The sequence below is a fragment of the Lytechinus pictus genome, chromosome 16 (genome assembly GCF_037042905.1).
Source record: "Lytechinus pictus isolate F3 Inbred chromosome 16, Lp3.0, whole genome shotgun sequence".
Taxonomy (NCBI): Eukaryota; Metazoa; Echinodermata; class Echinoidea; order Temnopleuroida; family Toxopneustidae; genus Lytechinus; species Lytechinus pictus.
The window spans coordinates 1,690,756-1,751,703 of NC_087260.1; the positions used below are offsets into that span (position 1 = coordinate 1,690,756).

At 35.5% G+C, this 60,948-nt stretch overlaps 2 protein-coding genes and 1 long non-coding RNA gene across 3 annotated transcripts in view; all 3 read left to right on the top strand.

The window, feature by feature from the left end:
* The window catches only part of LOC129279266 (uncharacterized), a 6,037-nt gene extending 5,259 nt beyond the window's left edge, over positions 1–778 (top strand). The window contains exon 2 of the mRNA XM_054915360.2: positions 1–778. This exon is cut by the window's left edge and continues 3,230 nt beyond it. The gene's annotated coding sequence lies outside the window, so the exon portion shown is untranslated.
* Positions 779–26,522: 25,744 nt separating this feature from the next.
* LOC129279629 (thioredoxin reductase-like selenoprotein T) lies at positions 26,523–34,759 on the top strand. Its single transcript, XM_054915731.2, has 3 exons — positions 26,523–26,739; positions 33,838–34,075; positions 34,613–34,759. Exons 1-3 carry the CDS (start codon positions 26,585–26,587, stop codon positions 34,742–34,744), a joined length of 525 nt encoding a protein of 174 aa, XP_054771706.2. The 5' UTR covers positions 26,523–26,584; the 3' UTR covers positions 34,745–34,759.
* A 15,934-nt stretch (positions 34,760–50,693) lies between these two features.
* LOC135156925 (uncharacterized) lies at positions 50,694–59,056 on the top strand. Its single transcript, XR_010295976.1, has 2 exons — positions 50,694–50,812; positions 55,605–59,056. It is a non-coding gene; the product is annotated as an uncharacterized LOC135156925 (long non-coding RNA).
* The last annotated feature ends 1,892 nt before the right edge of the window (positions 59,057–60,948 follow it).

Genomic DNA, 60,948 nt, shown 5'->3' on the forward strand with positions numbered 1-60,948 from the left:
TACGTAGTTCATTTGACATTTTCGTACGAACGATCGTTGTTTTCGGACTGTCAGTTTCGCACTGGCCTTCAAAATAACAAACCTCATATTTCGAACAAACAAACCTCTAGAGTAACGAATCTTATTTCATCTTAACACAGTATCTGCGTTAGCACACTCTTCCTCTCGAACTAAAAAATATTGGGATATATGTTCATTTTGTGTGTTTTTTTAATAACAAACGATTTGAGTATTCGAACCTTTGAGGTAACGAGTATCACCTAATTGACAAAGTGTATCTCTTACAATTTATGGAACTCAGAATAAAGAAAAAAGGGAATATCTTTTGTTGGTGTGCATAGCTTTACTGATATTGACTAATGTTTTTTGAATAACAAACGTTTTGAGTATTCGAACTTTTGGGGTAACGAGTATCACCTAATTTACAAAGTGTATCTTTTGCAATTTATGGAACTCAGAATAAAGAAAAAATGTACATCGTTTGTTGATGTGCATATCTTTATTGATATTGACTAATATGTATCTGGTGCTAATAATCAGCCTCAACAATTTTGTAACAAAATCACCTTGCTATCTGCCACGTTTGGTCGCTGGGTCATTGATGGGTCACCTACCCCTATATGCTAAAAAAGATAAATTTATTTAGTTTTGGTGCATTAATGTTATATATATGATCAAAGTATTTCGTATTTTATCAATATTTGGAATGATGTGTCTACGTTTGTGTAAATCCTTAGTAAATTTGTAAATAAACACAATGGAATTTGTCTATTGAAAACCGATCATGTTTGATTTATTCGTACTGATCCGAGAAAGAGAGATTGTGGAGGTGAGCCGGGCTTTAATTAGGAAAATGATTTTGATAGGCTTTCCTTACGCAAAATGTTAATTGCATTTATTTTGCTCCTTAAATTAATATCAGCATGATAAGCTAGCTTGATCAACTTGATCATTGGTGGTACATTAATGGTTCATCATTATTATGAACTCAGTTTTAATCTTAACTCTGGTCTTAAGTTGCGGATTAACTATAGATAGCCAAATGTGAGAGATATCTCTAGTTCAGTTGACACTCAAATCATTCATAACCGAATGGAAATAAGTACCATTAAAACATGAAAGAGTCAAGTATAGATAGGAAACATAAATAATAATAATAATAATAATAATGATAATAATAATCATAATCATAATCATAATAATAATAATAAGAATAATAATGATAATAATAATGATAATAGTAATAATAATAATGATGATTATGATAATAATTATAGTAATAATAACAATAATAATAATGATAATAAGAGCTAGTTTTTATATGTAGCGCTTTTCCCATAACGGCTCAAAGCGCTTTACAGCATATTATAACCCCGGTCATTGGATTCATTCAATCCCGCACAAAAAGTGCACAATTTCCATTCCCTGGGGAGAATTCCTTGCTTTCATCGCAGCCTCATAATGGCGCTGGCAAATTCAAACATACAATAACTTTCGCATCCTATATCGTACCTATTTAGCACCCGGGTCGAGAGTGGAAAAAAGGTGTGGATTAACGCATGCCAAAGGACGCTAGACCGCGGCGGGATTTGAACACACGACCCTCTGTTTACAAGGCGAGAGTCAGAACCACTAAACCTCGGTTCTTCCATTGACCATTATCAACAAATAAATGAAATTTTGAAATATTTGGCTTCCCATAACTTTAACATAGGTGATTTGGTGGGGAGGGGGGTTGCCTGATTGCTATTAGCATGAATGCTTGTAAGCAAGCAACCAGAGGACCGACGGCTTAGGGTCCTCTCCGATGGACCTAGGAAAAATGCCTTACCAAAAAGTTCATTTGCACCGAGTTGGAATCGAACCCGGGTCACCGGAATCCGAAACCCATGCTCTTCAGATTGAGCTATCGCACATTCCTAGAGTCAGTCAGACCAAATGGCAAAAGTCAAACTGAACTTCAGACTACAGTCCTATATGTCTACCAAACGTGGTCAAGGTAACAAATCGATGTCTTGGGTAATTAAAAAAAAAAAGGGGGGGTGGCGGGGCTGGGTGGAGGGTATAGGTATACAAACATTATTATGTACAACCATGGACCTACTACGTTGTTGTAGGTCCACGGTACAACCTTTATACTTTCAGATATACAGTGGTATTAAGAAAAATATAGAAAACATAACAAAGACCATGCATAGACATAAACAGGCGCGTCCAGGATTTCGTACCCCGGGGGGCCCGGCGCCCCCTATATCGAACTTTAATTCGGCGCCCCTCGGTTGAACATTATTTCGGCCGCGCCCCCTAGGTCTAACATGAATTCGGCGCCCCCAGGTCGAACATCAATTCGGCGCCCCCTTCCCTCTTCTTTTTTTCCTTCTCTCTTTCTTTCCCTCCTTTTTTCTCCCCTATTTTTTCCTTTCTTTTCTTCCTCTTGTTGGCGTCCCCTTTCCGCCTACCCGGTGGGCCCATAATACGCGCACGATAGATTTTTAAAAAGTTGCTATGATATACCTTTGAAAGGTCAAAAGCAATTCGCCGTACACTCCGGGGGGGGGGGGCACTGCCATTGAAGAGTGGACAACACTGCGCGAAAATCGGTCTTAGTGGCAAAAACACCCTAAACGTGGATTCAAGGGTAGGCCCCCGGTAGACCGCTAGGACACTCTAAACGGGTTTTATGCAGATTTCCTACTGCAAACTCTTATTGTCAGAAAAATTAAGACTCTAAACCAGGAATTCCTATTTTCATAAGTTCAGAAAAATAACAAACTCCCAAATCAAGTAGCCGTCATTGCTGTTTTGCTTGATAGTATCCAGAATTCCCTGCGAGACTATAACTGAAGACACCCCCTCCCTTCTGAGAAGGTGCACGCAAGTTTGATTTAATCCTCGTGAGACGCCCAGTGGGGGGGGGGGCAGTCAAATATATTGCTGTACACATGCGAGACCAAAAACGCGTTTAAGGACGTTCCACAGTTAAAATGAAATCCGTGTCATTTTCACCAAACTTTGCACATAGATACTTTAGAACCTGAATATTCGAAATATACAAAAATTAACGTAGGTCCATGTGCTTGATTTTTTGCTATGGAGCTTCAAAGTTCACCCGAATGAATGTTCTTACGGATTGCGCATTCAAAAGAATTTGGCATTTTTAGACCTCGCAAGATCACTACAATGAGTTTAAACCTCTATTACTTAGTCAAAATACATGAAAAAGTCATCTAATTTCGCAAGAGAGTTAATAAGTGTATCGTTAGAATGGAGAATCTATTTATAGTGCTATTTGTTTGCAATTTTAAGTCTAACAGCACTGTCAGTTCTTAAAAATGGCGTAAAACATAACAAAAACCCAATCTCAAAAAAGTGAAATTTCAATAACAAACTACATAAGTACAATAAATGCTGCACTTTATTCAAAATCCATGTAATTTTCACCAAAATTTGCAGAGTTGTAGAGGAAGGTATACCTAAGAGGTACAAACATTAAAAAATAGGGGTTCATGTGCTTGTTTTCAAACTATCAGCATTTTCATTAGAGCAAATGTGCTTTTTAAAACACCAAAAATGCGCCAAATGCTTTGTATCTATGAGAAGAAAAAATCAAAACCACTCTACCATTTATTCAAACTCGGGGTCATATTCGTGATTTTTGGCAGCACTGCAGAGTAAAGTATTTTAAAATTGTAGAGATGTTTTTTTAAATGGTCCATGGAATAATTAAAGTTTTTTAGCTTCATAAACTAACGCATCGGATCTGCAGTTAGATGATGAGAAAAATCAGTTCATACCCACAGCTAATTAATCACCTGTTCATCCATTGTGACGTCAGCGCGCAGAGTGTAAAAAATTTGCAAGAAAATTATGAATCGTTTCTAAATAAGTGTTGCTCGAAATATAATATTTTGAGCTTTTTTTATAGGCTGTGGTTTAATATCCTACGATGTTATGATGTCGTTATTATGATGTTTCTTTTTTTTTTTTAATCATATGCAAACTTTGATTATATTTTTGGAGCTTCAGGGTACTATTTTATCCGTAATTATACAATTATTTGTAATGCTAAAATTTGTATTCTTTTTAATTGATTTTTTTTCTTCTAAATGTACTCTAAATGATTTGTAAATTACTTGATGAAATACTATTTATGATTTTGTACATTTGTGTGATTGTTTCTCCAATACCCACTCTATGGGTGACATGAGAATAAATGTCATTGTCATTGACACTCTGCGCCATGACGTCACAATGAATGAACATGTGATTAATTAGCTGTAGGTATGAGCTGATTTTTCTCATTATCTGCACTCTAACTGCAGATCCCATGCGTTATTTCATGAAGCTAAAATAGTGGAATTATTCCATGGACCATTTTTAAAAATACCTCTACAATTTCAAAATACTTTACTCTGCAGTGCTGTCAAAAATCACGAATATGACCCCGAGTTTGAATAAATGGTAGTGGTTTTGAATTTTTCTTCACATAGATACAAAGCATTTGGCGCGTTTTTGGTGTTTTAAAAAACATATTTGCTCAAATAAAAGTGCTGATAGTTTGAAAACAAGCACATGAACCCCCTATTTTTTAATATTTGCACCTTTTAGGTATACCTCCCTCTACAATTTTGCAAAGTTTGGTAAAAATGACATGGATTTTGGATAAAGTGCAGCATTTATTGTACTTTAATTTCTAGTCGTTATTGTAATTTCACATTGTTGAGATTTTTAAGAACTGACAGTGCTGTTAGACATAAAATAGCAAACAAATAGCACTATAAATAGATTCTCCATCCTAACGATACAATTATTAACTCTCTTGCGAAATTTGATGATATTTTCATGGATTTTGACTGAATAGAGGTTTAAACTCATTGTATAGTGATCTCGTGGCTACAAATGCCATATTCTTTTGAATGCGCAATTCTTAAGAACATCAATTTGGGCGAACTTTTAAGCTCTATAGCAAAAAATCAAGCACATGGACTCATGATAATTTTTGCATATTTCGAATATTCAGGTTCTAAAGTATCTATGTGCAAACTTTGGTGAAAATGGCATGGATTTCATTTTAACTGTGGAACGTCCTTATAGTCGATTTGACAGTCCCATAGGCTCAATACACCAACCTAGAAATGTTCTTTCCGATGAAGTTTTTTTCTTGATTCGTGTTCCTATGGGGTCCTAGAACAAATTCAGCTTGGTTACCCAAAGTTGCCGTTAGGGCAATTTTGCTAATTTGCATAAATCCAAAATGGCCGCGAGATGCCATCTTGAAAAATTGACTTTTGATCCCCTTGCCCCAGAATGACGAGTAATACCTCTGTTTATGGGTTTTGGGATGTGTAGAGTTATTTGGTATGTTGATTCCATTCCTGTTAATAATCTTGCAATATTGGATCATCTTCAGATCAAATCCAACATGTTCAAGATGGCCGCTAAACGCCATATTAAAAAAATACTTCCCGAGACTATTGAACCGTAAAGAAGTACTCTCCCTAAAAGCGCACACGCTTTCCTGAAGAAGTTACTATTATGATTGTGTAGGAGCTCATTTAAGAGGATTTCAATAAGAATGATTCATTTCTTGATCACTCCATTTTTAGTTCAAGGTTATGTCATGTCTAAGATGTTCAGAAGGTTGATAGATTTCGTCGTTAACCGCTCACTTTTAGATTGAAACAATTCGAGGTTCGGGCTATGATCTATTTCGGGAGTCAATATCATTTTTTACGTCCAACTATACTTTTCTGGTGAAAGGACTTGTTATTTGAATTAAAAAGTGTTATTTGAATTAAAAAGTGATTTTCAGAAAATTAGTTAACTTATTACCTTCCTTTATAATTATCGGACTTTTCGTCCTGACAAGAGCCATTGAAAGACTTGGTCAGCAGCTAGGAGTGCACTATTTAGCCTCCTGCAGAAAAAAGGCTCCCCCAAGACTGTTCCATGGTCGTATCATTCCATGACAACAGTTTGCTACAACGCTGGAACATCTGGTAGCTTCCCTCAGTTCCTGTGAGCAGTGGCGTGAAGCAAGGCTGCGCCTGGCCATGACGCTCTTTGGGATCTTCTTCTCCATGCTTCACCAGTATGCATTAGGCGAATGCACAGAAGACTTCTATATCCGTAACAGAGACCGACTACGTGCCAAAACAGTTAATGGTCAGGATGGTTCTCATTTGTAAGATGTTGTACGGAAACGATGTCGCCCTTGCCTCTCAAGAAGCGGGAGTACAAGCTAGTCATACAGCCGCCTGTCCTGTGCATATAAGGAGTTTGGATCACCCATCAGCCTATGAGACAGAAATCCTGATCGACTCAAGACACTGGCTATCCTCCAGATACCTCTATCACCAGCATGCACTCGTCTGGTTGTGGAGGACTCTTCACCTACCTTGGATCGACTATCTGTCTCTATATTTCTTTCCCTTCTTTTCCCTGGACAATGAGATAAGCACCAGAATATGAAAATCTGCCAGTCATGGCAAAGCTCCTGTACGGAAGTAAGTCCTTGAAAACGTACGCCGACCAAGAAAAGCGGCTAAACACCTTTCATGATCAGCTGCTTCGGACGTATCATGCACATTGAATGGAAGGACAAAGTGAAAAATACAGAGGCCCTTCCGCGTACGTGCTGGCATCCCCAGTTTATTCTCGCTCTCTAGTCAAAGGCGCCTCAACTGGTTGGGGCATGTTCGCCGCATGAAACCTTGGCGAATCCCAGAAGCGATTCGCCAAGGTAAGGTGAGCCTTGTGATTGGTGTCATCCCAGACACCTGCAAACGTGACATAAAACTTGCCACCATAGACACTAACACTTATGAAGATGTAGATGATAGTCGCCATTCTATGAAGAGCTACTAAGTACAGGGGTCAAGACGTCAGAAAATAATCGGAATGCTAAATTGGCAGACCAAAGACCTAGGAGGAAGGCTAGGACAGCATCTCTATCTAAACGTGTCTCAGCGTCATTCTCCTTCATCTGCACAAATTTGCTCTAGAGACAGCCACTTACAGCCACTCTCGAAAATGTAGGACCTAGCGCTACACCATCGTCTTTTACGACAAACATGTGCCTACCCTAATCATTGGACACATTGATTTCGGAAAAATATGGAAAAAACACTTTCAATTCAAGTAAGACTCTAAAAGCCTGTTCAGTACAAAAGTATGGAAGGACATTAAAACAACTAAAATACACGCGAAATGGATCATAGCCCAAACCTAAAGAGGGTTCATTCTAAAGTGAGCAGTAAATGCCGAAATCTGACATCTCAGATGTGACTTCACCTTGACCAAAAACTTTAGAATTAACAAAACAAATGAGTATTCTTACTGAAATCCCTTTACATTAGCTCTTACACGTATAAGCCTCGGAATGTATTTTTTTAAGATGGCGTTTGGCGGCCATCTTGGATTTGATCTGAAGATTTTCCTTTATGCAAAATCACAGCATAAATTGAATCAACATACCAAATGACTCACGAATATAGTTATTATTCTTGATTCTGGGGCAAAGGGTTCAAAAGTTAATATTTCAAGATGGCGTCGTCTGGCGGCCGTCTTGGATATGACCTGAAGATGACATTATATTGTAAAATAGATAGCAGAAATAGATTCTACACACCCCAAAACTCGAAACAAAGGTATTACTCATAATTCTGGGGCAAAGGGTTCAAATTTATTTTTTCAAGATGGCATCTGATGGCGGCCATCTTGGATTTGACATGAAGATGAATTTATATTGCAAAAATACTAACAGAAAAGGATTCTACACAACCCTTAGCCCCTGAAATGAGTTATTCCTCGTCATTTTGAGGCAAGTGGTTCAAAACTTAGGTTTTTAAGATGGCATGTGGCGGCCATTTTGGATTTATGCAAATTAGCAAAATTGCCCAAACGGCAACTTTGGGCAACCAAGCTGAATTTATTCTACGACCCCATAGGAACATGAATCAAGAAAAAAACTTCATCGGAAAAAACATTTCTAGGTTCGGAAAATGTCAAATCGACTATTAAAGGGATGCTTTTTTTCAATTTTGGACGCGGGCCGCGCGTGCAATCGTTAAGGGTACCTTATCAAAAACACCGATTAATATTTTTTATAAAGCATGTATGGAACATACATGTCACACAATGGACAATCGCGGGGTCAAACGTATTTAGGGTATGTTTTTTTTCCAAAGCGTTTTTAAGGGTCATATTCTGGCGACAACTTGTTTAGGGGCCACAATGTATAAATAAAGTCCGCGATAGAGCTTGTTTAGGGGCTTATTTTGCACACAGAAAAAAAATCGTTTAGGGGTGTTTGGAAATAATTTGGTCACGCATGTGTACAGCAATACATTTGACTGCCCCCCCGGTCGCTACTGACAAAAAATAATACAAACTAAAGGATATATATAGAAATGCCCCTTTCCCAAAAGGCAAGTGAAAATCATTTGTTTGGATTTTAATTATATTCAAGTCAGAATAGACTTTCGACAGCTGTTAAAAATATATTTGTAATGGCTTCTTGATTTATTCCTTTCTTTTCCCATTTTCCCAATTTTTTCCCCATTTTTTTAAATTCATTTTTTCATGTTCTTTAATTTGTTTCTTTTCTTTTTCTAATTGTTCCCTTTTTTCCTGCTCTTTGTTTTTTCTTACTTCTTCTTTTTCTTTTGTTTTATTTTACTTCTTTCTTTAATTACTTGTGTTTTCTTATTGCATTATATATATTTTTTTTAATTATTTGTTTTTCCCCCTTTTATGAATTGTTCTAATTTTGCAGCCTGAGCATATTTTTCTGTGATTTTCTCCTGCTATACCATGCTGCAACAGAGAAAACAAAAATAATCTGGATTTGGGGTCTGCATATTCTAGGTTTTCGGATTTAAATAGGAAGAAAAGAAAAAAAGATAATAATTCATGAGATTTGTATAGCGCAATTTCCATCTTGATTAGATGCTCAAGGCGCTTCAGATCAGAACAACAAAAACTATTTACATATAATACATGTCCATAGGCGGCGGAAGCGGGGGGGGGGCAGGGGACACGTCCCCCCTAAATTTCAGGAGGAGGGGACGGTCCCCCTAAAAAAAGAAAAGAGAAAGAAAAATGGAAGGAACGAAGACAAAAAAAAAGGAGGAGGAAAGACAGAAAGAAAGAAAGAAAGAAAGAAAAGGAAAGAAAAGAATAAAGGAAGAGGAAAAAGATAACAAGTAAACTGAACAGCTGAAACAAAGAAATATTGAAACCTATAAAGAATTGTAAAAAATGATAGTTTTTACTTTGGAAAATACACAAATTTTAAAGACGCTCACAATGCGATTTTGTTCAGAAAAAACTTGACAACCAACAAAAAAGTTGTTTCGCACCACGAAGACGAAAATATGTAAAAAAAAATAATTAAAAAAACAAGGAGAAGAGAGCAAGATAAGAAGAAAAAGAAATGTGAATAAAATAAGGGAAGGGTATAATTGAAAAATGAAAAATTATCGGGTCATTACATTAAAAAGAAAATTTCGCTCACCCTTCGCGCTCGCATTCCTTGATAAGTGAGATACAGTAATCTGCTCAAGGAGCTTAGAATACGCCAATTCAATTTTAAAGTCAATATGCACAAATTATTTTGCTCGCGATTGGAGTTTCCATTGCATTCTGTTCATGCTTACAAAAAGTACTGAATATAAAAAAAATCAGCTAGCGCTACGCGCTGGAATTATTTGATAGGCAAATGTAGTGAGATGCGTATTCTCTTCATGTATTACAGAAAACAGTAATTCAAGTGTTACAATTTTAAGTCAGTATATCACTTATTTTCATCTCGCTCCTCACATTAATATTGTTTAGTAACATGACCATCCTGTTCATCGTTTCAAACAGTAGGGGAAGGCGGGGTAAGTTGTGACACTTTTTGCATTTTTCATGTTAGAATTGATATGAATGATAATATTGTAAAAATAAGTACCTTGCCTTTAAATTTGATTCTTGTGAAATATTTTTCACCTATATATAACGTTCTACCCCCACACTGAAAGTCATTGTGAACTTTGAAAAAACCGATGTCAAATGGCTCAACTTGCCCCATCTGTGGGGTAAGTTGTGCCACCTTCTGGGGTAAGTTGAGCCACAAAAACTATGTACAAAATGTATGGGGAAGAACCAGCATGCCAATTTTTTATTTAAAGTCTTTTCATTTGCTAATTCTATATAAATACTAACATCCTCTAAAAGTAAAAGAACTGTCATTTGGTTTTGCTCCTTTCTGCCTGCATATCAATGGCTTGTTTAAAGATTTTTTTTTTTATATTAGTATACATTACAATAAGAATTACCATGGCTCAACTTGCCCCAGTCCGAACTTCGTGCGATATTTTCACATCCACACATTTCTTATGCATACATCATGTAAAAGACTATATATGACAAGAATGAGAATCCCTACCTGGACTAACAATACTGTTCTTATTTCTTTATTATATATAAAGACGTGCGTGGGTAAAAAGTACTGATCTATTTCACTCCCTTTTCTACTTTTTTTGCTGAAATTTGAAAACAATGTGGTGGGGTAGAGGGTTAAGTAATAGGTCGTCAATACATGACACCATCAAAATATCTGACTCATTCATTATTGGCCTGGGGCTGGTGGCTCAACTTGCCCCTATTCTCAACTTACCCCGCCTTCCCCTACTTAGACTCCGAGGTTTTGGGTCAGAATATCATTTTTTCAGCTCGCGCTTCGCGCTCGAATAAATGATTGTTTAGGTAGATACCCATCCCCTTCATGGTAACAAAAACTGCTTTAGAATAAGAAATTTTGGGTCGGATCTATATCAAAAATTTTCAACTCGCGCTACGCGCTCGCATAACATGTTTTGTTTAGATACCCATTCGTTTCATGATTATCAAAAGTGCTTAGAATGTCTAAATTTTAGGTCAGAAAATCAAAAATTTTCGCATCAATTGTTACCCATACTGCTTGATGACCCAAAGTGCTTTGAATATCAATATTTCAGGTCAGGTTATGACAAATTTCAGCTCGCGCTTCGCGCTCGCATGAAAGATTTTTTTTTATATACTATCCTGTTCATCATTTATATTCATTTTTTGATATTCATATTCAATTTTTCGAAAAGTATACACATGCAATGGCACCTAAATAAGGAAGGGCCCACGGGGTGCAAAATCTTGTAAATGCGCCTGCTTTGTTAAAGGTCAAGTCCACCCCAGAAAAATGTTGACTTGAATAAATAGAGAAAAATAAAACTAGCATAACGCTGAAAATTTCATCAAAATCGGATGTAAAATAAGAAAGTTATGACATTTTAAAGTTTCGCTTATTTTTCACAAAACAGTGATATTCACATCTCAGTGACATGCAAATGAGACGGTCCATGATGTCCCTCTCACCATTTCTTTTGTTTTCTATTGTTTGAAATTTACAATATTTCATTTTTTAAAGATTTGACAATAAGGACCAACTTGACTGAACCATATAGCAATAAACATTGCTAATTCCACATGTTCATGGAGGAATTAATCATTGTTTCACTTGACAAAGAGGAGTAAATTAGAATATTTCATATGTCATATAATGAAATACAAAAGAAATAGTGAGTGGATGACGTCATCAGTCTGCCAATTTGCATACCGACCAGGATGTGCATATAACTGTTTTGTGAAATTAAGCGAAACTTTAAAATGTCATAACTTTCTTATTTTACATCCGATTCTGATGAAATTTTCAGCGTTATGCTTGTTGGATTTTTCTTTTTTTATTCAAATGAACTTTTTGTTGGGATGGACTTGTCCTTTAAGATATCTCATCACGTTTGTAAGAAAAACTAAGATGTACTTAAAACTACAGACTTTAGTGTAGACTACCCTGTAGACAAAAATATAAACTAAAGCTTTTAACAGCCGACTGGGAAAATACGGGTGAAAATATTTTTTTTCCGTCCCCCCTAAATTTGTACGCCTCCGCCGCCAATGTACATGTCTGAACATTAAGTTAATTTCTATCAAAAAGCACTCTTACCCAGAGGGAAAAACCAGTAAGACCAGTAAAAATTTTTACTGGTTTCCAGTATAGATTTTTACTGGTTTCCAGTATATTTTTACAGGTTTCCAGTATATTTTTACTGGGCCAGTTGATTTTTAACTGGACCAGTAAAAATCAACTGGAGACCAGTTCCAACAATTGTATTCCAATTGAAGCAAAGAGTAGTAATACCAGTTAAATTTTTTTTCATCAAACTGGTGTTACTGGTCCAATAAATGGTTTCCAGTAGATTTTTACTGAGCTAGTTGATTTTTAATTGGACAAGTAAAAATCAACTGGAGACCAGTTCCAACAATTGTATTCCAGTTAAAGCAAAGTAATGCCAGTTAATTTGTTTTTCATCAAACTGGTGTAACTGGTCCAATAAAAATAATGACTTTATTTCAAGTCAAATTCATTTGACGAATTATGGGAAATGAATCTTGCAATTCAGAGAAAGTTATTTTTGTTATCATTATCATCATCATTCTTCTTCTTCTTATTATTATTATTAATATTGTTTTTATTTGTTTTTATTATTATTATTTTTTTTATAATTATGATGATTATCTAATGATCATTGTTGTTATCATTCTTACTAATGTTATCATTATTGTTATTGTATTATTATTATTGTTATTATTATTATCATCATCATTATTATTATAATCATCATTATTAATATTGTTATAATAATTACTTCATTTTATCATCAAGATCAAATATATATTTTCTCTGATATAGTTAACTGGTCAAAAGTAATTCCATTTATTGTTTGAAATTGAATTTCCAACCGGTCAAGACCAGTAATGCCAGTGATTCTGATGATGCTGATCACGTGGTTTACCTCATTTGCATATTTCCTATTTTTTAAAGAAAAATCAGGATTTAGACAATCATTGGAATGGCACTCATTGTTGTTAAAAACTTCTAAATAATTGGATGAACTATTTCACAATGAAAATGTGTAGTTTCACATAACACATTTAAAATAACAGCAGAAATATTAATTTACTAACCATCTTTTCCACCACATTTAATTGACCATGGTATTATCCAGTAAGACCAGTTGAAGGACCAGTTCGACCAATTGGAGGAACAGTCAGTTCGTATAATTATGCATCAAAGACCTATTGTAACTGGGGAAAATTCCATAGACAAAATGAAAGATCAAAAGAAGGGTTTTAAAGATTATGCGTTCAGGGGCGACCAGTGAAGAGTTTTCAATATAGGGGTGATGTGGCTGCGCGGGGACATCCCGATAGACCGCGGGTCCGATAGACCGCGGGTCCGTTAGACCGCGGGTCCGATAGACCGCGGGTCCGATAGACCGCGGGTCCGATAGTCCGCAGTGTGTGTAAAATTATGATCAGATATATCAAATGTCATCGAGAGGTCCAAAGGTCAAATGATACGAGGCCATGGGGTTCTATCAGGTGCGGATCCATGGAGGGCCGAGGGGGAACTGCCTCACCCCCCCCCCCCCCATCCCCAGCTCAAAAAAAGAGGGGGGAAGAGGGGAAAAGGGAGAGAATAAAAAAAGAAAGAGGAAGATGGGAAAAGAAGAGAATAGAAAATAGAGTAAGAAGGAGAAAGGAAAGACAAAGAAAAAAAGGGAGAAGAAAAGGGGAAAGAAGAGGGGAAAAAGAGGAGGGAAAAGGAAGAGAAGAAAAGAAAGGAGAAAGGAAAAGGAGGAAAAAAAGAAAAAAAAGAGGAAGGAAGAGAAGAATATTTAAATAGAGAGGAAGATGGGAAGAAAGATAAGAAAAAAGAGAGAGAGGAAGAGGGGAAAAGAAGAGAAGAAAGAGAGAGAGGGAGGAAGGGGAGGGAGAGAAGAAAAAAAGATTAAAAGAGAAAAAAGGGAGAAGGAAAGAAAAAGAAAAAGGGAGAAGTAAAGGGGAAAAGAGAAAAAAAGTGGAAGAGGGAAAAGAAAGAAAAGAAAAGAACGGAGTAAGGAAAAGGGGGAAAAGAAGAAGAATAAAGAGAGAGAGAGTAAGTGGGAAGAGAGGAAAAACGAGAAAAGAGAGAGGAAAAGAGGGAAAGAAAAGACAGCAAAAAGAGAAGAAAAGGGGGAAAGAAAAGACGGGGGGAAAGAGAAGAAAGGGGGGAAAAGAAGAGGGGGAAAGAAAGAGAGAAAGAAAGAGAAAGGAAGGAAGGAGAATGAGGATAAAAGAAAGAAAAAAGAAAGAAAAGGAGATGGGAAACGGAAGAGGGAGATGTTGACCTGGACGTCGATTTGATGGCGCCAAAATGACGTTCGAACTATGGGGCGCCGAATTGATGTTCGATCTAGCGGGGCACAAAATTGATGTTCGAATTAGGGGAGCGCTAATTTGAATTTTGACCATAATACGACAAATACATGTTTCAGAGAGGGGAGGGAGGGCAAAGTTATATTTCACATGGGGGCGCCAAGTTTATGTTCAACCGAGGGTGCCAAATTGACCTTGAACTTAGAGGGCTTCATGCAAATTCATTTTCGACCGGGGACGCAACATTGCCTGTTTATAGTGAAATATATGTCCTGCCTAAAAACTTCAATTAATGCGGCTGAATTAAAATATCCCGTTTTTACGATAACAGAAACAAAAAATGTTTTCGAGTTTTAAGTCTGTTTAGCGAGATAGATACCCTGTTCAGGGTCACAAAAAAGGGTTATTATCAAATTCAGCTCGCGCTACGCGCTCGCAATATTTGATTAATGAGGTATGCATCCTCTGCTTCAATCCCACATGTAAGTGTTAGTGTTAAGTCAACATACATAGGTCGATCCAGGGGGCACAGATTTTGCCCCCCCCCCCCCCATGGTGGCGCAAAAAGGGGTAAGAAACAGAGAAAAGGAAGAGAAAAGGACAAGCAATTAGAATAGGAATTATACCTTAGTCCTTCTTAAGTCAGTATATAAAAAAATTGAGCTCGCGCTTCGCGCTGGCATCAATAAATTGTTTAGTTATAATTATACGCATCCCGACCTTACAGTTTTTTATGCGAACGAGAAGCACAAGCTGAAAATATTTTATATTCTAACCTGACAACTGAAAATGTATTTTTCATTTCATCATTATAAAAGTTTTCAGCTAGCGCTTCGCGGTCGCATTCATTTCTTATTAGATATGCATCGTGTTCATCATAACAACTACTAACATAGGCGGATCGAGGCGGCCCGAGGGCAACCTCCCCCCTGTTGACAGAGCAAATAAATTGTGAAAAACGGGGAAAGAAAAAAAAAGGGGAAAGAAAGGAGAAAAAAGAAGACGAAACATAAAAGGAGGAAGACGAGTGAATAAAATAAGGTCAGAAGAAGACTTGGAAAACAATTTAAAAAAATATTTAATGTCACTATATTAAAGTTTCGCTCCGCATCGCGCTCACATTGCCTGTTCGATGAGATACATATTTTGCTCAATAGGCTGATATGTAGTTTAAAATATCAAGTTTTGATATCAATATACAAAACATAATTCAGCTCGGACATCGATCTTTCATTATTTTGTTTTATTTACCAATTTATGTTTTAAGTGCTCTGGAAAATGTCCGTTTTATGGTTTGAATCAACATTTGCAACATTTTGTGCGCTCGCACTATTTGCCAAGTAGGCCTACGTATTGTCTTTTTATATTTCATATAAGATTATCTAAATATACCTTTTCAGGTGTCTCGATTGTAAAAAAAAATAATAAAGGCCTATGAGCTAGCGCTGTGCGCTCGCATTTTGATTGGTGAGTTATGTATACCTATATATTAATTTTATAACAAACTACTTAAATCCCTCCATTAAAAAATTCCGGATCGCGATTTGCGCTCGCATTATTTGCTAAAAATATATCAACCAATGAATCATATTCATGATTACAAAAATACTTAAAATATCCAGTTTTCAGGCCTCATGCACTGTCAACAAATTTTACACACTCATTAGGCTTAACAGATTAATAAATATGAAATAAAATTTGTATGAATTCATTATAACTAAATTGTCCCTTTTTCAGAAATAAATATCAACAAGTTTTAGGAAAAGAAAGAGAAGATAGTCATCATTCTTATATGATGACAAAATGTCTCGATCCTAGGTCAAATAAATAATAAAATATCAGCTCGCGCTTCGCGCTCGCATTATTTATATAGTGCTATCAAATTTCCATATATACACAGTGCTGTAAACAGTGCTTAAATTGACCCTTTTCATATCGGAATTTCAAATATTATTTTCAGCTCGGGCTCTGCGCTCACATTATTGATTTTTATGATGAAAAATGAAATGTATTCAGATTGCCAGGATTCTGTCTAACTCTAAAACACGCGCACGCATGTTTTTAGGATACAAAGCTTGATCTTATTCAAAACGCTTTGCGCTCGCATTATTATTGTAGGAAAATACCAAAAATTACCCATTCTTTTTCATGATTGACAAACATGAATCGAATGTCCCATTGGGGGATTTGAAATCTCACCTTTTTAGGTTGGAATATCAAAAATGTTCAGCTCGCGCTTCGCGCTCGCATTAATTAATCGTTGAAATATGTATCGTCTTAATGGCTAACTGCAAAACATCCTTAACGTGTCCCTTTTCGACCAGGCCAGAACGAATATTTAACATTTCTGCTCGGCTTCGCGCTCGTGGTAATTATCTAGTTACATACGCTGTTCAGGTTCACAAACATTGCCCAAAATGTTCAATTTTCAGGACAAAATACATGAAATTTCATTTTTAGATTACATAGGGCTTAAGAGATTATTACACATTTATGTTGCTTATAAAGTAAAGCTAGGAAATGACTATTAGGACATGGGTGTTTTGCCCCCCCCCCCCAAAAAAAAAAAAGAGAGATTCAAGACTAAGAAAAAATAGAAAGAAAAGAAAAGGGATTAGGATGAAATATAATATTATTTTCCAAATATTATGTCAAAATCTATCACAACCTTGTATTTTTGTAATAAAAATGTCAGCATATTTGCTTGCTCGCTTCGCTCACTGGCAACTTCTTATTAATTTTATGCGATACACCATATCGAGCCCCCTCGAAATTGTTGGCTCATTACGGCACTGGGACAACCCCTTCAAAGAAACAAAAAAAAATCAACTTTGAGCGGCCGATCGGGGAAAATATGGGTGAAAAAATGGCCCCTCACCCTAATGGCGGAAGCTGGGTCCGCCCCTGACTTAGGCTTTCAGGATATAATACATGATAAATCTATTTAAAAAAATCAGATCGCGCTTCGCGTTCTCATTATTTATTTAGGCCTTGTGAGATACCTCAATTTGTTTTTAAGAATGAAATATCAGATTTTCTTTGACGTCTACCCCCCCCCCCCATTTCATTAATTTTTTTTTAACTTGGTGCCCTCGCCACCCCCCCCCCCCCCCGTGCACCCATGCTGAATAAATACGTTACTGAAGAGGAGAATTAGTCGATTGCTTCGAGATTGCATTATTCCCAAGAGGTTATCATTAATATTATTGAAGGGTATTCTAACACAACAGTACAGAAACTACAGCTCCCGTTCACAGAATATTCTAGTAGTAGTCCGGCAGCCCAGGAGATTTATTCAACCGAAAGCCGGACAAGCAAATGACCCCATAGCTGGATGGCATGGACCCTGAAGTTTACAAAAATGCATTGCTGCCGGGTTTTATCCGTGGTCTTCCCGCCGAAATGACGCAATCTATGACGTCACTACAAAATGGCCCTATTTCACCATTTTTTAGACCTTCTACACATAGCATAAAGTCAAGGGAAAATATCTCAGTCCAACCATGCTTGTTTTGTATGAAACTTTCAGAATATATTGTTTAAGTAGTGTAAAAGAGACATGCAAAATTTCATGAACAGAAATTATTGTTTACATATGCAAATTACGTCATGAAATTTGCATCTCATTAGTTTGAGAGATTTCTTGCATCAAAAATTGTCGAAAATAGATTTAGAATTTTATTTTCTTTTTTAGAGTACTTTCTTTGATATATTTCCTGTCAAGCATAATACCATTATCTTCATCAATATCTCTACTTTTAGAAAATATATTCAGTAATTGGAAAAGACATTATAGACTGTGATTTCAGCCCCCTTTTCAATATCGTGCGCACATAGAAATCGTACGTTTTGGGCCTATTTTCACCATATAGCTGAGGTGTGCGAACGATATGCCCACTTTATCGATGTTTCCTGCATTTTGCATGATATTATGTCATATCAAACAGCATATATTCATCTTCATTATGTCTCTGCTATTAAATAAATGATCTCAGCAAAGATTGATTGCCCACTGGGCAGTCTATAGGCTACGTTTTCAGCCTAGTTTTCAACCACAAACATATACCATGTATGACTGCATTATTGCAGTCGAGTCGAAAATGGGGGTTCTTGTGCACCATCATAATATAGAGGGTAAATTTCCGGGGGGGGGGGGGGGGGGTAACAGTCCCTGACGATAAAATATGGGGATAATATTTTCCTTGAAGTACCCAGGTAACAATACAGCGTTGGACCAACGTTGGATCAACGTTGGGAAATTTTTTCCCAACGTTGCCTCAACGTTGGCAGGCCAACGTTGCATCATCGATAGAAGTGCACGCGCATACATCGTCAGACCAACAACATTTCCAACATCAGTTCAACGTTGTCCAGCAACAATGTTTCAACGTTGTCTGGCAACGTTGATCCAATGTTGGCTAAATAGTCAAATACAACATTGCTACAACGTTGGTAAGCAACGTTGCATCATCGATAGAAGTGCACGTCCATACATCGTCAGACCAACAACATTTCCAACGTCAGTTCAACGTTGTCCACCATCAATGCTCCAACGTTGGTATAATGTCGGCTGAGTCATCAATAACAGCATTGCTGCAACGTTGATGGGCAACGTTGAAGCAGCGATGGACGTGCACTTGCATACATCGTCAGTCCAACTATGTTTACAACGTTGGTTCAACGCTGTCCAGCAACAATGCTCCAACGTTGTCTGGCAACATTGCTCCAACATTGTTACAACGTTGTCACAACGTTGCTCCAACATTGCTCCAACGTTATTCCAACGTATGGCAGTAATTAACAAAACATTAATTGTTTCAAGGTGAAGTCCACCATTACAACTCTTCACTCTAATCTTTATCATCATGTCTTATCCTATCCTAAAATCCTACATCCTAATCCTATATCCTATTCCTATCATCCTACACCTATCCACTGTATCCTGTCATTGACTCCTATATATAGAGCAACTTTGCTATACTTGGCAGAATACAGTTAATATCATTTTCCACACTTAACCTTGAATATTTCACTTAGAATAATATGTTTTGATTATAAATGATATGGTAATGGAGCCACATACTTTTCTGAAACTTTTCATGGTGGAAATATTGAATAAACATAAATACTCTAATTATTATAGCAATATTACCTAAAATTTTGGTGATTTACTGATGTAATGAATATTCATGAGTGCATAATCATTGTCCAGATGAGGCAGGTTTGGCAGCGTTGGTCCAATGTTGGTCCAACGTTGGGTGACGTTGATCCAACGTTGGTATAATGTTGGTCCAATGTTGATGGAAAGTTGATTCAACTTTAGTCCAATGTTAGCATAAACGTTGATTCAATGTTTGTCTAATATCGGTTAAATGTTGTTGTACAACGCCTACTTAGCTTGTTGTACGCGAGCAAATGGGAGGCTGAATGTCAAACATTCGTACCGTTGCACAAAAGACGTACCATCCAAAATGTACCGTCCAAAGTGTACCGTTGCACGACTTTAGGAGGTGACGTCACAATACGATTTAATTCATTGCGCTCGGTAAAAATGAACAATACGCGTATAAGCCAGCTGGCTAAATGCGCAAGGCTGCCCAAGGTCATGTGCGCTTGTGGGATTTTGCTTTCTGCTTTCGGTATTTTTGCTCCCTTTTCATAGATTACTATAGGGATAAACTCTTTGTTTTTTCATATTTTCGCTAAATTTCGAGGCGTTGTACAACACAAATAGCGAATATTCTTATTCGTGCAATGGTGCGAGATTTCGCATTCGGTGAAAGAAAGAAACGCTCTATTCAACTCGGCTCACGCCTCGTTGAATAGAGCATCTTTCTTTCACCTCATGCGAAATCTCGCACCATCGCACTCATGCCTATTCGCTATTTGTATATTGTAACGTTGATTCTTTGTTGGTCTAATTTTAAACAAATCCAACGATGCACCATCTCCATCAAACAGTTTTCAACACTGTGCCATCATCATCTGTAACCTGTTCATGATTCTATCAAAAAACATTACAACTATTATTACAGCTATTTATTTCTTTTCATTCTTTCTGTTACAAGTCTCTTCACATAATTAAGAGGAATCAAGAGAATTACGTGTGATATTTATTTATCACAAAAACTCACATGTGTAATTGCAGTCTCTCAGTATTTACAAAATCTAAAAGGAAGGTCGCGTAACTTGGCCTCACTCAGAGTAACGTAACTACTGCCTACTGTAACTAAAGAGTGCCTCTTTTTTATTAAGATAGAAGTCAACTGATATCTCAATATGCATGGCCATGGCCCAGTCTCGCTCGTGCCATAACTATTAAATGATATTTCAGCGTCAAGTGTAGCATGCCTCACATAGCAACTACAGGTTTGACTGCAGTTGGAAAACACTCGGTCCAGGCTAGGCCAGGCAGGACCGACCAGGTCAATTCAAGGCAGCGTATAATAAATAAGGCAGGAATGCCAGGTAGCAAGTCATTGGGTGATTTCAAGTACGGTGTACGGTGTTGAGAGCGTGAAAGGGCTGCTGAACTGAGCTCCAACACCAAGCGTAATATTATTTTTCATTGAAATGTATTAAAACTCTAATGATTTGCTCTCATCTTAAATGTAAAAGATAATTTTACGGAGATGGTTCGTCGTGTTCGCCCCCTGTTCGTGAGCTACAGTTCATCAACACCAACACTGAACTTTAAATCACGATTCTCCCAATCCCTGGGGGCCGGTGTTGCTGAATGGGGAAATTGCTTGTAGATCATCAACACCATGCAGCCACAGTGCAGTGTTGGGTTCAGCAGATGACAATCAACACCAGCCTTCAACACAAACTGCCGGAAATACACCATATTTTCCAAGGTCAATCTCAACACCAGCCTGATCGATTCAAGTACGGTGTTGTCACAACTCCAACACCAGATTTCAACACTAGCTGTACTTGAAATTATTGAAATCACCCAATGACTGTTGCCTTGCCCTTGGTATCGCATACTCGTTCCCACTCACACGTATTGCGAGGTTAGTATTATATTAGTCACTCACACAAGCTAATTACGAGGTTAGTTAGTATGTTATACTGTGCAGTGACTGGTGTTAAGTACTACTTTACTACTACTTACACGAATATAGTAGCGTCGGACTGTACGCGCACAGAAGCTGACTCCGGGATCTTTCGGAGGGGATCAATGGTTGCAGTTACCGATTATCTGCAAGTGCAAAGAAAATTCCACTGTAGATTGTAGGTCCTAAATATGCAGCTTATAAGTACTGTTCCAGATCACTAGATATTCTGGAATTCAATTGTCTATATCCACTATCCAGTCCAAATTCTACCAGATTCTTCAAGTTCAAAATTGAAGGAAGCAGACTACACAGACATGACAGAAGCTGAAGGAGTCCGACGTCGAGACTAATTCTGCGCATCAGAATAGTATGGTATTTTTAAATAGGCACATTTGATGCTTGTATTTCCTTCTTCAATTTCTTCTAGTTATGTGACGGTAGGCCTATGAATTATCTCGTACTTACTGTGAAAGGCCGAGCCAGCTGCAAAGGACGAGGGCGTTTCTGGAAATTCTGGTCTTGAACTACATTTTTTTCCTTGTTTTTCTCCTTTATTTTCTATATTAATCGACACATTTGCATCCCCCGGTGCATGCAGCCTCTCAGTATTCTACCCCATCTTTATTTTTGTTTTCCCCTTAGACTTAGTTTTAGTTCCTCTTTCCCTTCCCATTATTTTCCTTCTCTCTCGATTTCTTTTCCCCTTATTGCTGGGGGATACCAAGGGTGACATGGATAGACAAGCAAACTTACTTGATCGACCCCCCCCCCGGCCCCCCCCCCTTGGCCCCATTAATAATTATGCGAGTAGTCGTCTGTATATCATTATCAATTCTCCAATGAACCAGTTTCTAACGTTCTCAACACTGTATATTATGCCGGGATATTATGTTGACTGTCAAACAAATATCCAACAAACTATAGTTTCCAACATTGTGTCAATGTTAACTGTCAACAACTCTCCAATAAACTATTCCAATTACGCTGTCCACGTTGTGCCATTGTCCGTTGTTCAACAACTCTCCGTCAAACTAGTTTCCACTCCTTTGTCAACGTTGTGCCATTGTCGACTGTCCAACAAATCTCCAAGAAAATAGTTTCCAACGTTGTTCCTTTGTCGGTTGTTCAGCAACTCTCCATCGAACTAGTTTCCGACGTAGTCAACGCTGTGCCTTTGTTGGCTGTTCAACACCTATCCAATCAAACACGCGTTTCCAACGTTGTAACGTTGTTGGCTGTCCAGCAAATCTCCAACACACTAGTTTCCAATGTTGTGCCATTGTCTGTTGTTCAACAACTTTCCAACGTTGCCAACGTTGTGTCATCGTCGACTATCCTACTGATCTCCAATCTACCAGTTTCCAACGTTGTGCCAGTGTCAGTTGTTCAACAACCTCCCATCTAACTAGTTTCCAGCTTTATCAACATTGTGTCATTGTATACTATCTAACTAATCGATCTCCAATCTACCAGTTTCCAACGTTGTGCCATCGTCGACTATCCAACAAATCTCCATCGAACTAGTTTCTAGCTTTGACAACGTTGTGCCATAGTTGGTTGTTCAACAACTTTCCATCGAACTAGTTTCCAACGTTGCCAACCTTGTGTCATCGTCGACTATCCAACTAATCTCCAACCTACTAGTTTCCATCGTTGTGCAATTGTCGACTGTCCAACAACTCTCCAACTAACAAGTTTCCAACGTTGTGTCATTGTTGATTGTTCAACAACTTTCCAGCGAACTAGTTTCCAACGTTGCCAACGTTGTGCCTTTGCTGGCTGTCAACAACTATCCAATCAAACGTGTCTCCAACGTTGAGACATTGTCGACTGTCCAACAACTCTCCAACTTACTAGTCTCCAACGTTGTGCCATTGTCGACCGTCCAACAAATCTCCAACAAACTAGTTTCCAACTTTGTCGACGTTGTGCCATTGTCGGTTGTTCAACAACTTTCCAGCGAACTAGTTTCCAACGTTGCCAACGTTGTGCCTTTGCTGGCTGTTCAACAACTATCCAATCAAATGTGTTTCCAACGTTGTGACATTGTCGACTGTCCAACAACTCTCCAACTAACAAGTTTCCAACGTTGCCAACGTCGTGTCATTGTTGATTGTCCATCATCTTTCCATCAAACTAGTTTCCAACGTCGATTCAACGTTAATCCATCAAGTTTTTCCAACGTCCAACGACTTTCAAGTTTCCAACGTGGAGCCAACGTTGGCTTGTTACCTGGGTAGATGTCAGGGGGCGATTGTCCTTTGGGTCATTGTTATAGAACCCCAATGGACTCGTATCATTGGCCTTTTGACCTCTTGATGGCATTGGATCTCACTATATCCTGACCATAATTTTACACACACCGCGGGCTATCGGACCCGCGGTCTATCGGACCCGCGGACTATCGGACCTGCGGTCTATCGGACCCGCGGACTATCGGACCCGCGGTCTATCGGACCCGCGGGCTATCGGACCCGCGGTCTATCGGACCCGCGGTCTATCGGGCTGTAACCGGCTGCGCTTGCTAGATATAGAGTTACAATACGCACACTTCATTTTGCAACCTTTGTAATTTCCCAAGATGAGAATCTGTTAAGGACGTTCCACAGTTAAAGTGAAATCCATGTCATGTTCACCAAACTTTGCACATAGATAATTAAGAACCTTAATATTCGAAATATGCAAAAATTAACATAGGTCCATGTGCTTGATTTTTTGCTATAGAGCTTCAAAGTTCACCTAAATGAATGTTCTTTAGAATTGCGCATTCAAAAGAATTTGGCATTTTTAGACCGCCCAAGTTTACTACAATGAGTTTAAACCTGTATTACTCAGTCAAAATACATGAAAAAGTCATCAAATTTCGCGAGAGAGTTAGTAATTGTATCGTTAGAATAGAGAATCTATTTAAAGTGCTATTTGTTTGCAATTTTAAGTTTAACAGCACTGTCAGTTCTTTAAAATGGCGTAAAAGATAACAAAATCCCAATCTAAAAAATGTAAAATTTCAGCCACAAACTACAAACGTACAACAAATGCTGCACTTTATTTAAAATCCATGTCATTTTCACCAAAATTTGCAGAGTTGTAGAGGAGGGTATACCTAAGAGGTACAAACATTAAAAAATAGGGGTTCATGTGCTTGTTTTTAAACTATCAGCATTTTTATTAGAGCAAATGTGCTTTTTAAAACACCAAAAATGCGCCGAATCCCTTGTATCTATGTGAAGAAAAAATCAAAACCACTCTACCATTTATTCAAACTCGGGGTAATATTCGTGATTCTTGGCAGCACTGCAGAGTAAAGTATTTTGAAATTGTAGAGAATTTTTTTTTTAATGGTCCACTGAATAATTCTATTTTTTAGCTTCATGAAATAAGGTATCGGATCTGCAGTTAAAGTGCAAAAGATGAGAAAAATCAGCTCATACCCGCATCTAATTAATCACCTGTTCATCCATTGTGACGTCAGCGCGCAGAGTGTAAACTATGCGCAGATCATAATGCGCACAAACATAACTGTGGAACGTGGACATGGACATGTGAGAATAAAAAATAACTCCAAGATTGCGACATGATTTTGACAAGGGGATGTCATTGCCTGGGATAGAAATGGAATCAATGTTGAATTTGTTAAGTTGAAACTTTGAGCCAAACACTAAAAACTTACATTTACTATGGTTCAAAAGTAGCGAGTTTGACTTCAACCAAGTGTCAATTTCCATTATGCATCTTTCAAGATTACACAAGGTTTGTGTGGCACTAGTTTGATTGGGTAAAAACGGTACAAAAATCTAAATATCATCTGCATATAAATGATAGTGAACAGAGTGATGTTTAAAAATATCTCGAAGCCCTGTCAAATAAATATGGAAAACAAAGCGGGCCCTCCCACAGAACCCTGGGGGACGCCGCAGACCAGTGACCTACATAAAGGGGTAACACCATTTAGGAGGGCTGAATGTGAATGGAATGAGTGATAAGATTTTAGCCATTGTAGGGCCTTATTGTTTTATCCGAGTTTGTTATACATAATTTATTTAGTTTACCATTATGAGTATGTGTCTATGTACATGTATAGATCAAACAAAAAAAGTTCACACAGCCAGGGAACAATAAAATTCATTCATTCTCTTTCAATCATTTCATATTTACAATGATAGAACAATATCTATATTTTACCACAAATCAATTTGCAAAGTAACATAACAGCAAACAAGGTTTACATACCATGCATACAGGATATACAAAGTGAAAGTAACTTTGAGGTCGTATCTGCAGAATTGATGTTTTAAAAGTTTGTTTTATTCATTTTTAATGTTTTCCTTCATATTTTTCGGGCCATCAAACTTTAATATCGGGCCACCAAAAATATTATATGAAAGTTATGGTGGCCCGGACGGACCGGAAAAAAAATTAAAATGTGGAGCCTTGGTTATATAGGATTCTCAGACTATAACAGAAGTATACAAACTTCAAAAAATATTGTACATTGTCATATTTTTTTAAACAAATGTTTTTCATCAATGAATTATTATATTTTGCAAGCAATATAACAAAATAAAATCATAATAAACATGTGTTTTGAACTTCCATTCAGAACTGAAAAAAAATAAGTTCATAGAAACTTAATATGTTCATACTTCATTGACATACGTTCTTTTTTCACAATACAGAAATGTTTTTAGATTTTTTTATTATATTAATAATTTGCATGCAATATAACAATCAAAATAAACGAATCATAGAAGGAATGATTTTGAGAGCTATGCAATACAGAATTAAAAAAGAATAAGTACATAGAAACTCAAAATTTTCATGAATTGTACATTGATATGGTTCCACATAAATACATGATTGTTTTTTGTATGCAATATAACAATAAAAAAAGGTCATACAAATTAAGATGTGGTTTGAAAATTATTTAAGATTTACATTCTGAATAGTATACATCTTTAACTCTTCGCTTATTCTTGAAATAAAAAGTATATAAAAATCTAAATGAAGATAATATATACATAAAAAAACACAACTTAACAAAGCAAAACTAAAAACAAAACAAAACAAAAACATTATAATAAATAAAAATGAAAGGTGATTTCTGATTCTGGTATTGCGCCCTCTGACGGTCATCAAAGTACGAAGCAATCGAGAAGCTCGCGATCGATAAAGCGCATGCATATACGGCCGGTATACAGTGCCAGTCTAGATATCGTGACAGCTAGCAGTAGCAGATCGCCGCCATGGCGAATTTAACGCATATTTCCTACTTTATTGTAGGATTATTTCTGGTATATATGTCATTTCGAGAAATATCACAATCAGAAGCATCGGTCGAACCCAAAGTTAAGTCCAAGTTATCTCAATTTGCAGCGCCAACCCTCACGGTAATGTATTGGTGAGTAAATTTTATTTCATTTGCCCCCGGCTTTACCTGCAAGTCTAGTCATCACATGACATGTTTTTCAATAGATGGGCATTCGCATAATATTGTTGTTAGGGAGGCCGGGGGCCCGTTTCTCATCACCTGGACAAGTTAGTCATATCTTTATCCACCAACCACGAAGTTAGTTCCAATCTTACTAAACCCGTTTCACGAAGGGCTTCCTAACTAGAATCCCTTGATATCGATACTACTTAGTACTAGTTAGTATCGCCTATCGGTAGAAAGAGCAGACGAGACTTAGCCTTGGCCCTTACTTAGTCACAAAATAGCATAATTTTTGAAAAACAAAAATATAATAAAACTACAATTATCGTGATTAATTTGGAAATAGGCCCTACATCTAATCAAGATAATAACAGAGGCAAAATATGTACCATGCATACTTAAACCTAGACAGCTGGCAGCCGTCTGTTTCGAGGAGTTTTTTAACATTTTTAATTTTTTTTAATTTCTCCTCGTACACAGACGGCTCGCTATCGTGCAGCCACCATTAGGGGACTTGCAATGCAAAATCCCCCCGTCGGGGCTCTTCAATTTTTGTCTTTAATGAATAAACTTTTTGAAAATTAACACGACCAAAATGCAAATTAATATTCCCTCTTGGCATTAATTGCCAAAAAACAGAGAAAAATCAAGTTAAAAGGAACAAAAACAGTGACTTACCTCGGCTGTCGCGCAAATTCACTTCCCGTTTTATCCGCTCTTAAGTACATAAACATATGGCCATTGAGTCCCCTGTACAGATCGCGCTAGAACTTCGGTCTCTGTATTTGGTGAGTGAAGCCAACGGAGTTCAGCTGAACAACCAACATAACAGAGACTGAAGCTTTTGGTCTAACTTAAACCATGAAGACTGGAGCATTCAATTGCTGAGAAAATTAAATTATGAATAGGCCTAGGGGCTTAGCCTTAGGGCATTCATTTCATGACTAAAATAAAAAATCACATGTGGACATTGAGATGGGTATCCCCGGGATGGTAAATTTTGATAGTTTACAAAAGTAAACCACAATTGTTTTCTTTGTAAAAAAGAAAGATAATTATACATTTATTTATGGTTCCAAACATCATCAAAATAAAGTTTAACATAAATTTTAAAAATGTTTACATACCGAAACACACGATTTGACAAATTCTTTGCATAAACAGGGCTCCACACTAACCCTTTTTTTCTACTGGTCCAACCTATTCATGTCGGACCAGTAGATACCCAGTTTTTCCATTTTTTACTGGTCCGAACCTAAAATCTACTGGTCCCCAAAATAAAGAAAACATTAAAAAAAGGCGTGAGTTTATTTTGCTGTCCTTTCTGGTTACCCCCCCCCCCAAAAAAAAAAATGAAGGAATGAAAGACAAAAAGAAAGCAAGACAAAAAGAAACAAAGGAAAAAATAATAACAGAAAGGAAGGAAGAACAAATAAAAGGTAAAGAAAGGATAGATGTGAAGGAAGGAAAAAAGAAAGAAAGAAAGAAAGAAAGAACAAAAGAAAAAAAGTAATGAAAAAAGGAAAGAAGCAATAAAATAAGAAAGAAAGGGTATAAGGAAAGATGGAAAGAAGGAAAAAAGATAGAAAGAAAGAAAGGAAGAAAAAGGGTAAAGAAAGGATAAATGTGAAGGAAGGAAAAAAAGAAAGAACTGAAGAGGGAAAGGAAGGAAGGAAAGAAAGAACAAAAGAAAAAGAAGAAATAAAGGAATGAAGGAAAAAAAGAAAGAAGGAAAGAAATGAAGCAAGCAATATAGAAAGAAAGAACAAAAGACAGAAAGAAGGAAAGAAGCAATAAAAAAAGAAAGAAAGGGTAAAAGGAGAGATGGAAAGAAGGAAAAAAGAAAGAAAGTATTGAAAGAAGGAAGAAATAAAGAAAGGTAAAATGATAGATAGAAGGAAAGAAGGAAGGAAGCAAGCAAGCAATAGAAAAAAGAAAGAAAATGTAAAATAGATGAAAGTAAGAAAAAAAAGAAAGACCGAAAGACAAAGAAAGGAAGGAATGAGGGAAAAAAGAACGAAAGAAGAAAGGAAAGGAAGCAAGCAGTAAAAAAAAAAAAAAAAAAGGTAAAAGGATAGATGGAATGAAGGGAAAAAAGAAAGAACAGAAAGGAAGGAATGAATGAAAGAAAGAGAGAAAGGGCTGAAAGAAGGAAGAAATAAAAAACAAGAAATGGTAAAGAAAGGATGGATGGAATGAAGAAAGAAACAAAGAATGAAGGAAAGAAAGAAAGGGTAAAAAGAAGGAAAGGAAGAAAGAAAGAAGAGATAAATATAGGATGGATGGACTCAAGAATAAAAGAAAGAAAGAAATCAAAAAAGAAAGAGAAAAAGAAATAGAGAAAAATTTTAAAAGGACAGAAAGAATGAAAGAACGAAAGACAAAGAATAATTAAAAAAGAAAGACAGTAACAAAAAAAATTAAAGAAGAGAGGGAAGAAACAAAGAAAGATTGAAAAGAAAGAAGAAAGAAAGATAGAAAGAAAACAGAGGAAGAAAGCTAAAACTATCATAAATAAATTATCAGTTTCTTTTTGGCTCAATTAAGATATAGCTACGAAAGAAACCAAGTGTATCAACACACACACAAATGCATATGTGGGGCTATCATGTATTCAGACGATATCACTCGAAACCCGATCTCTTTGAACTAAAACAGAAGTGAAAATTTCTCCTTTTACTGCTTACAAATGACAGTTACCCCAATTTTTTGGAAATATGGACATTATAAGAGCTTTTCATTAGTGTGAAATGTGAATTTTGACCGTTCTGTGAGAGATTTCTGCCAGAGGTTTGCCAAGCTTCGCCAAGCTTCGTTCGTGCAGCCAGTAGAAAATTCACCATGTGGGCTGTGTGGCTGGCTAGCCATATGTACACTGTATGTTACCCTAGTAAAAATTGCATGCGATTCATTCTGTGTGTATTCTGTGTGTGAATGACCAAATTCAACGGGAGGAAAATGGTTTGCAATTTGAGTCATGGAATATTTTTTATGTTTATGTTGGACTAGTGAATTTGACCATTTCTGGAAAAGTTACTGGCCCAACAATGGTTTTTATTACTGTTTATGTCGGACCCATAAATCTTGCTATTTTTGGAAAAATTACCGGCCCGACAATGATATTTTCTTACTGGTCTTGTCGGACCAGTAAATCTTGCTATTTCTGAAAATCTACCGGCCCGACAGTGATTTTTACCGGTCTGGGACCGTCGGACCGGCGCTAGTGTCAAGCCCTGGCATAAATTAGAGATAAAATTTATCAAAAATTTCGATAAGTGTCTGAAAACAACGAATACGAGTCCAATTATGGATGACCTGACGTGGTAGAATCTTTATCGATTCAATTATTTTACTATTTCAAAATGAATGGTTTTGTTGCGTTTTACCAACAGTTTTTATAGTTTCTGTGCATTACAATTATTATTGAATGGTCTATCATACTTGTTTTGCAATGTAATTTCAACTTCTATGAATGATTACGTAAGATTATAATTTTCAAATTTCGAGGCACTTTTGCATGTCATAGTCTACCCACGTGATGCCACTACGTCATTAAGAAAGAAGTTATGACTGGTTCGGAGGTGTCATAAATATTGAGTGAGGTTGTTGTACCCGATCTTGGTAAAGAGGGCTTCGTGAAACGAAACGATAGCTCACTATCTTCGATTTAGTCAAGAAGTTAGACTTATGACGGAGTTGAGAAACGGGCCCCGGAGGTTTTGTATGGCATCATAATGCATGTACTATTACTTGTAATGGATTGTATTACTTTTTATGAGTTTGTTGATATCCACAATCAGTAGAGGCGCACAGCGAATACTTTATAGACTTTAATACCGTATCTAGGCCTACTGGAAAAATGCAGTTTCTGCAGACAAGTTTCCAATTCCAGGTCATTTTTTAGCAAAAGACTGTCTCTGTCTGAAATTGGATACCCAAATTCTTTATGATGGTGGTCCCCAAGACAAGCCTGCGCACCTAACGATTTGAGTTAAGATTTAACATGAATTTCTTTTTATTTTACCAAATCTTTATGTTCATAATGTTCCTTATATTATCATGAGTAAGTGTACCAAATATCTCATAAAAATTTGAAAGAAATATATAGGATTTTCTTGGAAAAAACCTTGGGCAGTCATTTTCAGATTGAAAAAAAAAGGTACCCCATGTCTGCACACCCATTCACTTTGTACACGATTTGGATATTTTGATGAGAAAGGCTGCATTTTTAGGCCGTCACATGAAATGCCCAATATTCATTATTATTCCACCATTTTGAGTTGGATTTTTGAATGCATATCTGTCTATATGTTGCATGTGTAAAGTTTGTGTTCGTTGCGTATCTTCTTTTAATAGAATCGCGCAGATACGGGTGTGCGCAGACAAGGGGGACTGCGCAGACTTGGGGGAACTTGCCATACTTGAAATATAAAGTCTCTGATATTGGACTTTGGCTTATTTTTTAAGGTGCGTTACGGAAGTTAAAGCTGCAGCTGTTTAGTCATACATTTCATTTTTGTCTCGCCTGCATAGCAGAGCGAGACTATAGGCGCCGCTTTTCCGACGGCGACGGCGGTGGCGGTGGCGTCAACATCAAATCTTAACCTAAGGTTGAGTTTTTGAAATGACATCATAACTTAGAAAGTATATGGACCTAGTTCATGAAACTTGGACATAAGGTTAATCAAGTATTACTGAACATCCGCCTGAGTTTCATGTCACATGACCAAGGTCAAAGGTCATTTAGGGTCAATGAACTTAGACCATGTTGGGAAAATTATTTTCAAAATCTTAACCGAAGGTTAAGTTTTTGAAATGACATCATAACTTAGAAAGTATATGGACCTAGTTCATGAAACTTGGGCATAAAGTAAATCAAGTATTAGTGAAAATCCTGCTCGAGTTTCAGGTCACGTGACCAAGGTCAAAGGTCATTTAGGGTCAATGAACTTTGGTCAAGTTGGGGGTATTTGTTGAATTACTATCATAACTTTGAAAATTTATGGATCTAGTCCATGAAACTTTGACATAAGGTTAATCAAGTATTAGTGAACATCCTGCCTGAGTTTCAGGTCACATGACCAAGGTCAAAGGTCATTTAGGGTTAATGAACTTTGGTCAAGTTGGGGGTATTTGTTGAATTACTATCATAACTTTGAAAATTTATGGATCTAGTTCATAAAACTTGGACATAAGAGTAATCAAGTATCACTGAACATCCTGTGTACATTTCAGGTCACATGACCAAGGTCAAAGGGCAATAAACTTTGGCCATAACGGGGGTATTTTTTAAAATGTCATCATAACTTAGAAAATTTATGGATCTAGTCCATGAAACTTTGACATAAGGTTAATCAAGTATTAGTGAACATCCTGCCTGAGTTTCAGGTCACATGACCAAGGTCAAAGGTCATTTAGGGTCAATGAACTTTGGCCAAGTTGGGGGTATTTGTTGAATTACCATCAAAACTTTGAAAATTAATGGATTTAGTTCATGAAACTTGGACATTCGATTAATCAAGTACCACTGAATATCCTGTGCGAGTTTCAGGTCACATGACCATGGTCAATGGTCATTTAAGGTCAATGAACTTTGGCCGTGTTGGGGGTATATGTTAAATTACCATCCTAACTCTGAAAGTTTATGGATCTAGTTCATAAAACTTGGACATAAGAGTAATCAAGTATCACTGAACATCCTGTACGAGTTTCAGGTCACATGACCATGGTCAAAGGTCATTTAGGGTCAATGAACTTTGGCCAAGTTGGGGGTATTTGTTGAATTACCATCCTAACTCTGAAAGTTTATGGATCTAGTTCATAAAACTTGGGATATAAGAGTACCGGTAATCAAGCATCACTGAACATCCCCTGTGAGTTTCAGGTCACAAAACCAAGTCAAAGGTCAGTTAAGGTCAATAAACTTAGGCCATGTTGGGGTAATTGTTGAAGTGCCATCATAACTTTGAAAGTTTATGGATAGAGTGAATGAAATGTGGACATGGGTGTAGTTGACAGTCTTAAGTCTCCGTTCAAATGTCATTTATGGTCAATGAACGTGGTATTATGTCATTATATGAATGATGTTTTTGTTAATGATTATTTTATAGTAGTTTTCAAAGTTAGCACTGCTGCTATATTAAATTGCGTAATGCAGGCGAGACTGCCAGAGGCGTTCCACTTGTTTTAGAATAGTCCTTCATTTCCGTGTAATACAGGAAACACATATGGTAATTCCCTGTCAATTATTTATTAATGAATATCACTCTACTTGCAGACACATTATCATATAATATCAGTCAGTTTGAAAGGGAGAAAAAACCTGTGGCAGTATTTGTTACAGAGTTTAAAATGAATTGGGGACAAAGAAAAGTGAAAATAATCATCAAATACTACTGTAGGATAAGCGCAATATGTCAGACGGTTACACCAAGCTACCCTCACCAGACATTAATGTAAGTAAGGAATACAGACTACTCATAAAACAGAATGATAGTAAAATCTAAAACTGGCCAGAGACAGTGTCGATTCTAACAAAAGGCAAAAATAAAAGGCTTTTGTAATAAAATTAGAGCTTTACAAGTCAGTCACTGGTAGCAGATGCATTGTCTTGATAATATTTTGGTAGAAAATGTTCAGGGGTATGAAGCTGCAGCCTTTAGATAGTCGAGACGCGTTTTTTGTGAATTGTAACGTTTCTTTGAGAATGACCCAAATGCTTGATTTTTTTTAAACTGTCAGTTTTCATTGAAACTATTCATCATATAACTTGGTTCTTTAAGTAAATTGAATTCCTTCAATTATTTTTTTTGGTGCGCTAGTGCCCTTTGGTAAGGCATTTAAATCTTATTACCTGGTCCCTTTGAGAGGACCTTAAGCCATCTGCTTGATTACAAGCATTCAAGTTTTCTTAGCAATCGGGTAAAAAAAAAAATCGCCACTAAAGTTCAGGATTTTGTTTTAAAGCAAAACAGGTTTGTAATATTAACCAATTGATTCTTAAATATATTTTAAAAAATAGGCCTATAAATAATGGAACTAAAAAAAACTTTTGTCATCGTGCAGCATTTCCTGAGGTTACCGGCAGGTGTTTGAGGAGTACGCTTCCCGTCTTCATCAGCGTTACCCCGACCTCCGCATCGAAGGAAACAACTTCCCCGCCCACCCGATCCGTCGTTATCTCGCATCATTCCTCGCCATGGCTAAGCTGGTCTTGATCGGTATGGTTGCCTGTGGTTACGACCCATTCCCAATGTTTAATATGGAAACCCACCCTGCATGGTCTTGGGCTATTCAAAACAAAGTAAGTACACATAGATCCACATAGACCCTTTTCTCATGAAAGTCCTAAAACTAGTTATACTGGAAACCAGTTTAGTGGTGTATGGAGAATGCTCAAAGTGGTCTTGGAAGCAATTAAAAGTGATCTTCCAAACCACGGTTTGGAAAACCACCTCGCCATTAAACCTCGTTAACCTGGTTTAACTTTAAGCGTAGGAAGGACGCGGCCCTTCTTCAGGAAGCGATAGTCTACTCGGAAATGGGGGTTTCCGTGCACCATCATGATATATTGTTTTAACCAACTTTTTTGTATTGCCTGAAGTGTGTAGTTCATGATTCTTGATGTCCCCTTTGCCAAATCGTGTCCCATGGGGTTCAAAATTGGTAATTTTGGCGGCAATCTCTGATTTTTCATGAAAATCAATTACCGGTATTTTCATATTTTGTCCACAGACAATGGGAAAATTAAGACATTAATACTGTAATGAAGCATATCAATATATCCTCTTTCGTATATTATGTAAGTTATTAATTTACTTGTATTATTGTTTGTTCACAGATCTATGCATGTATGATGTTGTTCTTTATAAGTAATGCCATTGAAGGACAACTGCTTTCCACTGGAGCCTTTGAAGTTACATTTAATGGTAAGAAACCCTCATGTTATCAAACTTCCTGGGAGGTATTCTGATAATTAAAGGGGAAGTTCACCCTTGATAAAAAGTTTATTGTAAAAATAGCAGAAAAAAATGGTAGAAAATATTGCCGAATGTTTGAGAAAAATCCACCAAAGAATAAAAAAGTGATTAGAATTTTGATTATTTGATTTGTGACATCATACATGTACATGTATGCGAGCAGCTTTTCTACATATCGTTTGGTAAAAAATCAATTAAGGACGTTCCACAGTTATGTTTGTGCGCATCATGATCTGCGCATATTTTACACTCTGCGCGCTGACGTCACAATGGATGAACTTGTGATTTAATCAGCTGTAGGTAATGTGAGCTGATTTTTCTCCTTATCTACATTAACTGCAGATCTGATGTGTTATGTTATGAAGCTAATGAACTGGAATTATTCCATGGACCATTTTTTTTAATTCCTCTACAATTTCAAAATAGTTTCTCTGTAGTGCTGCAAAGTATGATGAATATGACCCCGAGGTCACAAGTCCTTCTCCGATGTGCTCATTATTGAACCTCATACATTATTGTGTCTATCCTCTCCTCTATTTTCTCCTCTCCTGTCCGCTTATCCGCCTTCCTACCGGTTATTTGTTTACGGCATCAATCACATTTTTCGTGCATTATATTCTTTCCAGGTTATTTTATATACTTTTTCTCCTTTTATACACATCATTGAATCCAGTTTGCTTGAGTCCACGACGGCATGTGTTCTATCTACATACAACAACACCCATCCATCTTCTCAGGGCATTCTCCCCTTTTTTTTCCTTTTTTTTCCTTTTTTTTTTTATTGGGGGGGGGTGTGGTGGGGAAGGGTGGATATTTTTAGGACGGGTTGTTTTGTCCTTTATCTAACTGTATATTTTTGATAACTTTGTATTTATTTTGTGAGTATTTCCCTCTCAGTTATTGATTTTTTTCTCATTTGATTATCTGTATTTATACCTTGCTATTTTGTTATTTGTTGTGTTATCTATTTTTTGAGGGGCCCACATTGTACAAGCATTGCTTTTTAGTGGGTCCCTCCATTTCCATCTTAATTTAATTTCTATTGAAAAATAGTATACTTATTTAAAACCTACAATGTGTTGCCCAAATTGTCTAATGGGGTGTTGCAAGAAAGTTACGTTGCAATTGATTGCTAATCGACTGCAACTTTGCAGCCGATTCCGATCGACTGCAACTAGCAATCAATCGCCAATTTGCGTTGCAAGAAAAAGGCTTGCGATTGAACGCAAGTTGCAGCTGATCTGCAGACGATTTGCAGATGTAAACAGGGTCTGCAGCACAAGACTAGCCGAAAAAGCAAAATAATGGCTTGCAATAATCCTGTTTGTGGAAGAGAGTAAGTAGAAAATATTCATTTTTCAGACAATTCTTTCTCCATTATGTATGTTTTTAGAGAATTTATATATTTTAGATCTATGCCAGGGAAAAAAATTATTTTTTAAAAAGTGAAAATTTATCTTTATCGCCGGTCGAAATTTCACCTTCAACAAATTTTCTACCGTACAATTTCAATCCCAGTCCCACACTTGACTTTTTGTGTCGGTAATGCACGGTTGTAATTGTATCAACAACACGGCAGGTCATTGCCGGTGCGGTGCAGTGCTGTTAAAAATCACCCAGAAGCAAGTAAATGTGTAGGCTCTAATTATGTATGAAACATCGAAAATGACCTTTAAAGATTATTTTTGTTCCTATTTGAAATGATTTTTTTAAGTTATATCGGTTTCAACGGCGAATAGCCATCCAGTAAATAGAAATTAAAATTTAAAGATTTCCATTAGGCATTACATTTACAGTCTAGACATTTCCAAAAAAAAAAGATTCCTCTCCATTTGTCTCTCTTTTTTTAAGAGTCTGTCTAACGTTACCTCGAGCGAAGTCCGTGCAGGCCCTACTCCACTTCATTACCGCTAGACTACGCTCCACCTACCCGAACTTCGAGACTGAACTCTATCTGATATTCTGAGTGACAAAGATGGGATTTTATGGGGGGAAAATATAAAATTCATGCAACATCACAATTAAAACTAATATTCTTACTTTACACCAAGTTCCACTTTTCCATGCTTCTATCAGTCTCAAAATTGGTGATTTAGAGCCAACATGAAGTTCCTCACACAAATAAATATCGCCGTATCGCGCGTGCATGCAATGTTTTGAAATCGGCAGCGAATTATTTATACGTGTGAGAAACTTCATGTTGGCTCTAAATCACCCATTTTTAGACTGATAGAAGCATGGAAAAGAAGTGAAACTTGGTGTAAAGTAAGAATATTAAATTTTATTGTTTTTAAAGATCGTGATGTTGCATGAATTTTATATTCCCCCCCCCCCCATAAAATCCCACCTTTGTCACTCGGAATATCAGATAGAGTTCACGGTCTCGAAGTTCGGGTAGGTGGAGCATAGTGTAGCGGTAGTGAAGTGGAGTGGAGCCTGCACGAACTTTGCTCGAGGTAGTCTACCGTTAACCTCCCTTTTTATGACTTTCCTTGGCCTGGCCTGGGATAAAGTGAAAATTTTGCTGTTTCGACTTTTGTCTTTGGAGGATTAAAAAAAAAATTATCTATTATTATTTTTTTTTATTTGGGGGGGGGGGGGTTCTCCAGACTCCGTAATCCGTATATCTCGCCAGACAAGAAAAAAAACAAAGGTAAAGGGGGTCTACATGTATTTGGCTACTTTTCAGAATCTATTGGCCACATCTGCCACATTCTTGGGGAAGTTTTAACATTGAATAGGATGTTGCCCGCCAAGGGCTCTTTTTTAAATTTCTTACGGGCAGATTGCACAAGAGGTTCTTTGCAAGGACAGTCTATTTGTGTCGTTGATTTGTAATGATGTGCCGTATGAGTCACATTTTTAATATCCATCTCATATAAATATAAAAAGATATACATGTAAATACATTTATTTTTTAGATTCAATATGTAGATCTACTATGCCGGGGGGGAGGTACTTAGATTTGGTTTGGACAAAGGTGTGCGGCTGTAAGTTCGAAACCCGTATCCATATTTACAGGTCATTTTGGCTAAAAAGGTACCCATTATTAGGGATTCATTACAAGGGCGGATCCAGGATTTTCAAAAGGGGGGGGGGCACATTTTCGCCTGGAAAAACTTGACAAGCAAAAAAAAAAAAAAAAGGTTATCGCCCAAAATGTAAGGTCATTTTGTATTTGCACCTAAGACATTGGAGTAGAATATGGACCCATGTTTAAGGACATTATCTAAAAATTGGGCCATGCTTAGGGATTTTCCAGCATAAAACCATACGCCATGTTTAGGGATTTCTTCAAAAAAAAGGCGACCCATTCCTGCGGCATATCCCCATATGCCTTATCTCGTGAGTACCCCCCCCCCCCCCCCCGGGCTACTATGTAGCTGACTCTTGATTTTTATGCAAGCACATGAGGTGCTATATAGATGACAGATTTTTTTTTCACTTTAAATTGTTTAATGGATGATTACAATGCTTTTGTATGTGCTTTCAGTTAAAGGGTGTCTCATATGGTGCATCATTATTAATATTGAATGCATAATCATGATATTTTTTTTACATCCTTTTACATCAAACACAATACTCGGGGGGGGGGGGCATATGGCATATGGTCCCCCTTGACATTTTTCAGAATAAATCTGCCACTCAAAATTTTATTACCGCATCGCTGACTCACGTTTTACTTTCAAGTCTCACACAACTTTTGATACTAAATTTGCCATTCCCAGGTACAGGGTCAGGAAATTTTGCAACATTATGTTTGTTTAAGTACATGTCAGACAAAAACATGATTACATGTAAAAAGTCAATATTCATAACTGGGTAATTTTTTTTTATTGACAATAGTAATTGAATGTCACTGATGAACTTTGTCTTGAAAATAACAATTAAAAAAAAAATTTGAAGTTAAGAAAAAATATTAAAACAAAAACATGAATTGAAAGGAATTTATTTTGATACCAGATTTTTTAAAGTAAAGTTGTTAGGATTGCTCTAGAAAGGAATATGTGCACCAAAGTTTGGCATTCTATTACAAGCTTTTTTTAGTAAATTAAAGCAAAAGGTATGATTTCATAATTTTTTTTATTGCGCCGCCCATGGCTGAGGAACCATAGTGCCCCTCCCCAGGCCAGAAGTGACTTTAATCAAAACACCCTTGGACTACTATAATGATTAACACACTGGCAACTGAGCTTAACTTGTATATTAATTTCATGAATATTTTTTATCTCTTTGCTTTTTGCTTTTAATTGCTTACTACAGTTATGACAAAGAAGTCTGGAACCTCAGAACCACCATAACTGTGTCTGCTACAATGTGTGTTCTTGCAACCAGCTGATTGATTCATTTTATCAACTCTTGAATGGTAGGTTACATGTAAACTGTATTATTATTAATAATTCACCATGATCGTAATGAGGATGGGGGTGAAATCTGTACACATTGACCCAAGGATAATGCAAAATGAAAAAGGCTAACACAAATCTCTATCTTGACTGGACTTCTCAGCAATGAAGACATCCCATTGATGGGGGGGGGGGGAGGCGAGGGGGTGGTTGTGCTCATCCAAGGTGTACTGTATGAAAGTGTGTATTTTGCTTTCATTGATTTAATTTATTGCATATTTTAATTTCCATGATTCTTTTATTTGGGGAAAAACAATCAGTTCACACTTTTTTAGATTACATCATGGCAAATTGCCAATTACTATGGTCTCAGGAGTAAGCCACTATCCCTCTATCATATCATCATTTGGGTGCAAACAACGCCCTTACCAGCAGACATAGGGGCATTTCTGCACCGATGGGTGCACAAAAATGTTTTGCTAAGGGCGTTCACATTTTGTCCTTTCAGTGCAACTGAAAGGACAAAATTTGAACTAACCCAAGCTATGTATAGTTATTGGCTTGCATTATTTCCCATATTATTATTTTTTATGAACAGGTTGATTATCAGAACTGAATTCAGAGCTGCTCCTGTCTGTAGTAACATCATTATAAGAGTGGACTTCAGAATGAGGGCGTTGCTTGTTTAAAAACTTCACTCCATGGAGCTCTCCAAATTCATCTCAAATTAGACTGCTTCTGGAAACCAGATTTGTTCCTTCAAGCAGAGACGCTTGTGGCTTTCCTGGCTGGACTTCTATTGATTCTTCATGCCAACCTTAAGGACTGTGGTCTTCTGCATGATACACATCAATTCCAAACAAGACATTCTGTGGTGAAACACTTGATGTAGATGATCTGAAATTTTATTTCATATAACTGAATCTCAGAAGTAATTCCTCGGGAGCAAGAAACATTGAAAAATGAAAATAAAAGGTCCATCAATAATGAATGTCTTGAGCAGTGTTTTTTTTTTTGCACAGATCAATGGATCTTTTCAAGTCCAAGCAGGGATGTAGTCAATGCTGACCTCGAGACAACAATTTGCTGGCCTTGGTCCGAGTCACTGTACAGAATCTATGGGAAGTTCTCTCAAGCTGCCTCATGACTCGGAAGAATCAGCCTCGACCTCATCCCTGTATGCAAGTGTGATATATATCTACCATGCAATCTCATGATTAAAGAGAGAGAAACAAGAGAGCTTCAGATTTTGAAGTGTAGCAATCTCCTGAAATGTATGTTTTATTTGAAAATCAAACTAAAATAACTTAATTGGGCATGTTATTCATTATGATATTTATGAATGAAAGCATTGAAGCAATTTGGTGTTCTTGCAAAACAAATTCTGAGTTGTATTTACTGCAAACCCTCAGAAATATTGATAAGCATTTGCCAGTGCATGAAGTGTTTTAATGAAGAGTGGCTTTTTTGTGCCTATGGAGAGTTATTATTTCTTCAATATTTTTTCATACAAATTATTTCAGAAATCACAATTTGAATATTCCATGACCTCTGATAACAAGAGCAGAATATTTTTGGTGATTGACACACTTTAAAATGATATTAGGAGAGAATGTAGTGAAATTGTGTGAAAATAATGGCATAATTGCTGAAGAGGCCTATAAGATTGAAAATAACATTATTTCAAGTTTTTCTTGAAAAAAACCCATGGAAAATTGAAAATGGCATAATTTACACAAGATTTCAAAACAAAATACAAAAAAAAAAAATTTGCAGAATTTTTAGTACACAAGCCTATGGACAATCAATTGAACGTAAATCGAGCGCAAATTTTGCGCGTCCTCCAAAATCTCACATAAGTTACGTTCGATTTGCAATCAATTGCAAAGCTTGCGCTTGATCTACGTTCAATTGATCAAACGCAACTTCTTCTTGCAACAGGATTGAACGTAACTTGCGTTCAATTGCAGATTTGCGTTTAATCGGAGGACTTACGCTCAATTTTGGGAGTTGCGTTTGATTTGCGTTCAATCGCAAGTTTCTTGCAACACCCCATAAGTGTTTTTTTTTTGTTGTTTTTTTTTCACAACATATGTATCATTATTTTCTTTTTTGCAACGTATACAAATATTTATGTTTATATATGGTATACAATTCATGTATGTACAATTGATGGAAGTGAAATAAATAAATTTGAATTTGAATTTGAATTTGAGTATGAATAAATGGAAAAGTGGTTCGGAATTTTTCCTCACATAGATACTGCTTTTGGCGCGTTTTCGGGTGTTTTAAGAAGCAAATTTGCTCTAATAAGAGTGCTGATAGTTTGAAAACAAGCACATGAACCCATATTTTTTAATGTTTGCACCTCTTAGGTATACCTTCATGTACAACTTTGCAAAGTTTGGTGAAAATGACATGGGTTTTTAATAAAGTGCAGCATTTCTTATACTTCTCAAGTTTGTTATTGAAATTTGACATTTTTGAGGTTGAGTATCTTTCCCGCAATTTCTAAGAACTGAGAGTGTTGTTAGACTTAAATGAGCAAACAATTGACAGCAATCGATAGATTATCCATCTTACGGATACAATTATTAATCATATTGCAAAATTTGATGAAATTTTCATGGATTTTGACTGATTAATAGGGCTTTAATCTAAATGTTGTGATCTCGTGAGGTCTAAATTCTTTTGGATGCGCAATTCTTAAGAACATCATCCATTTTGGGTTAACTTTTAAGCTCTATAGCAAAAAATCAAGCACATGGACCCATGTTAATTTTTGCATATTTGGAATATTCAGGTGCTAAAGTATCTAAGTGCAAAGTATGATGAAAACGACATGGATTTTCAATGTTTGGGAGAAAGACTACGGAACCACTCGCATTTTAGACGGTATTAACAGACTTTTGCTTGTTTTCGGTGCATTTTGGACTGTTTCAAGCCAACGCGCAATACTTTGGACACTGATAATTTGAAAACGAGCACATGGACCCCAAATTTGTAATGTCTTAACTTCTTTAGAATATATTTCTCTACAAATCTAGAGAGTATGATGAAAATGACATGGATTTTGAATGTTTGGGAGCAGGACTAAGGAACCATTCGTATTTTAGACATTTTGGACGGTATTAGACTTTTGCCCGTTTTAGGCGCATTATAGACTGTTTTAAGCCAACTCGCAACACTTTGGACACTGATAATTTGAAAACGAGCACATGGACCCCATAATTTAAACATCTTAACTTCTTCAGAATATATATTCCTTTACAAATCTAGAGAGTATGATGAAAATGACATGGATTTTGAATGTTTGGGAGCAGGACTAATGAACCATTCGTATTTTAGACATTTTGGACGGTAATAGACTTTTGCCCGTTTTAGGCGCATTATAGACTGTTTTAAGCCAACTCGCAACACTTTGGACACTGATAATTTGAAAACGAGCACATGAACCTCATATTTTTAATATTTTAACGTCTTCACAATATATCCCTCTACAAATCTAGAGAGTATGATGAAAATGACATGGATTTTGAATGTTTGGGAGTAGGACTAAGGAACCATTCGTATTTTAGACATTTTGGACGGTAATAGACTTTTGCCCGTTTTAGGCGCATTATAGACTGTTTTAAGCCAACTCGCAACACTTTGGACACTGATAATTTGAAAACGAGCACATGGACCTCATATTTTTAATATTTTAACGTCTTCACAATATATCCCTCTACAAATCTAGAGAGTATGATGAAAATGACATGGATTTTGAATGTTTGGGAGTAGGACTAAGGAACCATTCGTATTTTAGACATTTTGGACGGTATTAGACTTTTGCCCGTTAGGCGCATTATAGACTGTTTAAAGCCAACTCGCGACAGTTTAGACACTGATAGCTTAAAAACGAGCACATGGACCCCATGTTTTTAATATTTTAACGTCATCAGAATATATTCCTCTGTAAATCTAGAGAATATGATGAAATTGACATGGATTTTGAATGTTTGGGAGCAAAACTACGGAACTATTCGCATTTTAGACGGTATTATTAGACTTTTGCACGTTTTCGGCGCATTTTAGGTGGATTTCAATATTTTAAAGCCAACTCGCAGCACTTTGGACACTGATAGTTTAAAAACGAGCACATGGACCCCATATTTTTAATATTTTAATGTCTTTAGAATATATTCCTCTACAAATCTAGAGAGTATGATGAAAATGACATGGATTTTGAATGTTTGGGGGAAAAACTACGGAACCATTCGCATTTTAGACGGCATTATTATACTTTTGCACGTTTTGGGCGCATTTGGGCGATTTTCGTGCCAACTCGCATCACTTTGAACACTCATAGTTAAAAAACGAGCACATGGACCCCATATTTTTAACTTCCCTACACCTTCGATATGCATTCCTCTACAATTTAGCCGAATTTGATGAAAATGACATGGATTTTGAAAAAAGTGCAGCTTACAAAATACTTTTTTAATTTTTGAGTAGATTCACGTCTTTGAAGATTTGTTTTTTCCGAGTTTTTGCACCATTCTTGCCAAATGAGGGCGCTGCTGACTCCAAATAGATATAGTTATACCAATTAAAAGACTTTTTCTTTCTTTTGTATACACTTTGTTATATATCTGGAAAATTTGATGAAGTTTGATGCGGTATCTACTGAGTAAAGATGATTTACACTCATTTGGTGAATTCGTGAGGTCTAAGAGAGGCATAATTCTCTTGATTGCGCAAGATTGCATATCATTCAAATACGGCGACTTTGAAGACCCGTAGAAAAAAAATAAGCACATGAACCTATGTTATTTTTTGCATTTTCATAATGCATAGATACCAAAGTAACTCTCTGCAAAATTTGGTGAAAATGACATGGACTTCATTTTAACTGTGGAACGTCCTTAAATGTCATTCTCTCAGAAAATCGAAAATGGTTTTTACTGTACCTTCTTGTATATCAATAGACAAATCATTCCACAATCATTTCTAAAAAGAAAAAAAAGTCATCATGAACCATTCAAAAATTGAAATATATGCATTTTATATTACATAACATATGGGGCAGCTGCTCGTTAATGATGTCACAAATCCAAAACTGTAAATTCTAATAACTTTCTTAATCTTTAATGGACTTTCCTCAAAACCTTCACCAATATTTGGCATTATTGTATCCCCCGAACAGAGTTTGGAGGATACTATGGATTTGGCCTCCTCGCGCCGCCGCTGCTGTGTCAGCCGCCGCAGCTGCATTTCTTCTCCAATTATCTTCAAATTTGTCATGAAGGTCCATTATGGCAAAGCAAAGCCGCCTATTGACTTTTGAGTGGGTGGAGACATGGTTGCCATGGTAACCATATTTTTGTGGAAAATTTGGGGAAACCTGTAACTTCTGCTTTTTTTTCCAGTTTTTCATAACCGTTGGCGCACAGAAGCAATATTAGAAGGTAAAGCGAAGATGCCTATCATTTTGGTGGGGGTAGGGGGTCTTTATTGCCATGGTAACAATCCAAGTTGAGTGTTACCATTAACTATGACAATCCAATGTATCATTCTTACTTTATTCCAAGGTACATGTATCAAAATTAAATACCATGCTGTTCCCATATATAGAAAGTTTGTCATAGCAGTTGGCACACATAAGCAATATTAGAAGGTAAAGCGAAGATGCCTATTATTTTTGATGGGGGGGGGGGGGGGTCTTAGGGTTAGGTTTACAAAATATATCCAGATTACCATGGACCTATCCACGGAGGATTATTCTATTGTTACTGGGGGGGGGGGGGGGTGCTGAGTATTGTCACAGCACCCACAGTAACAATAGATAATCCTCTGTGGATAGGTCCATGCAGATTACTCTAATCGTATTCCCCAACAGGTGCTACTGAAGAATACTAGGTTCTGCAGGGTCACACTTCAAAATGTGGGCAGGGTCATTGTTGCCATGATAATTGTATTTATTTGTCAAATTTCTGTGCGAGCTCTATATATCACAATGATAGATGATGCGATGGGTTCAGGGGATACATATGCTGGGCCGCGTGACCCGCTGAGCATTTCTAGTTTTTTCTGTTACTTTTACAACAAACTTTTCTTCAAGGTGAACTTCCCCTTTAAACATAGGTTTAATCCTATTCTGAACTAGAATTTTAAACCACACTTCTAATGGAATGCTGTTTTCATAATATTTCTTCCATATTTGTGGCAATTAAAGTACCAATATATGCATTAAAATTCATTATACTTTTAGCTCATCCGGCCCGAAAATGCTTCTACTTCGTCATTTCAAGTCCGATTTTGCTTTATATGATAGCACTAGGTGGGGGATTCAATATTTCCACACAGAATTTTGAAACTCATTAAATATGCTAATTTATGCACATTTTTCAAAATTCACCAAAACTGCTCCTATTTGTTGACCGATCTTGATTTTTTTGTTTCTATCTGGTAGAGCTTCACGAGGTTCACCAAACTTTGCTCAGAATTTTGAAATTTTGACTAGAAAAATTTTAAGCTACTTCATGTGAAATTAATTTATGCGTATTTTTGAGAATTCATATAAAATGCTTCTTCTTTATTTGTTGATCGATTTTGATTTTTGTCTCACCTGCATAGCAGAGTGAGACTATAGGCGCCGCTTTTCCGACGGCGGCGGCGTCAACACCAAATCTTAACCGAAGGTTAAGTTTTTGAAATGACAGCATAACTTAGAAAGTATATGGACCTAGTTCATGAAACTTGGCATAAGGTTAATCAAGTATTACTGAACATCCGCCTGAGTTTCATGTCACATGACCAAGGTCAAAGGTCATTTAGGGTCAATGAACTTAGACCATGTTGGGGGAATCAACATCAAAATCTTAACCTAAGGTTAAGTTTTTGAAATGTCATCATAACTTAGAAAATATATGGACCTAGTTCATGAAACTTAGACATAAGGTTAATCTAGTATCACTGAACATCCTGCATGAGTTTCACGTCACATGACTAAGGTCAAAGGTCATTTAGGGTCAATGAACTTTGGCCAAATGGGGGTATCTGTTGAATTACCATCATAACTTTGAAAGTTTATGGATCTGATTCATGAAACTTGGACATAATAGTAATCAAGTATCACTGAACATCCTGTGCAAGTTTCAGGTCACATGATTAAGGTCAAAGGTCATTTAGGGTCAATGAACTTTGGCCAAAATGGGGGTATTTTTTGAATTACCATCATAACTTTGAAAGTTTATGGATCTGACTCATGAAACTTGGACATAAGAGTAATCAAGTATTACTGAACATCCGCCTGAGTTTCATGTCACATGACCAAGGTCAAAGGTCATTTAGGGTCAATGAACTTAGACCATGTTGGGGGAATCAACATCAAAATCTTAACCTAAGGTTAAGTTTTTGAAATGTCATCATAACTTAGAAAATATATGGACCTAGTTCATGAAACTTAGACATAAGGTTAATCTAGTATCACTGAACATCCTGCATGAGTTTCACGTCACATGACTAAGGTCAAAGGTCATTTAGGGTCAATGAACTTTGGCCAAATGGGGGTATCTGTTGAATTACCATCATAACTTTGAAAGTTTATGGATCTGATTCATGAAACTTGGACATAATAGTAATCAAGTATCACTGAACATCCTGTGCAAGTTTCAGGTCACATGATTAAGGTCAAAGGTCATTTAGGGTCAATGAACTTTGGCCAAAATGGGGGTATTTTTTGAATTACCATCATAACTTTGAAAGTTTATGGATCTGACTCATGAAACTTGGACATAAGAGTAATCAAGTATCACTGAACATCCTGTGTGAGTTTCAGGTCACATGTTCAAGGTCAAAGGTCATGTAAGGTCAATGAACTTTGGCCATGTTGGGGGTATTTTTTGAATTACCATCATAACTCTGTAAGTGTATTGGTCTAGTTCATAAAACGTGGACATAAGAGTAACCAAGTATCACCGAACATCTTGTGCGAGTTATAGTAGTTTTCAAAGTCAGCACTGCTGCTATATTGAATCGCGTGATGCAGGTGAGACCGCCAGAGGCATTCCACTTGTTTTTCTTCCATCTGGTAGAGCTTCATGAGGTTCACCAAACTTTTTCACAGAATTTTGAAATTTTGAGGAAAAAAAAATCATGCTAATTTATGCGAAATTCATAGATCACAGAAAATGCCTCTTTATTTGTTGACCGAATTTCAAAATGGTTCTTCTTGGTCATTTCAAATCCGATTTCAATTCTCTTTGCTTTATATGATAGCACTAGGTGGGGGATTCAAAACTTCTACACATAATTTTGAAACTCATTAAATATGCTAATTTATGCACATTTTTAAAATTTACAAAAACTGCTCGTTCTTTATTTGTTGACTGATCTTGATTTTTTTGCTTCCATCTGGTAGAGCTTCACGAGGTTCACCAAACCTTTGCAGATATTTTGAAATTTTGACTAGAAATAATTTTTATGCTAATTTATGTGAAATTAATTTGAGTATTTTTGAAAATTCACATTAAATGCTTCCTCTTCTTTATTTGTTGATCGATTTTGGGCGGCGGCGGCGTCAACACCAAACCTTAACCTAAGGTTAATTTTTTTTAATGTCATCATAACTTAGAAAATATATGGACCTAGTTCATGAAACTTGAACATAAGGTTAATCAAGTATTACTGAACATACTGCTTGAGTTTCACGTCACATGACCAAGGTCAAAGGTCATTTAGGGTCAATGAACTTTGGCCAAATTGGGGGTATCTGTTGAATTACCATCATAACTTTAAAAGTTGACGGATCTGATTCATGAAACTTGGACATAAGAGTAATCAAGTATCTCTGAAAATCCTGTGAGAATTTCAGGTCACATGACCAACGTCAAGGGTCAATGAACTTTGGCCATTAGGGGGTGGTATCTGTTGAATTACCATCATAGCTTTGAAAGTTTATGGATCTGATTCATGAAACTTGGACATAAGAGTAATCAAGTATCTTTGAAGATCCCTTCCGAGTTTCAGGTCACATGACCAAGGTCAAAGGTCATTTAAGGTCAATGAACTTTGGCCATGTTGGGGGGTATTTGTTGAATTGCCATTATATCTCTGTAAGTGTATTGGCCTAGTACCAAATAGGTTCATTATTGCGACTGAAATAATCGCTAGAGGGTATTCATTTGTCTACCTTAACTTACCTGGCAGTGCACGCCGACCCGATCGTTCCCGGCCCCGAGCGAGGGACCGCTCAGCTAGTCAACCCCCACCCACGGGAAACTAGCGAGCCCGCCAATTTTGTCTTATTTGCATATTGCCGACTCGCGGCGTATTTGAATATACCTCCGGCTTATTTGCATATACGCCCGACCAATCACATAAGGGATCAGTGCCTACCTATTGTTCCCGTTTTCGTGCGTACGGTCCTGGGTGTTGGTATAAATACGCTACGTTGTCAAATAATTTTAGTCACTTGATAAAGAGTTGCAGCAGCACTCGAAAGCTCGTGAACTTGTAAGCTAGTGAACACTTTTTGCGAGAGTGGTCACAAATTTCCTAGAAAGCTAGTGAACACTTTTTGCGAGAGTGATCACGAATTTCCTTGTTGACCATAGTAGCTTGGGAGACAAATGAATACCCTCTACCGATTGTATTGGTCTAGTTCATAAAACGTGGACATAAGAGTAACCAAGTATCACTGAACATCTTGTGCGAGTTTAAGGTCAATGGACTTTGGCCATGTTGGGGGTATTTGTTGAATTACCATCATAACTCTGTTAGTATATTGGTCTAGTTCATAAAACTTGGACATAAGAGTCATCAAATATCACTGAACATCTCATGTGAGTTACAGGTCACATGACCAAAGTCAAAGGTCAATTAAGGTCATTGAACTTTGGCCATTTTAGAGGTAATTATTAGATTGTTGTCATAACTTTCAAAGTTTATAGATATAGTGTATAAAATGTGGATATAGGGGTAATCAAGTATCACTGACATGTTTTAGGTCACATGATCAAGGTCAAATGTCAATGAACGTAGTATTGTATCATATGAATGGTGTTTTTTGTGAATAATTATTTTATTAGTTTTCAAAGTCAACACTGCTGCTATATTGATTCGCGTTATGCAGGTGAGACCGCCAGAGGCATTCCACTTGTTTTTCTTCCATCTGGTGTAACTTCATGAGGTTCAACAAACATCTACACAGAATTTTTAAATTTTGAGTAGAAAATTATTTATGCTAATTTATGCAAAATTTATTCATAAATCACAGAAAATGCCTCTTCTTCTTTGTTGACCGATTTTGATTTTTTTTCATCCATCTGGTGCTACATGTGGGTCACCAAACTTCCACACAGAATTGTGTAATTTTGACTAGAAAATTACGCTAATTTATTCATAAATAAAAAGAAATGCTTGTTCTCTTTTATTTGTTGATCAATCTCAATTCTGTTTGCTTTATATGATAGCTCTAGGTGGGGATAAAAAAAATTCTACACAGAATTTTGAAACTCATGTCTCTTGTAATTTTCCATTTTTTTTTTTTTTTTAATATTAATTACTTTGTTGATACATGTACGGTACATTGTTTATGTTATGTCATTATGTCATAAGATACCTTTTGTTGAACATTACAAGTCTTTTGTTCTTTTTTACGATGTTATCAGTATTGTTGGAACTGGGTTTGTTCAGGGTATTTTTTCCTATGGTTTATGCAGATCCCCATTTCATTTTCATGTTTAATATCGCCCCCCCCAAAAAAAAAAAAAAAAAAATTAATTACTTTGTTGATACATGTATGGTACCTTGTTTATATTATGTCATAAGATACCTTTTGTTGAACATTTCAAGTCTTTTGTTCTTTTTTACGATGTTATCAGTATTGTTGGAACTGGGCTTGTTCAGGGTATTTTTTCCTATGGTTTATGCAGATCCCCATTTCATTTTCATGTTTAATATCGCCCCCCCCCCCCAAAAAAAAAAAAAAAAAAAAAAAAAATCTTATATTTTGTATTTATTTACAGTACTTCTTTAGATTGAGAGTAAAATAGTGCAAATTGAAGTAATAATAAGTAAATAATTGAAGTAATAAATAAGTAATAAGCCAGTTTGTAGTTCCACTCTGTGATGATCAGAAGATTCTGCGCATGATCAGAGGAAGGTCATTGGTACTAAAGTGACATGGTGGTTTAAAATCTAATGAGATAAGCACCAACTTTGATGTCTTGATTATTCATATATTCTTTTTAGTTGTGTTTTTCATTTACATCCACAAAAAAAAAAAAAATGCGTCCACGAACGACTGGCATTTCACAGTTTGCCAAGTACATTGTGCAACATGCTATAATTATGCATTCAAAGTAGAAATGCAAAAATACCTAGAGTGTTCATTTGTGTGCTATTCTAGTCACCTGGTCTACCGGGTATTCAATTTCTTCATCCAGCTACATGTACATGTATGTAAGGCATGTTTACGTAATATCTTGTTTTATAATCTGCCTATTATAATGAAAGAAATGAAAGGTCATTTGACCAAAATTGTCCATGAAGTAACTACGAACTGGTCTATTGAGTAGTCATTTTCTTACAATATTTTCTTTTATTGTCAGGTATGCCAATATGGTCAAAGATTGAATCAGGAAAAGTTCCCAAGTATCCTGAGCTGGTCCAGATTCTTGAAAACACCATGAAACTAAGTTACAGACAGATCTAATGTTATGTACTAAGGTAAGTATCTAGAGTTAAAATTGTGATTTTATACCCACTACGTCATGTGTCAGAGCTGCCTTTTATGTTTACTGATTTTAATGATTGATTGCATTGATCATTATATATACTGTAATCAATTGCATTGATCATTATACTGTAATCAATTGCATTGATCATTATATATACTGTAATCAATTGCATTGATCATTATATACTGCAATCAATTGCATTGATCATTATATATACTGTAATCAATTGCATTGATCATTATATATACTGCAATCAATTGCATTGATCATTATATATACTGTAATCAATTGCATTGATCATTATATATACTGTAATCAATTGCATTGATCATTATATATACTGTAATCAATTGCATTGATCATTATATATACTGTAATCAATTGCATTGATCATTATATATACTGTACTGTAATCAATTGCATTGATCATTGTATATACTGTAATCAATTGCATTGATCATTAGATATACTGTAATCAATTGCATTGATCATTATATATACTGTAATCAATTGCATTGATCATTAGATATACTGTAATCAATTGCATTGATCATTAGATATACTGTAATCAATTGCATTGATCATTATATATACTGTAATCAATTGCATTGATCATTATATATACTGTAATCAATTGCATTGATCATTATATATACTGTACTGTAATCAATTGCATTGATCATTGTATATACTGTAATCAATTGCATTGATCATTATATATACTGTAATCAATTGCATTGATCATTATATATACTGTAATCAATTGCATTGATCATTATATATACTGTAATCAATTGCATTGATCATTATATATACTGCAATCAATTGCATTGATCATTAGATATACTGTAATCAATTGCATTGATCATTATATATACTGTAATCAATTGCATTGATCATTATATATACTGTAATCAATTGCATTGATCATTATATACTGCAATCAATTGCATTGATCATTATATATACTGTAATCAATTGCATTGATCATTATATATACTGCAATCAATTGCATTGATCATTATATATACTGTAATCAATTGCATTGATCATTATATATACTGTAATCAATTGCATTGATCATTATATATACTGTAATCAATTGCATTGATCATTATATATACTGTAATCAATTGCATTGATCATTATATATACTGTACTGTAATCAATTGCTTTGATCATTGTATATACTGTAATCAATTGCATTGATCATTAGATATACTGTAATCAATTGCATTGATCATTATATATACTGTAATCAATTGCATTGATCATTAGATATACTGTAATCAATTGCATTGATCATTAGATATACTGTAATCAATTGCATTGATCATTATATATACTGTAATCAATTGCATTGATCATTATATATACTGTACTGTAATCAATTGCATTGATCATTATATATACTGTACTGTAATCAATTGCATTGATCATTATATATACTGTAATCAATTGCATTGATCATTATATATACTGTACTGTAATCAATTGCATTGATCATTATATATACTGTAATCAATTGCATTGATCATTATATATACTGTACTGTAATCAATTGCATTGATCATTAGATATACTGTAATCAATTGCATTGATCATTATATATACTGTAATCAATTGCATTGATCATTATATATACTGTACTGTAATCAATTGCATTGATCATTGTATATACTGTAATCAATTGCATTGATCATTATATATACTGTAATCAATTGCATTGATCATTATATATACTGTAATCAATTGCATTGATCATTATATATACTGTTCTGTAATCAATTGCATTGATCATTATATATACTGTAATCAATTGCATTGATCATTATATATACTGTAATCAATTGCATTGATCATTATATATACTGTAATCAATTGCATTGATCATTATATATACTGCAATCAATTGCATTGATCATTAGATATACTGTAATCAATTGCATTGATCATTATATATACTGTAATCAATTGCATTGATCATTATATACTGCAATCAATTGCATTGATCATTATATATACTGTAATCAATTGCATTGATCATTATATATACTGCAATCAATTCCATTGATCATTATATATACTGTAATCAATTGCATTGATCATTATATATACTGTAATCGATTGCATTGATCATTATATATACTGTAATCAATTGCATTGATCATTATATATACTGTAATCAATTGCATTGATCATTATATATACTGTAATCAATTGCATTGATCATTATATATACTGTAATCGATTGCATTGATCATTATATATACTGTAATCAATTGCATTGATCATTATATATACTGTAATCAATTGCATTGATCATTATATATACTGTAATCAATTGCATTGATCATTATATATACTGTAATCAATTGCATTGATCATTATATATACTGTAATCAATTGCATTGATCATTATATATACTGTAATCAATTGCATTGATCATTATATATACTGTAATCAATTGCATTGATCATTATATATACTGTACTGTAATCAATTGCATTGATCATTATATATACTGTAATCAATTGCATTGATCATTATATATACTGTAATCAATTGCATTGATCATTATATATACTGTAATCAATTGCATTGATCATTATATATACTGTAATCAATTGCATTGATCATTATATATACTGTAATCAATTGCATTGATCATTATATATACTGTACTGTAATCAATTGCATTGATCATTATATATACTGTACTGTAATCAATTGCATTGATCATTATATATACTGTACTGTAATCAATTGCATTGATCATTATATATACTGTAATCAATTGCATTGATCATTATATATACTGTACTGTAATCAATTGCATTGATCATTATATATACTGTAATCAATTGCATTGATCATTATATATACTGTACTGTAATCAATTGCATTGATCATTAGATATACTGTAATCAATTGCATTGATCATTATATATACTGTAATCAATTGCATTGATCATTATATATACTGTACTGTAATCAATTGCATTGATCATTGTATATACTGTAATCAATTGCATTGATCATTATATATACTGTTCTGTAATCAATTGCATTGATCATTATATATACTGTAATCAATTGCATTGATCATTATATATACTGTAATCAATTGCATTGATCATTATATATACTGTAATCAATTGCATTGATCATTATATATACTGCAATCAATTGCATTGATCATTAGATATACTGTAATCAATTGCATTGATCATTATATATACTGTAATCAATTGCATTGATCATTATATACTGCAATCAATTGCATTGATCATTATATATACTGTAATCAATTGCATTGATCATTATATATACTGCAATCAATTCCATTGATCATTATATATACTGTAATCAATTGCATTGATCATTATATATACTGTAATCGATTGCATTGATCATTATATATACTGTAATCAATTGCATTGATCATTATATATACTGTAATCAATTGCATTGATCATTATATATACTGTAATCAATTGCATTGATCATTATATATACTGTAATCGATTGCATTGATCATTATATATACTGTAATCAATTGCATTGATCATTATATATACTGTAATCAATTGCATTGATCATTATATATACTGTAATCAATTGCATTGATCATTATATATACTGTAATCAATTGCATTGATCATTATATATACTGTAATCAATTGCATTGATCATTATATATACTGTAATCAATTGCATTGATCATTATATGTACTGTAATCAATTGCATTGATCATTATATATACTGTAATCAATTGCATTGATCATTATATATACTGTAATCAATTGCATTGATCATTATATATACTGTAATCAATTGCATTGATCATTATATATACTGTAATCAATTGCATTGATCATTATATATACTGTAATCAATTGCATTGATCATTATATATACTGTAATCAATTGCATTGATCATTATATATACTGTAATCAATTGCATTGATCATTATATATACTGTAATCAATTGCATTGATCATTATATATACTGTAATCAATTGCATTGATCATTATATATACTGTAATCAATTGCATTGATCATTATATATACTGTAATCAATTGCATTGATCATTGTATATACTGTAATCAATTGCATTGATCATTATATATACTGTAATCAATTGCATTGATCATTATATATACTGTAATCAATTGCATTGATCATTATATATACTGTAATCAATTGCATTGATCATTATATATACTGTAATCAATTGCATTGATCATTATATATACTGTAATCAATTGCATTGATCATTGTATATACTGTAATCAATTGCATTGATCATTATATATACTGTAATCAATTGCATTGATCATTATATATACTGTAATCAATCTTAAAAATCAGCCCCATAATCAGTCACTAAGCTCTTTGTTAGACCTTCATCAGGCTTATTTCTTCTCACATACCTTTTTTTTTACTTTGGATCTCCCAGAGTATTATATGATGTTTTTTCCATATTTTTGCAATTTATTGATATGATTGTTTTGTGCAAATTATCATTGAACTGTACATTGACAAAATATCGTGTCTGTGTCTTTCATGCATATAGAGGGCAAAATGAAATGGCTGTCATCTTTTTGTTTGTATTATTTTTGTACAGTAGTTATTAATTACATGTACAGGTATTGTATAGTTATCGGTGATGCAAAATTCTTTTGGCTGACAAAATTGTCAAATTTGATAGATCTGACTGTAAATTGGTATTATATTGAAAAAACGTTGTGTGTCTGCATTTTTATATTACAGGACAGAACAAACCGACTGTTCTCCTTTGTACGTGTATGAACCTGATGTCTTTCGTTGCCTGCAGTTTTATGCCTTTACGAAGCTTCTCACTTCCCACCAATTCATTTCAAGAGACAGATGTTTGCATTTGTGATCCCTAATAAACACAGACTTAATTTGAACTCTTTGCTATATGGAAGTGGGAATCTTCTACAACAGGCCAACCTCCAATCCAGTGTATGACTATATGAAGGCCGGGGTGGAAAGCTTCACGGGGCAAGCCACGGCTGGATGTGCATCTGTTTTTTGACGGGAAACGGATGCGTCCACCAACGGAGGATAAACCTGCTATACACAACAGAATACATCAGATTGAAGTATATTTAATAATCGTATTATATTCTATGATACATGTTATTTTTACCTCTCTCCAATGTATTTCTTGAAATATTTTTTCTTTGTGAAATTGTATAGCTATTGGATGTGTGAACTTTTGATGGTATTGAGTCTACATGTAGTTCTATTACCTAAGTTCATTCTCTTTTGTTCTACATGTACCTAATTTTTAACTACATTTCTGTCTCTATATTTCTATAGAGCTTCTCTATTTTGGTGGGAGTCAATTGTCATAAAGGTGTGATACTTCTAAATTTATTTTATTTTCATGAAAATGATTTGTGTAGACAAAACGTTGATTTTAAAGCATTTTCGACCTTGTATTTTCATACATATTGGCAGTGTCATGGGGAAGGGGGTGGTAATCGGTGGTTATAAGTTATAGCGATTGGTCGAAATGTACATGTTTAATAGCAGTTCTATTCTCAAAATAATATTTTTTATTAAATGTTGTTTAAAAAATATATGAAATCACTGATTTTTTTTGTGCGTGTGCAAACAAATTTCGATTGTTTTTCCACCATCATATTAAATGTTTCTTGTAGATATTGGTTTTCATCGTGAATTATTCTGCAAAAATCGTTTTATTGATAAAATTTAGGTATTGTGTGGGAAATTTGAAAGTTAGTGAATTATGTTTTTTGATGATGTTGAAATTAAATCATTTTATTGATATAATTCATGGATTGTTTTGTAAATTTGAAGGCAGCAATTCATGTTTTTTGTGATGGTAGATGAGATCGTGTAGAGCAGGTAGGTGTTTCATAAAGCTGTTTGTAAGTTACAAGCGACTTTACAAACGACTGGTGATCCTTTCTTGTAGTTGGTAATACAAGCTGGATTTTCCATTGGCCTTGATCTAGTTCCTAAGAAAGGGTCACCAGTCAATACAGTACATAATATACACAAGAGAAGTAACATTGTTCTTTTATGATCAGTAAATGAAATGTGCAATAAAAGCCATGAATGTTAATCCCCTCCTTTTTTTCAGAACAGTGATAAGTATCAAGATGTTTTTTTTTGGGGGGGTGAAAATCTTGAAAAATCTTTTTAGCGAAATAGAAGTCCACTCTAGGCTAGGATTCAAAATGATTCAATCGCTGTACAGCACAAATATGTATACTTCATGATGATTGTGTGATTTTATTATTTTTTTTCATTAAATTGATAGTGAAGCAAAAGTAAAAATTTGTAGCTTCAGTATTTGGATGGAATACAAGTGGATCATGTGTGCATTTTAATACAGGTTGATCAATAGTGTGTGGAGGATCTGCATGCGAATGAAATACAGATTCAAACATTGTATATTTTGTAATTATTGTTTTATTATATTAACATAAAAAAATTGACCTGGTTTCATTGAGGTATAATTATGAAATACATGTATAGTATTATTAATAGTATGTATTGATCCATTATCATGTAAAAATATCAGCTTATTCTTGAACACATGAGAGGAGCCATTTTTTAAAGGAGAATGAAACCCTTGAAACCAGCTGAATCCATATCAAAGAAACATATTGTTGAAAGTTTGAGGAAGATTGAATGAATAATAAGAAAGTTATAAGCATTTGAATATTGAGATCACTAATGCCATGTAGATCCTCCCAATTGGCAATGCGACCAAGATCTGTGCTGTCACACACGTACAACTCCCTCATTACTTTAGTACTTATTTCACTTATATTCTCACTTTTATAGAATCTATCACAAGGTGAGGTGTTCTCTTTATGAGAGGACAAGTACATGTACAGAGGTTTCACAACATTATATCATTGATGAATTGTTTGTCATATGATTAGAATGAGCAAAAAGAGATGTTTTGGGGTATATTTTCAGTGTCCAAAAGGGGAGAGTTGTTCATCTGTGACATCATAGATCTTGGTCGCATTGCCAATGGGAGGATCTCCATAGCATTAGTGATCTCGACATTCAAATGCTCATAACTCTTCTATTGCTAGTCCTATTTTACTCAAACTTTTGTTGATCTTATTCTTTGATTTTTCTGCTTTCACAAAAGCTAACTTGCTCCAAGAGTTTCATTCTCCTTTAAGTACTAAAGTGGCTATGAATAATGGTCGGTATCAATGGTTCAAAGAAGAGAGTCAGATTCAAGGAAAATATAAAACAAATAATTTGTGCTTTTCCATGCCCCATCATGCATCATCAGAATCAATAGTGCAAACATGTACATGTAGTAAGATTCAAAGAAGATGTAAAACAAATGTGCTTTTCACAATATAAGCGACACCAACGCAAAGTTCAGTATCACGAGAGGCTTGTTTTCCCTGTTGCTAGAAACTTGCAATTGATTGCAAGTCAATTTTTGGTCCACTATTCAATCATAAGTCTTGTAATTAATTGCAATTTCTTAATTGATCGCTAGTCTGCTTCTTATATCAACAAATATTAACTTTAGTTGATATTGTTCCTATCAATTGTAATGGAATTTGCCATTGATTGAATGCAAATATATTTTCTTGAAACACACCATTAATTGCATGGGCAGGGAGTAAGAATCAAACAATTTCAAAATATTTTAATGATTGATAAATCCCAAACAAACACAGGGAAAAATGAGGATAAAACAACTGGTATATAAACTACTAATGAGATCCCTGGAAAAGTAGTGTTTAAAATGTAAATGAGGCTTGTAATTATCAATCACTTTGAGAGAGAAACACTGATTAACATGTTGAGTAAACCGGTCAACCACTCTCTGATTTTTACCTAGTACATGTATTAGTGATGTCACCATTAGAGCGCAACTTCAGCGCATGTTACAGTGTATTATGAAACACACAAGTGGCCGTCCCCGAGAATTAATTTATCATGCAATAAATTCATATAAGGGATCCTCTTTTTTTTTTAACTGAATTTTCACTAATGCCTTTGTCTATTCTGCAGTTTGCTTATGTTTAACATCATTAATTCATTAATTTTTATGGATAGGGTAGGGATAATGGTCTATTTATCAAATAATATTGACTCTTTTTCAATTCTTTACAAATTGACTTGGAACGTGTATCACATATGTATGTTATTTTATTAAATGCAATGATTCGGATGACTTGGAATTGTGTTGATGGTTTCCATTCTTTGCAGTGTTGGTTTGCTACTCCCTACCATATGAACATGCCCCATACTAACTGTTAATGGGGATAGGCCCATTTTCATGAAATGTGTTATCGATAATAATTCATTCACATTGTGCTACACTGAACCTAAATGCATGGACCTGGGAAGCACCCCCAAGTTTTTCCTAGGGGGTGCTGCGTGTATTATTTTCCATATGAACATGCCCCATACTAACTGTTAAAGGGGATAGGCCCATTTTCATGAAATGTGTTATCGATAATAATTCATTCACATTGTGCTACACTGAACCTAAATGCATGGAACTGGGAAGCACCCCCAAGTTTTTCCTAGGGGGTGCTGCGTGTATTATTTTCCATATGAACATGCCCCATACTAACTGTTAAAGGGGATAGGCCCATTTTCATGAAATGTGTTATCGATAATAATTCATTCACATTGTGCTACACTGAACCTAAATGCATGGACCTGGGAAGCACCCCCAAGTTTTTCCTAGGGGGTGCTGCGTGTATTATTTTCCATATGAACATGCCCCATACTAACTGTTAAAGGGGATAGGCCCATTTTCATGAAATGTGTTATCGATAATAATTCATTCACATTGTGCTACACTGAACCTAAATGCATGGACCTGGGAAGCACCCCCAAGTTTTTCCTAGGGGGTGCTGCGTGTATTATTTTCTATAGGCAGCACCCCCTGGAATTATGGTTGATGTGTCACATAGGAGAAATATATGGAAAATGGCCAACATCTTGTGTTAAAACCCTTTTTTGGGCTTATCAAATTTCTTGGCACCAAAACAGCCTTCATTTTGTAGTGAAACCTTTTTTGCTTGTCAAAGTTACATAGGCGGATCCAGAGGGCGCAAGGGGCCCGGGACCTATTGGCGAGAAGGCATTTCAAAAAGAAAAGGAAGGGAAAAGATAGGAGGAAATAAGAAGATGAAGAAGAGTGAATAAAATATGGTATGGGACGACTTGGAAAATAAAATTAAAAACCTTTCATGTCGCTATATAAAGTTTTCGCTCGCACTTTGCGTTCGCATTGCATGTTTGATGAGATAGGCCTACATGATTTTCTTCCTCAATAGGCTGATATGGAGCTTAAAACATCAAGTTTTGAAGTCAATATACAAAACATTTCATCTCCGACATCGAGCTTTCATTATTTTGTTTGATTTATATATTGATTTTCAAAAAGTGCTCTGTAAAATGTCCGTTTTATTGTCTCAGTATCGACATTTTCAGCTCGTGCTGCTCGCTCGCATTATTTGATTTGTCAGGTACCTATTCTCTTTGTGTATTCCATAAAGTTCTTAAAATATCCCTTTTCAGGTTTGATTGTCAAAACCTATTAGCCAGCGCTGTGCACTCGCATTTTGATTGGTAATGTATACCTCATTGATTTCCTCTATAATAAGCAATTCTATAACAAACTACTTAAAATGCCCTTTTCATGACATCGCAATTTGCGCTCTCGTTAATTTGTTAAAAATATATTAACCCATGCATCCTTTTCATAATTACACAAGTGCTTAGAATTTCAGATTTCGGGAATTAATATCAACAAATTTCGAGCTATCATTAGGCTTATTAGGAATAGGAATAGAAGAAAGTCATCGTTTTCATATGATGACAAAATGTCCTTAGAATGTCCAGGTCCTAGATCAAAATAAAAATATCAGCTTGCTCTTCGCGCTCAAATCATTTATTAAGAGCAATCCATAATATAGTGGCCCGGCCAATCAGGGAAAATATGGGTGACATTTTTTCGCCCCCCCCCCCCTTTATTGGCGAAAGCTGGATCCGCCCCTGAATTTAGGCCTACAGTACTTCAGCACCCCCAGCCAAAAAATCGTTCCCAGGGCCCTGC